We start from the raw sequence: 71,442 nt of genomic DNA, 5'->3' as shown, positions 1-71,442 counted from the left end.
TATCTCACGGCAGCTCCATTGTCGATCCCTTTTCTAAATGTCATTCTTTCTTTCAAAGTTAAGGTTGCACTTCTCCCATAACAAACCATCATCATTAAAGAATGTTGTTCTTCTGATTTGAATTGAATCATGGAGAAAATAAGCATGTTAGCTTCCTTTGGCAACTGTCACTAATGAAGTAAAAGATGCTGTTATCACAACTGTAGCGTAGTAGCAATGTTTCATAGAACTTAAAAGAAGTCAATGATAATAGAGTATAGGGGTGCTGCACTGCCTTTCTTCCGTTTATGGCAGAAGTCGTATCATACCTATAAAAATTTATTGTCCGAATCTTAGTTTATGGTCCCAATTTGTTCGAACTGTCAATATTTGTTTCAAGTGTATCATTGACCCTGTTGAATATCTTTTACGGTGTGCTTTTCTTAACTTTACAAATCGTGGTTTTTTTCATATGGATTGAGAATGAGATTGCCTTTGCTTTATGATTAGCTCATTTGTGGCTGCAGATATTTTGACTACCTTTTCTATATTGATTTTGAGGCTTCTATGGCAGAGCCCCGTGCACAACATGCTTTAGAACATATGCAGGTTTTTTCTTTATCACTCTCCACTATGCAAATTATGCCTTCTAATAGTACTTCTGTCTTCTCATTACATGAAATTCCACATAATGATTACTCAAAATTTTGGAATGGCTTAATTGAAATTTTTGAGAATTCTCCATTTTGATAATGAAATTTTGAAGCAAATGTTTCTCAAAACTGCAACTGTACATCTCTGTGTGTGTTTGTTTGTATTATGTTATATATACACATATACATGGCACCCCCCTGCCTTGAGCTCCTGCAGGGGGGTGCGATGAATGCACAACAATGTTGCATGAACATGCCCAATCCGTCCTCCTTTTGACTTAAGCTAGAAAAGAATGCTCATCCTTAGTTCTCTATCTTGTTGTTAGAGGTCAAGAGCACTGCAACAGAGGCTGCATTGCATAATTCAGGAAATGACGTCGTTGACTGTTCTTGGGAACTAAGAGAATGGACACGTGATTTTTGAGTAATGCTACACACACTCCCACTTCTCCACACTCATTTTCACTTCCTTAGGTGGCTTTTAAAACTACCATTGGATTAAAATCCAATAAAGATTCATTCCAAATCCAACGTTCGTTTTAAAAGCTACCTAAGGATGTGGGAGTGTATGTAGCATTACTCCATGATTTTTAGCCATGTCCAAAGAGTTTCTTCTTATCAATATCCAATTCATTATGTTTCTAACCCTCCATGAATATATTGCCCTTTTCAAACATTTGATTCAAAGACCCTTTCACTCCATTGTTAGTTGTTGGATGGCTTAAGTAGTTAAGTATCTCAAGGTCAATGCTAATTCTAGACTATGCATCCCTTATATTGCTGACCCGTACTGAAGCCCTATGCTGCTCTCTTGCCGGGGAGTTTTCAGAACATAAGATCATTCTTTTATGCTGTCAGTGATAATTATTTCATAATGATTTTTCACATTGATGATATACCATTATCACTCTATATGCTGCAAACATACTGCTGTTCTTGAACCAACTCTATTTCTTTTGCAGGAATTTGCAACATTCCTTCGCATACTTGGTTGCTATCCCATGGATACAACAATATAGTTTCTGGTTTCTTTGCAGTCTACTTATACCTGTTCAAGCCAGTGGCAAGGGGAGTTTGTCCAATTTATGAATGGTCTATGAGATCTGTGAGAGACAAGGTTGCATCACTACCACACCGTGGTTGAATGGTTGGTCTCAGATTCCACATCACACTTTATTTAAGCAATTTAGATTTGCATAGCAAAACATGAGCAATTTGAATACCATAGAGGTACTTCCTTGTTCTTTTTTTTTTCTTCTAGCTAGGTGCTTTTTCTTGTATACTTCCTGTGTATCTGAAGGCGCCTTACGCTTTTTATATACATCTTAATTACTTATATAGAAAAAAATAAAAAATACCATAGAGGTGGGACTGGAGAGGTTTTGTTTGGTTGTTTTCAGGATAATGTTGGATTCTACCAAGAATATAATTTCAGGTGCTTGCAAGCTATTCCATACGTCCTCGGGAGTTGTTGATTGTAATCAAGAGAGGACATTAAATTGTTGTATGTGTCATTTTCTCAAAGAAACTTGAAAAATTTCTGTTTAGAGCTTCTAGAAATAGGCTAACTGAAGACACTTTGAATCTTTCATACTGTTCATTTTGTCAAAATCATTATTCTGTGTATGGGGAAGCCTAGTCTATGGGCAAAGCTGAAGGATATGGCTATAGCTATAAAAAATATTCAGTGTTGGTGACCATGGAGGAAGACCAGAGACGAGCATAGAGGTGGTGGTTAGGATTGTAGTCGAGCCGAGTCGAGTATTGCATATTTGGACTTGCCTCGGCTGCATCATATATGTGTTCGAACTTTCTTCGAGTTCGATGAGTACACTGAAGTGAAACTCGCAAATTCCACCAGATCTGGCAACAAAACAAAAGTTTGACCAAAACTCACCAACACAAACGCAAAGAAACAAGCATAGAAGGACAAAGTTTACTGGGAAGGCTAAAATTGCGAGGATATTTGGGTCGAAGAAAAGTGGTTGAAAACTACTTATCCTTACCTTGAAGGCAAGTGTTTTTGTAGGGGAGGGGACTGTAACGGTTTCATGGTGGCTCTTTGGCCATAGACATCGTAGGGCAACAAGGAGACAAATAATTGTGAAAAATTGTAGCGGTTCTATGGTGGTCTTTGGCCATGGACAGCAAAAGAGATGGAAGAACTAAAGGCTCTGTAAGAAGGAAAGTTCAAGTGGGCGAGCATGAGACAAGATATGGAGAGAGGATCTTGGGTTTAGAGAATTAAGTTTCGGTGGAAGAAGAAGAAAGGGGAAGGAGATTGAGAAATGAGGGATTATGAAAAGGAATTGGGAAAATGGAATTTTTTGGAAGGTTGAAACGGGTTTGAGTGAGTTTGGATGATTTCGATTGATTTTAGAAATTCCAATCTTGATAGCAAGTGCGCGGGTAACCCAAGTGCGCCACACTAGCGCGTGGGGTAAATGCGCGGGTAACCCAAGTGCACCACACTAGCGCGTGGGGTAAATGCGTGAGGGAGGGGGCAAATGGATGGTTGAGCGGGGGTCGGCGATGGAGAAGGAGGCGTGCATGGGTGGAGGTTGTGGGTTTGCAGTAAATCTAATCTCTAATAACCTAAACAAAAGACTAGATAAACAAAAGAAGAAGAAAAAAAAGGAAGTAGCAAAGAGGAGATGACAAGGAGTACATCAGGCCGTGAGGGTTGCGATGAGGAGGAAGCTCTTCCCTCCTCCCTAATTGAGATCTGAGGGGGACAGTTTGGTTTCGCCGAGAGGATGCGTCTATTTTTGTTCGTAAGCGAATAATTAGCTAGTTAGTTAACTACAATTGGAGAATAACTTCTATAAGAATTTGACACAAACTAAATGCTTTGTGCCTTCAACTAAGAGATAGACACATCAGCGTAGAGCACAAAAAGGGCTTAAGATGAAAACACCAAATTTCACTCTATTCTCTCCATAAATCAACAGAATTTGTCTCCGACTCCTCCATCAACCAATTCTTTTCCAGTGGTTCCTCCTCCGGCTGCTTCTTTTCCAACCGCCTCAACAAATGCTTATGTCAATGACACACTGCTGTTAAAAAATGTTTGCTAAGGCCATTGTTGTGGCGTTTACACTAGCCAAATATCTTTTCTCCGTTGAAGCTTTCAGTAACGCCATTGTACTTTTGTTATGAAATATTGTACTTTTTTTCAATGAAGCTATAGCTGCTAGAGGAGGTCCAGCGAGAGAAACAGCCACACCCGGGGCATTCAGCAAAAGCCTAGGGGCAGTTGAAAAAAACTCAATTCTCTTAATTGACTAACATATTAACTAACTAGTTATGTTAGTATATGCTACTTAATTGTATATTAATTATTTGGTATACTAAGTACTACCTATGTTAATTTAATATGTTAGTATTAACAAGTGAAGTAGCACATAAGTTAGCAAAGACAGCTACTTCTCAATCATTAGACCAGGTTTGAATAGAAGATTTTCTTGCATTTATTTATGATGTTGTACTTGCTGAGCAAGAAGTTTATTCATAATTTATAAATGAAAACGTCCAAAATTCTTTCAAGAAAATAATATATATACATATCGAGCTTACGAATCAAGCCGATATTACATGAGTAAGTCTCGTTTAATAATGTAGAATATTTTTTGTGTTTACGGTCAGCACATTTATTAAACGAACTAAAACCTAATCGAGCCGAATCTATTTGCGAGGGGTTCTATTCATGTCACAATCCTAGTGGTGGTGATGATAGCCATGAGGGAAAAGGAGGTGATGATTGTGACAGTAGTAATGAAGACAGTTGTGCAAGTAGCCGAGTTGCTGGCTTCCAGTGTTGTATCTACTTTTTCCCCAAGCTGGATTGAATTACGTTGGGCCATATAAATTAAAGTTTCACACCATCCATGGCCACCGGAGAGCAACCTGAAAGCTTGTGGAATCTCAAAAACCAAGTGAATCATGTCATCAGCATATTGAAAGGAATCTCAGCAAATTACATAGAAACAAAAGAGAAGCTTGATTGAATTAGGTGTGACCACTTAACTATAAACATAAATTAAATTAAATTAAATTAAATTAATTGTCTAATTAGCTCTTATTCTTATTTTACATTTCACTGCTTTTAAAATGAATTTTATGTCACCGAAAGATATTGGTTGAAATCAGGTCACCAAAACCATCAACCACATTCATAACAATAACAATAGCATCATCACCGCATTGAGCAGGGTGGCTGAAAGGCTTGGCAATTAAGGCAGGGATTTGATCTCCTATAATTTTAAAGAAATTGTAAATTTTCAAATTACGAAATTTAAGTCATTTTTAGACATTAAAACGTTTGAAAAATGTCACTTGTTAAAAAGGTGGCATGTTATCGAGCAGCCATAACAAATTTCTCTGCCAAAATGCTTCATCTTTACCTTTGCAGAGATGTTTATTCTTCATAAAATCAAAAGGCAGTTTTTGGTTTGAAATTTTTTTCAACATGGAGAGCAAGAACCTGATGAAAATTACTCAATTCTCAACTATAAATGCCACATTTTTAATTGGTGGCATTTTTTAAGCATTTCGATGCCTTGAAAATGACAAAATTATGTAATTTGAGAATCTACAATTTCTTTGTAGAGGATCCTAACCCATTAAAAGGCCCCTTGAGAAATAAAAATCCCCCTAAAAATATCAATTTTTTAATGACATAAATTTCCTACAAAGTGGTTTGTAGAAAACTCATACAAACCAGCCTTTAAAAACGAGTCCTTTAAACTATTAAAAAGACATATGAGAAGCACATACAATTAAAAAAAAACTTGTGCTTCTCACATGCAACTCACATGCAAGGGATATATGACACTATTAGAAGTTAGTTTGTATCGAATTTCCTACAAATTAGTTTGTAAAAAATTTATGTCAATTTTTTAATTAATGATAAAAACAACACTAATTACCTCGTAAAGTCAAACTTTAATATAACTAAAATGTATTCTTTATTACTTAATTAATATTAAATATTAAAAAAATCTCACTTTAATTTTTCGTGCTTAAAATATATCAAGCCATCTCTGCCATTGAGCTAGGGGGACAGAGATCAGATAGCTCTAATTTGAGCCGTTCATTTAAAATAAATGATCTAGAGTCTATCACGTCATACTACAAGTTAAAAACTTAGAACTCTCTTTCTAGCAACTACCAATTTGCCAACTTAATCGCCACACTTACACTATCCAATCTTTCACCATCATTAGGGATGGCCAATCACTCATTTAGTTGCATTGGGACTGGTTGAACCTTTCCTACGGCCACAAAAATGATTTGGCCACCCACAACTGTTAGGGGGCAATTTAGCCACTCAACTGGCCAATTAGGGCAACTGAACCATTCCTATGGCTAAATAAGTGTGATTTGGCCACTTATAATTAGCCTTTGAGAGTAGTCAAACCATCATTTGCCGTTGTCGGTAGTTTGGTTCAACCGTACCAAAATGTGTTCGGTCACCTTCATTTATAATAATAATAGTAATAATGGTTTTAATTGAAGCTTATGATAGTTTTAAATTTTGAAAACCACGTAAGCAAAACCGTTTATTTTAATTAGACGTACGGCTGAGGGTATAACAATCCGGGTTAGGTTGTATTATATTGTCCACTTTACAGAGGTCACATCATGCATTCTCACCTTTAATTGAAAATTGATTAATTAAATAAGAAAATCAGTAAAAGAAATAAAATAAAATTTAAAAAAATCTTATATAATTAAAAAATGTATATAAAAATTGAATAAAAAAAGTTGTTTTAGTGTTGTAACTTTTGGTCCCGTCCCAATAAAGGTACCACGGCCTTTAAAAAAGGTTGGCCGTGGCCAGGTGAGGTGAGTAGGCTCTCCTCTCTCACATGGGACGTGGCACATTTGACAATGCATGTGATTCGAGTGTGATGAAGTTGGGTTGATTCCATTTGGGTCTTAGAGTGATTCCATTTTGTACCTTTTCATTTCTTTAATACTATGTTTCAAGTTGCTCTAATGACCATGAACTTGCCCATGATTTAGGTTGTGTTCCATCTATATTTTTTATTTTTTTATATTTTAAAAATAATTAAAAGCAGTTTTTGTCTTTTGACTCAAAGTGAATGTTTTGCAATAGACAAATTAATAGAGGCCATACACCCCGAACCACTTAGAGGTGGTCCGGCCAACACCGAATCTTTTTTTTTTTTGAATTTTTAAAAATTCTTTTTTTGTTTTTGAATCTTTCAATTCTAAAGGTATTTAAGTAAATTTATTTATTAAATAAGGTTATTTTTGTTATTTTAAATTAAAATGAGCATGTAAGTTTCATGTACATGTGCATTTTTCTGTTTGATTTAACGATTTTAAGGTTTTTCTGTCAATAATTAGTAGTTGAAGGAAGTTAAGTGTGAGAGGTAACTGTTTGTAGAGATGGTGTGTAAATGAGTGGAGGCTGAGGGACGTTAAAGGTAATCAGTCCTTAATTATATTTTTAAATTGTTATTTTCATTTTAACTATTATCAATTATAGTATCATACCATTATCATCACCAACGAACTAACCCACCACCACTGTTATTATCTTTATTTAAACCATCTCTAGAATCAATTACTAAACTCAACATCATTAATCTCTTATATTTCTGATTTCTTTAAATTCATATTGGAAAAAAAAAAATGAAAAAACTTCACTTACCCGCCTTGATGATCTATCACTTTTGCAATCGTACCATTAAACTTTAAAAAATTGTAATGTCGGGTCGTTATGTTTAAAAACTTTGCAATGTTATCCTTCTGTTTGGATTTTTTTGTTAAAAATCCTAATTACCATCAAGTTTTTTTTTTTTTTGGTTGCTTTTTAGGCAAGAGAAGTAGAGAAATTTTAGTAATACCACCAATATTGCATCACCAAATTAAAACCGCTGAAAGGGACATATTCTATTTTGAAAAGCAGCCCACAACCATTGAGGTTTTAGATCCAATAATCAAAGGTAGTAGCTAAATAGCCTTAATTATATATGTTATTCTATGTTCTAATGCATAATTATTGAGGGACCCCTCATTAATTTTCAAAAATATGAATATAATTGCATCCCCCTTGTTGTTACCCTGTAGCTTATGTCAATCATATATATGTTTCTTTCAAGTGCTATATATCAAACTCACTGAACTTTTCTTTGTCATTAATTGCCCCCCATTTTACAATTTTTCAACTTTGTGTTGATTTGTTCCACCCCTTTATAGATTTTCTTCCTTCATTTTGAGCAATAATATTCGAATCCCACATCTGTTTCGTGGTGTCGGTAATGGGCAAGAATATATAGAACATTAGGAAAGAATAACAGAACAATTAGAAAGAATACAACAAAGAAGGAATACGTAATATTTGGAAAGAATATTTGCCGTAATAGTAGTATGCTAGCTAGGCTGGACATGCAAAAATCTTCTAGAAATCTCTAGGTGTCTCTGCAAGTCGATCTTCAATCATCACGTCTTGTAGACTACGTTATGATAGGTCACTTCATCGATCGGTTGGAACCTATTCAAGCCAATCACAACCATGACAATTCAATTGCTATTCTCCAACATCAACACGAATTTTGTTTTGGGGTTACCTCACACTCAGAGGAGCATGGATTCTATCCTTGTGGTGGCCGGTGGATTGATTTTTGAAGATGGCCCATTTTGTAGCTTGTCGGAAGACGATAGATGCCACTCGAATTGCTTACCTATTTTTCAGGAGATTGTTCGCATACACAAGGTTTCAAGATCTATTACATCGGATCGAGATACAAAATTCATGAGCCATTTTTTGAAGAGTTTGTGAGAAAATATGGGACCAAGCTTAATTTTAATAGTGACTACCACCCCAAACGAATGGTTAAACTGAGTGGTGAATTGAAGCTTGAATTTTTTTTGAGAAGTTTAGTAGGAAATAAGTCGAAGTAATGAGATCTGGCTTTATCATAGGCAGAGTTTGCTTACAATTGGTCCAAGAACAGAACGACTCAGCCGAACCATTTTGAGATCATGTACGGACAAAATCCATCAAGAGTACTCGATTTGGCACCATTCCCCGTATTGATAGATTAAGTATTAAGGCTGATGAGATGACAGATTATATCCGAGTAGTTCATAACCAGGTCAAGAAAGCAATAGAAGATAGCAATACTACGTACAAAGTACACATGATCGCTTCTCCGTCAATGAGTATAACAAGCTACAAGACAGGAAGATTGGGCATTGTGAGATTCTGCAAAAGATAAATAATAATGCATACCAGCTACATCTTCCAAGTCATTTAAAGACTTCCGATGTGTTCAACATGAAGCACTTGACTCCATGTTTTGTTTATGCTGACAAAGACAATTTGGACTCGAGGGCGAGTTCTTTCCAATCAGGGGAGATTGATGCAGGAGAAGACCGACATTAGTGTGGATTTGTTTTATGCATGTGTCTTTTAGTTTTCATTTTCAATAAGAATTGGGTTTTTCCTTTTCTATTAGGATTATGTTTTTCTTTTCCTATTATGATTTGTTTAGTTTTTCATTTTCCTTGTTAAATTAGGGGCATGCGTTAGTCTATTTAAGTGATACGCACTCAATGGAACAATTCATTTTTTAACTATTCATTAAATTTCAAATCTTTCAGAATTATTTATCTATTTGCTTATTTGGGACAACTAGTTAGAGTATTTTTCTTCCCTATCTGTTAATTTTTTTCTTTCTGAATTTTCATTTCAATTTTCAATTCTTAATTTTTACTGCTGTCATATGCCGTCAGAACAATTTTTGTTCTGTCCAGCGTCAAGTTGGGGGCGGAGGAATCACTCTTATGGCCAAAAAGGTGATTTAAACCCATCAACAACTTTTATAACTTGCACGCGGTGTAAATTATGCTTTTTCTATTTTATGTAAGGCTATCTGTAGTCGCATTAAAGGGACTATTCAAATTAGAGTTATTGCATCCTTTTTGCAAGAGCTACCACGCACGAAGGTAACAAATAAAAATAAAAAAAGCGTATGCTCAAATATAATAGTCGCGTATGCATCCGGCTCACTACAAAATGGACTACTCCACTTTGTATTTGTTTACAATTTCTAACTTCTCATTTACTTTTGCCAAAAAGGAAAAGACAATACTGGTTGAGACGTTGAGTGATCTCGACCATCGAACATATACAATACTTTCTTTATTCTTTCTTTTTTTTTTAAAAAAAAAAAAAAAAAAAAACGTATTTTGGTCAGAGACAATGAAGACAGCCTACGAGGAAGAGTGCATGGTTGGCCACTTGGACTTATTAGCATGCGTGTCCACAGCCCACAGTACTGTTTTTGGGGCTCGTACGGACCTATCACAAGTGACCAGGTTCATTGAACCTTGGCTAACCACTCTCCCACCTGATTAACATATAATGCTTCTTCATAGGTCAGAGGCAGAAAAAAGATACTGAGAGTAAGCGTGCTTCCTCCATCTCCTTGTTTATGTCTTTGGCTGCTCCTGCGTCTCTCAGTCTTGGTTCCACTGCCTCTTCAAACTTTGTGCCAAATGGTATTTTTTTCTATTTTTTTTTTCCTTTGCTTAATTATTCATATTGATGCTCTTGTCTATTTTCTTGATGCATATATAAATCATCGTATAGCATTTTGTTGATTCAGTTCATCTATTGTTATGGAAAGCTCTTTATAGTGGAATTAAGCTTTATTTGCAGAAGGGGTTTTGGTTTCTAAGCAAACCCAACAAAGATGCATCGTATATATATGTACACTTTCCTTCAAACCCTACAATATATAACATTTGGTAGAAGAATTTTTGTTTCTTCTTATTGTTTTATTATATATGTTGATCTGTTATGTTCATGATTGGCTTATATATATTCCGATTTTCTGTTTTCTTGATGCATATATTGTTAACATTTTATTCACCCCACTAGCGTATATATATATATATATATATATATATATATATATATATATATATATATATATATATATATATATATATATATAGCTCAACAAAGCGGCTCTTTCTTACCATTAGATCCATAATTTTTTCGAGCAACTTGGGCAGGCACTATCTATAATATTGATGGATATTGGGTGAGACCCGCACATGTGGAGCCAAAGAGGAGCGAGCCACACGTTCCTCTAGCACCAACATTTTATGCTCCTGGTATGTTTAATTGCTTCTTCATGGAATTTAAGGTTAAACATTAATATGTCGGATCGATGTGATGAAATTGCACTATGGTTTTTCGTATATGTCATATTTGCAGTGGTGGTTGAGAAGGTTGATGAAAGTGCTGAAGATGATTATGAAAAGCTAACCAAGGATCTCGGAAAATTAACTTCTCCGCTGGAGATTATAACAAAAGCCCACGAAAAGCTCGGTGACAATATTGCTCTAGCTTTCAGGTATTTTTTGTCCCTTTCTTTGTGGATATTCTTATTGATATGCCAATCCCAAGTAGTAGATTAAGTCTTTTGTTTAGTTTATCTCGCAGAACTTTTTCCTTTTTTGTATATTATCCTTAACTAGTACTTGATCAAGATAAAAGAGATACATTAGATCTGAACGTAGATCAGTTTACACAAACTCATAGATCTCCCCTCCATCCGCTCGGTCCTCAATTTCTTCAATAAACTTGCATTCCTATCTAGATGATTTGCAGGGTTACTTAATTCCCACTTTGCCTAGCTTCAGCTAGTGCGTGACATGGCCAAGGTTCCCATAACATGACAAGGTTGGATAGCTCAGGTGTGCCTCTTGCAGTTATTCAGCCCAATTTCAAAACATTATGATGCAGCCATATCCATGGCTAGTCTCACAACTTGCAATACCCCCACCAAAACACCTTTCTTGAGTCTCCATATAAAAAATCCTCTCTTTTTTCTTGTTTAGTTGATATCAGATCGAGCCCCATTTAGGTCTCAAAAATTTATCCGAATTGAGATCACGTGCAATACTTAAAGTACGCTTTACAATAGCTTTATCTAAGTAGATAATTTAAAATGAATTGCCCAGATTTTGTTACTTTATATAATAATATTATTATTATTTTTTGGAGCTATCTCACTGCTACCTTTATTGTCACACCACGACTATCAGTCTCCCACCATCACCACTATTGGGGGTGGCCAATCGAACCACCCCAGTAGCCACAAGGGTGGTTTGGCCATCCCTAAGTAGTCTTTGGGGTAGACGAACCACCCTTTTACCCACAGTGGTGGTTCGACTACCCCTAACTGGCTTTTGGAAGTAGTCGATCAACCACTTTCAGTTGTAGTGGTGGAAGATTGGTAATAGCGGTGCGACGTTGAGATCGATTGCTGAAAAGAAAGAAAACAGGGTGCAATACCCTAGATCTCAATCTAAATTATCCTACTGTCACGACTTTTTCTCACCTTATATATATATAAAAGCTTGTTCCAAATTACTCGCGGTCAAGATTAGACTTTTCCAAGAATAATTATTTTTTCTAAGCCTTTTTGAAGATTAATTACTCCTTGTTAATAGTGACTATGTCGGCTTCTCACCCAAATCTTAGCTTGTCAATTCCAAATTTAATCAATAAAATATGATGAATCATGATCAGCAAGCAAGTATAGTCAATAATTAAACATTGTGACTGAGCAAGAATTTGGAAACAAGTGTACGGCGCATATAAACAAAAAATAGATAAAAGAAAAAGATCGAGCATGAAGAGGAGCCTGGATTTGCTAGAAACGAAATGTCATTAATTTCGATCATTATTAGATGATAAGCTAATATAAGCTATACATGTTACGTACTGAGAGCTGACTAGCTTGCGTCACTCTACTTCTGCTATCATTGTCCATATGTCTTTGTCTGTTCTTCAGTACTTCCAGAATAATTGTGGGAAGTTTGTTTCAGTGTCTTTGTAACTAAATTAACGTGGAATTGAAGATACATGATCTGGTTTGTGCTGTAGTGGACCCGAGGATGTCACTTCGATGGAGTCATGGTTAACTGGCTGCCTTGTTTCGGTGTTCATTGATGCTGTTGAGGTGGCGCTTCTTTGGAATGCTCTTAAGGGCGTGAGGCCTATGGACGGATCATCAGATGGCTTTTTTGGATGCCGTCCATTGATTATGAATTATGATGATCATGAGAAAAGCCAAATTATACCCATCTTCTTCTACGGAACTGGGATTACTGAGCAGCAGCAATATGCTTTTGCTGCCGCAATCATGTGCTTGGTAGAGATCCTATGATCTTCTCGTACTTACAAGAGAAGAGTTCCCCTCTGCAACAACTTCAAGTTTGTAAGCTTTTGTGATCATGAATTGCTGCTGTAAACATGGTCCAAAAGTCTCAGATTCCACATTACACTTTATTTAAGCAATTTAGATATGCGTAGCAAAACATGAGCAATTTGAATACCATAGAGGTACTTCTTTGATCTTTTTTCTCCTTCTAGCTAGGTGCTTTCTCTTGCATACTTCCTGTATATCTGAAGGGACCATACGCTTTTTATATACATCTTAATTACATATATAAATAAATAAATACCATAGAGGTGGACTGGAGAGGATTTGTTTGGTTGTTTTCAGGAAAATGTTGGATTCTACCAAGAATATAATTTGAGGTGCTTGCAAGCTATTCCATACTTCTTCGGGAGTTGTTGATTGTAATCAAGACAGGACATTAAATTGTTGTATGTGTCATTTTCTCAAAGAAACTTGAAAAATTTCTGTTTAGAGCTTCTAGAAATTGGCTAGCTGAAGACACTTAGAATCTTTCATACTGTTCATTTTGACGAAATCATTTTTCTGTGTATGAAGAAGCCTAGTCTACGGGCAAAGCTGAAGGATATGGCTATACCTATAAAAATATTCAGTGTTGGTGACCATGGAGGAAGACAATAGGCGAGATAGCATAGAGGTACGTGGTGGTTAGGATTGTAGTCGAGTATTGCATATTCGGACTTGCCTCGGCTAGCTGCATCATATATGTGTTCGAACTTGGCTCGATCGAGTTCGAGCTGAGTACACTGAAGTGAAACTCGCAGATTCCACCAGATCTATCAATAAAACAAAAGTTTGACCAAAATTCACCAACACAAACGCAAAGAAACAAGCATTGAAGGACAAAGCTTACTGGGAAGGCTAAAATTGCGAGGATATTTGGGTAGAAGAAAAGTGGTTGAAAACCACTTATCCTTACCTTGAAGGCAAGTGCTTTTGTAGGGGAGGGGACTGTAACGGTTTTATGGTGGCTCTTTGGCCATAGACATCGTAGGGCAACGAGGAGACAAATAATTGTGAAAAATTGTAGCGGTTCTATGGTGGTCTTTGGCCATGGATAGCGAAAGAGATGGAGCTCTGTAAGAAGGAAAGTTCAAGTGGGTGAGCATGAGACAAGATATGGAGAGAGGATCTTGGGTTTAAGTGAGTTTGGATGATTTGGATTGATTTTTTAGAAAAAATCTAATCTTGACAGCAATTCAGCCACATCTCAGATCCTTGAAGATGGAGAAGGCAATCAAGAAAGCTATCAGTGAAGCACGTTGTACTGGCCCATGGTAGACAGTATGCGTATCAACGAAGGAAACCATTTTTAATTTAGCTCTTGTCCAACTTATGAGGGAGTTGGGGAGACTAAAAGATAGTTGTACATAAGCAAAGGAGACATCATCTGAGGCAGTGAAGCATAAAATCACTAAGATCGAATATTTTTGAGGTCCAGATCTGAATTTGAAATTTCTTATGAACAAAAAAGGCTCTATAAATGTGAGTCGTATAAGTTGTGACGGAGGAGATCTAATGTAGGAAATCAAAAGGAGCGGCTGTGTGGGTAACCCAACACTACAAAAATACTGACAATTGGACGCGTGTCTACAGTACCGGTTACTGTAGACACGCGTCCAATTTGACACGTGTCTTATGAGACACGTGTCTAATTGTACAGCCGCCACAATTGGACGCTTGTATTTAATACACGTGTCCAATTGGACACGTGTATTAAATACACGCGTCCAATTTGACATGTGTATTTAATACGCGTGTCTAATTGGACACGTGTATTAAATACACGTGTCCAATTTGACATGTGTATTTAATACGCGTGTCTAATTGGACACGTGTATTAAATACACGTGTCCAATTTGACACGTGTATTTAATACGCGTGTCCAATTGGACACGTGTATTAAATACACGTGTTAAACTGTTTTTTTTTCAAATATATATTTTTTTTATTAAATAGAATTTTAACAATTGGACACGTGTATTAAATACACGTGTCAAACTGTTATTTTTTTCAAATATAATTTTTTTTTATTAAATAGAATTTCAACAATTGGACACGTGTATTACATACACGTGTCAAACTGTTATTTTTTTCCAAATATAATTTTTTTTTTAATTAAATAGAATTTCAACAATTGGATGTCCAATTGGACACATGTATTAAATACACGTGTCAAAATGTTATTTTTTTCTAAATATAATTTTTTTTAACTAAATAGATTTTTAACAATTGGGGACGTGTATTTAAATACACGTCCCGGATTGGTGTAGGTAGGCGCGTGGGAATTATCCCGCGCCCACCTGATGAGCATTGTTGATTTAAGTTTCAAAACGGAAAATTTTTTTTTTTTTATACACTCTCGTTCGCTCTCTCTCTCTCTCTGCGCGCTCTCACTATTCTTTCTCTCTCTCTCACTGTATCGCTCTCTCTCACTCTCTGCTGTATCGCTCTCTCTCACTCTCTCTGTACCACCGGCCAACTTCTGTCTCTTGCTCTCTCTCGCTCTCTCTCACTCTCTCGCTCTCTGTCTCTCGATCTCCGTCAACATTGGACCACCGGCCTTCCCTCCGGCCAGCTTCCCGACCATCGCTCTCTCGCCTCTCTGTCTCTGTCTCTCGACTCTCTGTCTCTGTCTCTCGCTCTCTCTCGCTCTCTCTCACTCTCTCGCTCTCTGTCTCTCGATCTCCGTCAACACTGGACCACCGGCCAGCTTCCCGACCACCGCGTGGTCGGCCTTCCCTCCGGCCAGCTTCCCGACCATCGCTCTCTCTGTCTCTGTCTCTCGCTCTATCTCTCTCTCTCTCGCTCTCTCTGTCTCTCGCTCTCTCTCTCTCTCGTCAACACCGGACCACCGGCCAGTTCTAAGTGGACGACGAGTCATCAGTGCATGTGTTTCGTATAGCAACTCATAATATTTTTGATTTTGACAATATTTTAAATAACAGACATGTTCTTTTCTTCTTCTTTTTAAAGCAATATTTTTGGCAACGTGTATTCTTAACACGTATCAAGAAAAATCTATAATTTATATATATATATATATATACACACACATTTAGCCACGTGTATGCATACACGTGGCTAACAATTTGGAATTTTTTTTTAAAAAAATCGGTTTGACACGTGTATGAAAATACACGTGTCAAAACGTAAATTGTGCAGTTCGTGACATGCACATTTGACACGCGTATCAAGCGTGTCAAAATGCACGTGTCTAACTGTTTAACACGTGTACGACATTGTACACGTGTCAAACTGCACGTGTCAAAATGCATGCATTTTTGTAGTGCAAGTTTGTCACGCCGATGGATAGTTTAGCAGAGGCCGGTGATAGAGGAGGAGACGTGCGTGGGTGGAGGCTATGGGTTTGTTGTCGATATAGCCTCTAATAACCCAAACAAAAGACTAGAAAAACAAAAGAAGAAGAAGAGAAAAAGGATGTAGCAAAGAGGAGATGACAAGGACTACATGAGGCCGCAGTGGGGAGGAAGCTCTTCCCTCCTCCCTGACTGAGATCTGAGGGGGGAGTTGGGCATCGCCGAGAGGGTGCGTCTATTTTTGTTTGTAAGGGAATAATTAACTAGTTAGTTAACGACAGTTAGATAATAACTTCAGTAAGGATTTGACACAAAATAAATGCTTTGTGCCTTCCGCTCAGAGATAGACACATCAGCGTAGAGCACCAAAAGGGCTTAAGATGAAAACGCCGAATTTCACCCTATTCTCTTCATAAATCAACAAAAAATTTCACCGACTCCTCCATCAACCTATTCTTTTCCATTGGTTCCTCCTCTAACTGCTTTGTTTTTGGCGGCTCCTCATCCGTCGTCTGCTTTTTCAACCGCACCTCTACCAGCGAATTTGGATCCTCTCCATTTAGTTATAAAGTAGGGACATAGTTGTCTTTTTACCTTCCATAAAAATGTGAAAAGACAACTATACCCTTCCTTTATAAGTAAATGGAGAGAATCATCTCTATTTGAAATGGAGAGGATCATGTTCCTCCACCAGCAACTTCTCTCACCTTAATTTGTTCAGTCTCCGACTTTCATTACCACACAAAAGGTCACCTCAACAAATGTTTATGTCAATGACACTGCTGTTAAAAAATGTTGGCTATGGCCACTGTTGTGGCGTTTACGCCAGCCAAAAATCTTTTTTCCTTCAAAGCTTTCTGTAACGCCATTGTACTTTTGTTATGAAATTTTGTACTTTTTTTTTTTTTTTGAAGCTAGAGATGCTAGAGGACATCCAGCGAGAGAAGCGGCCACACCCAGGGTATTCAACAAAAGCCTAGGGGCAATCGGCGAAAACTCAATTCTCTTAACTGACTAACATATTAACTAACTAGTTATGTTAGTATATGCTACTTAATTGTATATTAACTATTTAGTATACTAACTCTACCTATGTTAATTTAATATGTTAGTATTAGCAAATGAAGCACCACATAAGTTAGCAAAGGCAACTACTTCTCAGTCATTAGACCAGGTTTGAGCAGAGGATTTTCTTGCATTTATTTGTGATGTTGTACTTGCTGAACAAGAAGTTAATCTATTCATAATTTATAAATGAAAAGCTTCAAAATTCTTTCAAGAAAATAATAATATACATAATTATATCTATATAACCTATTTTTATTGATATACATACATATATATTAATATATTCAACTAGCTTACAAATTGAGCCGAATTTATATGAGTCTGTCTCGTTTGATAATATAGCATATTTTTGTGTTTACGGTCGATTCATTTTATTAAACGACTTGATCAAACTAAGACCTAATCAAGCCCGAATCTATTTGCGAGAGGTTCTATTCATGTCACAACCCTAGTGGTGGTGATGATAGCCATGAAGGAAAATGAGGCGATGATGGTGACAGCAGTAATGAAGACAGTTGTGCAAGTAGCCGAGTTGCTGGCTTTTAGTGTTGTATCTATTTTTTCCCCAAGCTGGATTGAATTACGTTGGGCCATATAAATTAAAGTTTCACACCATCCATGGCCACCGGAGAGCAACCTGAAAGCTTGTGGAATCTCAAAAACCAAGTGAATCATGTCATCAGCGTATTGAAAGGAATCTCAGCAAATTACATAGAAACAAAAGAGAAGCTTGATTGAATTAGGTGTAACCACTTAACTATAAACATAAATTAAATTAAATTAAATTAAATATATGTCTAATTAGCTCTTATTCTTATTTTACATTTCACTGCTTTTAATGCTCCGTTTGTTTCAGTGTAAAATGATTTCGGCATTTTACGGTGTTTGGTAGGGGCAAAAATAATGGTCAACGAAAATTATTTTCAGTTTGACCGTAAAACCTTATTTAATTTTTGGAAAACGATTTAAGGTTTTAAAAACCGTAAATCATTTTTCGAAATTAAACTCTTCGGCCAAACATGCTCGCCGGAATCCGTAACGGCGACAGGACGTTGCCGGATTCCGGCAACAGTTGCATTTTCACATTTCATAATTTTTTCGTACAAACCAAACGCTGGAAAATATTTTCGAGAAAATTATTTTTTTAAAAAAATGATTTCGTCGAATATATTTTACAATGAAAACCATTTTACGTCGAAACAAACGGAGCATAGAATGAATTTTTTGTCACCGAAAGATATTGGTTGAAATTAGGCCACCAAAACCATCAACCACATTCATAACAATAACAACAGCATCATCACAACATTGAGCGGGGGGGCTGAAAGGCTTGGCAATTAAGGTAGGGATCGAATCTCCTATAATTTTAAAGAATTTGTCAATTTTCAAATTACGAAATTCAAGTCATTTTTAAACATCAAAACGTTTGAAAAATGTCACATTTTAAAAAGATGGCATGTTATCGAGGCAGCCATAACAAATTTCTCTCCCAAAAGCTTTATCTTTACTTTTGCAAAGACTTTTATTCTTCATAAAATCAAAAGACTGTTTTTAGTTTTGGAATTTTTTTACAACATAGAGAACGAGAACTTGATAAAAATAAACTTAATTCTCAAGTATAACTTGCCACATTTTTAATAGGTGGCATTTTCTAAGCATTTCGATGCCTTAAAAATGACAAAATTACGTAATTTGAGAATTTACAATTTCTTTGGAGAGGATCCTAATCCATTAAAAGGCCATTTGAGAAAAAAAAATCCCCCTAAAAATAGTAATTTTTAAGGACACAATTTCCTACAAAGTAGTTTGTAGGAAACACATACGTACAAACCAGCTTCTAAAAGCGCGTCCTTTAAACTATTAAAAAAGCATGTGAAAAACACGAGCACTTAAAAAAAACACATGCTTCTCACATGCAATTGACACATGTCACTATTAGAAGTTGGTTTGTATCAAATTTATATAGGAAATTTATGTCCATTTTTTAATTAATGATAAAAAATAAAAATAAAAAACCAAAAAAAAAACATTATTAATTGCCTCATAAAGTCAAACTTTAATATAACTTAAATGTCTTTTTCTACTATTCGTTTCAAGACATACAAATAAAGAGAAATGAACAGCAATTCATAATGTAATTTAAATAAAAAAAATATTATAAAATTAAAATAAAGATTACTTAATTAATATTATATATATATAAAACTTACTTAAATTTTTTGTGCTAAAAATACATCAGGTTAACCCTGCCATTGAGTTAGGAGGACTGAGATTGGATAGCTTTAATTTGAGCTGTTCACTTAAAATAAATGGCCTAGAGTCTATCACGTTATACTACAAGTTAAAAGCTTAAAACTCACTTTCTAGCAACTACCAATTTGCCAACTTAATCGTCACACATGCATTATCTAATCTTTCACCACCGGTACTAGGGGTGGTGGATTACTCCTTTAATTGTGTTGGAACTGGTTGAACATTTCCTATGGCCACAAAGATGGTTTGGCTACCCTCAATTGTTAAGAGGGCAGTTCGGTTACCCAACTAACCAATTAGGGTAATTGAGCCATCCTTATGGCCAAATAGGTGTGGTTTGACCACTTCCAATTAGCCTTTGAAAGTAGTCAAACCATCATTTACGGTTGTTGGCCAGTGGTTTGGTTCAACCATCCCAAAATGTGCTTGGTTATCAATAATAATAATAATAATAATAAAAGGTGGGAGAGTAATAGTGGTTTTAATCGAAGCTTATGATAGTTATAAATGTTGATCACCACATACGCAGACCGTCTATTTTAATTAGACGTACGGCTGAGGGTATAACAATCAGGGTTAGGTTGTAAATTTATGCCTTGTATTGTCCATTTTACGGAGCTCACATCATGCATTCTCACCTTTAAATGAAAATTGATTAATTAATTAAGGAAATCAGTAAAAGAAATAAAATAAAATTTAAAAAGATCTTATATAATTAAAAAATGTATATAAAAATTGAATAAAGAAAAGTTGTTTATTGTTTTAACTTTTGGTCCCGTCCCAATAAAGGTACAACAGGAACAAAAGTTAACACAGTGTCGGTGGCTTCTCGAGGAGAGAGAAGCTCCCGATTTTTTTCCAGTTTAGAGAGGGGCTTTCTTTGAGGTTGTTTTTGCTGGGAGAGGGAGGCTTCACGTCTCCCTCTCCAGGCGGTGGTGGCTCTTAGCTTAGGGCTTTGGAGCGTTTTTGTTTCCCCCCGATTTTTTCGTTTTGGTGGGGGTTGATGTTTCACCTAGCTTTGTGGGCTATGGTGGGTTGTTGTTTCATCTAGCTTTGTGGGCTATGGTGAGTTTCTTTTTCTTTGGCTCAGGCAGAAGGTTCTACTCTCATCTGGTCAGGTTGGGGGAGTGGCTGGTTTTTGTGTCGTCGGAGGAGTGTTGTTTGGCCGATTTTTTATTGTTTTTTTTCAGATGTTTGAAGCTAGATCTATACTCGTTCGCTGATTTCTGCTAGACACGCGCCCTTTGGCCGAGTTCTCTGTCGCCGTCCGCTCCTGCTGTCGGTCGCACAGGTCACGCCGGTCGCCGGAGTTCGGAGCGTGGCCTGCACGGGCCAGAGGGGTTTTTGCTCTTTGGCGCGCGTGACGGTCACGCCCTGCCATTTTCTGGTCTTGCACGGTGGGGAGGGGGCTTACGGAGGTTGTTCTTCGGCTAGGTGGTACTGGGGTCGGCGCGTGTTTCCCACGCGCCGCCGGTATTGGCGAAATCCACCTGTCTCTTCTGCCGACTCTGGGTTGTAGTCTCTGTTTGTGTCTTCTGTTTTCAATCTACCTTTGTAATTTTTGGACATTTTGGGATTGTTTGATGGCTTTCATGCTAAATCTGTCTCTCTTTTATGTGCTAAGTTGTGCTTTATTGTTCAGAGGGGCTTAAAGTCTGTTATTTGTAATGTTTATTTATTATTTGGGTAGCTGTTGTTTTTGTATATTCTGGATCTTTTCACAGTCTACCTTTGGTAGCTGCTTTAAGTCGAGTTTTTCCTGACTTAGTGAGTGGAGTTTCTTTATCTCTAGTCACAAATGGCCTACGAGCAATGGTGTTTGCCTTTGGGCATGTATGAATTTCTCTTGTATTTGTATTGGCCTTTTGGTCAAGTGTAATCCTCTCTGGGGCTTATATTCAGTAATGAGTAGGCTCTCCTCTATCACGTGTGACGTGGCATAACTCTTCTTTTCTGCATGATTGATATTTTTCTCTTTAATAATTAATAATGGGGGCTTCCACATTTGACAATGCATGTGGTCGAGTGTGATGAATTTGGGTTTTGATTCCATTTGGGTCTTAGAGTGATTCCATTTTGTACCTTTTCATTTCTTTAATACTATGTTTCACATTGCTCACATGACCATGAACTTGTCCATGATTTAGGTTGTGTTCCATCTCTATTTTTTTTATTTTTTTATGTTTTTTTTAAAAAATTAAATAGGATGAGTTTATATGTCTAATTAGCTCTTATTCTTATTTTGCATTTCACTGCTTTTAAAATGAATGTTATGTCACCGAAAGATATTGGTTGAAATCAGGTCACCAAAACCATCAACCATATTCATAACAATAACAATAACAATAGCATCATCACAACATTGAGTAGGGTGGCGGAAAGGCTTGACAATTAAGACAGGGATCAGATGTCCTATAATTTTAAAGAAATTATCCATTTTTAAATTACTAAATTTAAGTCGTTTGTAGACAACGAAACGTTTGAAAATTTTCACATTTTAAAAATGTGACATGTTATTAAGATAGCCACAACAAATTTTTCTCCCAAAAGACTTTATCCTTACTTTTGCAGAGATGTTTATTCTTCATAGAATTAAAAGACAGTTTTTGGCTCGAAATTCTTTTGCAACATAGAGAGTAAGAACCTGATGAAAATATACTCAATTCTCAACCGTAATATGCCACATTTTTAATAGGTGACATTTTCTAAGTGTTTCGATGCTTTGAAAATGACAAAATTACGTAATTTGAGAATCTACAATTTCTTTGTAGAGGATCCTAATCCATTAAAAGGCCCCTTGAGAAATAAAAATCCCTCTAAAAATAGCAATTTTTTAAGGACACAAATTTCTTACAAAGTGGTTTGTAGAAAACTTATACAAACCAACCTTTAAAAGCAAGTCCTTTAAATTATTAAAAAAATATGTAAGAAGCATAGATAATTAAAAAAATCTGTGCTTCCCATATGCAAGTGACATATGTCACTATTATAAGTTGATTTACATTGAGTTTCCTACAAACCAGTTTGTAGAAAATTTATGTCAATTTTTTAATTAATGATAAAAACAACACTAATTGCCTCGTAAAGTCAAACTTTAATATAACTTAAAATTATTCTTTATTACTTAATTAATATTAAATATTAAAAAAAAAAAATCTCCTTTAAATTTTTCGTGCTTAAAATATATCAAGCCAGCTCTGCCATTGAGGTAGGGGGACTAAGATCAGATAGCTCTAATTTGAGCCGTTCATTTCAAATAAATGATTTAAAAACGTATAACTCTCTTTCTAGCAACTACCAATTTGCCAACTTAATCGCCATACTTACATTATCCAATCTTTCACCACCATTAGGGATGGCCGATCACTCATTTAGCTGCGTTGGGACTGGTTGAACCTTTCCTACGGCCACAAAGATGGTTTGGCCACCCTCAACTGTTAGGAGGGCAGTTCGGCCACCCAACGGGCCAATTGGGGTAATTGAACCATCCCTATGGCCAAATAAGTGTGGTTTGACCACTTACAATTAGCCTTTCAGAGTAGCCAAACCATCGTTTGCAGTTGTCGGTAGTTTGGTTCGCCATACCAAAATGTGTTTGGTCACCTTCAATTATAATAATAGTGATAATGGTGGGAGATTAATAGTAGTTTTAATTGAAGCTTATGATAGTTTTAAATTTTGAACACCCAATAAGCAAAACCATTTATTTTAAGAGTTAAATATGCTTCTGGTCCTTGAGTTTTGGAAACTTTATTTTTTAGTTCCTGAGTTTCAATTCGCATCACAGATGATACTTCAGTTTTGAGAAATGACCGAATTAGTACCTCAGTCAAGTTTTTTGTTCAAAAACTAATGGCTCACAAGAGTTTAAAATTTAAAATTAAAAATTTTTTTAAAAAAATTAACCACCCCTTTGGCCACCATGGGGGTGGCCCTTTTTAATTTGATTATTTTTTAATTAATTTTTAAATATTTTTAATTTTTAACTTTTTTTATAACGTGCCAATCTTAGATGTTGACACGTGGCGGACCGTTAGTTTTTGGATGAAAAATTTAACTAATATACTAATTTAGTCTTTTTTCAAAATTGAAGTATCATCTATGATGTGAATTGAAACTTAAGAACTAAAAAATAAAATTGTCAGACAAAAAAATGTTTGACCTTTATTTTAATTAGACGTACGGCTGAGGGTATGACAATCGGGGTTAGGTTGTAAATGTATGCCTTGGCCCTGTTTAGTAACCCATTTCCCCTCCCCTCCCCTCTCCTTCAATCATTTTTTTTTTTTTTGGTGTATTGTCCACTTTACAGAGGTCACATCATGCATTCTCACCTTTAATTGAAAATTGATTAATTAATTAAGAAAATTAGTAAAAGAAATAAAATAAAATTTAAAAAGATCTTATATAATTAAAAAATGCATATAAAAATTAAATAAAGAAAAGTTGTTTTAACTTTTGGTCCCGTCCCAATAAAGGTGCTACGGCCTTTTAAAAAAGTTTGGCCGTGGCCAAGTGAGGTGAGTAGGCTCTCTCTCTCTCACATGTGACGTGGCATAACTCTTTCTCATCTGCATGAATGGTATTTTTCTCTTTAATAATTAATAATGGGGGCTTTCACATTTGACAATGCATGTGGTTCGAGTGTGATGAATTTGGGTTGATTCCATTTGGGTCTTAGAGTGATTCCATTTTGTACCTTTTCATTTCTTTAATACTATGTTTCACATTGCTCTAATGACCATGAACTTGCCCATGATTTAGGTTGTGTTCCATCTCTATTTTTTTTTTTTTGACTCAAAATGAACGTTTTGCCATTGACAAATTAATAGAGGCCACACCAAATCACTTGGAAGGTGGTCCGGCCAAAACCGGATTTATTTTTTTTTTTTTTTTTAAAAAAAAAATTAAAATTTAAAATTTTTTATTTTTTAATTCTAAAGGTGTTTAAGTAAATTTTTTTTTTGAAATAAGGTTATTTTTATTATTTTACATTAAAATGAGCATGTAAGTTTCACATGTATTTGATTTAACGATTTCAATGTTTTTCTATCATTGATTAGAGCACTACCAGCAGATTTCAAACCATTTTCCCTATATTTAAGGAACAAAACTATTTTTTGCTTCCCTATAAAAAAATACGTCACAATAGATTCCCTTACTTTTCCTTATATCAATTAAATATTATTTTTTTACTTTTATTTTATTCTTTTTCTCTCTTTCCTACTTTTTCTCTTTTCACTATATCAATTAATTATTCTTCTTTTATATTAAAATAATACATAGGGAATGAATAGTAGACATGTATACATTGGGAATCACTATTCATTCCCAACCCCCTCATCTAAATATAGGGCATCTGCTGTGGGAGGTTTTTTGATGTTTTTCATGAAATTTTCCCTAAATATAAGAAATGGAACCAATATATGGTAACTGCTACTAGTGCTTTTAGTAGTTGAATCAAAATTGGGTTTTGATTCCATTTGGGTCTTAGAGTGATTTCATTTTGTACCTTTTCATTTCTTTAATACTATATATGTTTCACATTGCTCACATGACCATGAACTTGTCCATGATTTAGGTTGTGTTCCATCACTATTTTTTTTTCTCTTTTTTTTTTAATGTTTTTTAAAAAATAAAAAACAGTTTTTTGTCTTTTGACTCAAAATGAACGTTTTGCCATAGACAAATTAATAGAGGCCACACCAAATCACTTGGAAAGTGGTCCAGCCAACGCCGGATTTATTTAAAAAAAAAAAAAATTGAATTCATAAAAATTAATTTTTATTTTTTAATTTTTTAATTCTAAAGGTATTTAAGTAAATTTTTTTTTTTGGAAATAAGGTTATTTTTGTTATCTTCGTTAAAATGCGCATGTAAGTTTCACATGTGCATTTTTCTATTTGATTTAACGATTTCAAGGTTTTTCTGTCAATGATTAGTAGTTGAAGGAGGTTTTAAAATGAGCACGTAAGTTTCACATGTGCATTTTTCGCTTGAACGATTTTAAGATTTTTCTGTCAATGATTAGTAGTTGAAGGAGGTTAAGTGTGACAGATAGCCATTTGTTTTGTGGAAACAATGTGTAAATGAGTGGCGGTTAAGGGGCGTTAAAAGTAATTAATCTTTATTTTAAAATTGTTATTTTGGTTTTAACTATTATCAATTATAGTATTATACAATTATCATCATCAACGAACTAACCCACCACAACTGTTATTATCTTTATTTAAACCATCACTAGTATCAATTAATCATGTTTTTTTTGTTTTTCCTCTTTTATAACTAACTCAACATCATTGATCTCTTATACCTCTGATTTCTTTAAATTCATATTGGAAAAAAAATTGAGAAAACTTAACTTACTCCCCTTGAAGTTCTATAATTTTTGCAATCGTATCTTTAAACTTTAAAAAATTGTAATGTCAGGTCGTCATGTTTGAAAACTTTGCAATGTTACCCTTCGGTTACGATTTAGATCCAATAAAACCGCTAAAAGGGACATATTCTATTTTGAAAAGTGGTCGACAGCCACTGAGGTTTTAGATCCAATAATCAAAGGTAGTAGCTAAATAGCCTTAATATATGTTTTTCTATGTTCTAATGCATAATTATTGAGGGACCCGTCATTAATTTTCCAAAATATGAATATAATTGCATCCCCCTTGTCGTTGTTACCCTGTAGCTTATGTCAATCATATATATGTTTCTTTCAAGTGCTATAATATCAAACTCATAGAAATTTTCCTTGTCATTCATTGCCCCGGCCAGTTCACAATTTTTCAACTTTGTGCTGATTTGTTCCATCCCTTTATAGATTTTCTTCCTTCATTTTGAACAATAGTATTCGAATCCCACATCTGTTTCGTGGTCTCGGTAATTCTTATATGTGGCCTGCCTCTATTGAGGAGAGAGAAAAAAAAAAAGAAAAAAAAAAAGCTTATAATTCCTGTTTTTTTTTTTTTTTTTTTTTTATCACTTTTGTAAAAAAGTATCAAAGCCTTAAAAAGTATAACTGCAATTAACAACAAAAATTCACCTTAAATAGGAATCCTGAGTAATTTGTAACTAATAAAAGTTGTGACAATTTGGGTGAAAAGGTTGATTCTCATTGATCATTAGCTATATATATATACACAAAGATGTTGACAGAATAATAGGGAAGAATATATAGAACATTAGGAAAGAATATAGAACAATTAGAAAGAATACAACAAAGAAGGAATACATAATATTTGGAAATAATATTTGCCATAAGAGTATAACTTCTATCAGGTATTGGCATAAAAGAGCTATTTTATGCCTTCCAATAATAACATGCCACCTCAGTTTAGCATACCAAAACACTATAGGCTGAAAATACCCTATCACACCAAATCCTGTCATTTCATTGAACCATCCACCCCCAACCAATCCAACCCAAAAAGCCCTAGAACATTCGACCTACCCCTAGATCTCTTTCCTCCACTGTAACTCCATTTCTAAACTGAGTAGACAATACAAGAAAGAAGAAGACAGTGATTTCCTCAAAAGAGTAGGGGCAAAATGGTACAAAAAGTACAATGGAGCTAGGCCCCGCTCTGATCGGAGCAGCTTCGATTGTGGTAGCGATGGCTCTGATCTCGGCCAAGCCCAATGACACAACCTGCCATTTGATATCAATTAATTAACCTCACATCCTTCAAGCTCAACATCACAGCCCTCTGACGCCGAGCTGATCCTCACCATCCACGTCTCCAACCCCAACATTGTGCCCATCCACTACTCCTCCACCATCATGTCCATCTTCTACGAGGACTCCTTGCTTGGCTCCGCCCAGGTGGAAGCCGGCTCACAGCTAGAGCCTCGCCAGAAGACGGATCAGCTGGCAAGAGCGGGGCAAATGAAAGTGCTCCTTCGCGTCTAGGCCCACGTCGGAGGAGCAGCGTTCAGTGGCATTGGAGTTGGCCTGGCTGTGGCAGCGTGTTCCCAGGCGGTGGCGGTAGCATTCAGCCTCGCTGTGGTCGTGCGTCTGGAACTCTTTTTTCTCAACTTGTCTCAAAGGGAAATGGGGGCAAAATAATTTGGTGTTTTAGTAACACTTAAGTTTTTTTGTTTTAAGATGATGTGTCAATTTGTTATTGGTAGGTAGAAAAACCTTGTTTTATGCCATGACTTGACAAAAGTTGCTCTCTTGCCATAATAGTAGTATGCTAGCTAGGCTGGACATAAATCTTCTAGAACTCTCTAGGTGCCTCTGCAAGTCAATCTTCAATCATCACATCTTGTAGACTGTGTTATGATAGGTTACTTCATCAATCATTTGGAACCTTTTCACGCCAATCACAACTATGACCACCAATCACGAAAATTGATGAAAAAAAATCACTCCAAGAAGACGCTTAAGCTTTGATACCATCTGATGCCGGGAATAACTAAGTTTGTTCTAACAACGTATGATAGCAGCATAAAATAAGAATTGAAGATTGAAAAGGAAAGGGAATTCAGAAATATAGGTAATAACAAATAGGGAAGAGAAATGCCCTAGTTTCCACAAATAAGCAAACAGATAAATAACTCTGAAAGACTTGAAATTTAATTGGTACTTCAAAATAATACAGACATGTCTTTATATAGGTTAAATTTGAGTATTTTACAAGCAAAATACTTAGAGAAAAATAAATAAAAAAAATATAAAACTAACCCTAAACTTGGAGACAAAGTAAAATATTATTTAGATAAAGAAATCTCTTCAAATATTTTGCTTGATTCTTTCAATTCTTGTGATGATCTTCTCCTCAAAATATTCTTCAAATATTATGTCTAATTCGTGCCCCTTTTGTTCTGATATTTTCTATAAAGATATTTCAGTGCCATTAATTTAATATCTGACAATTCAATTGTTATTCTCCTACATCAGCATGGATTTTGTTTTGGGGTTACGCCGCACTCAGACGAGCATCGATTCTATCATCGTGGTGGTGGATTGATTTTTCAAGATAACCAATTTTGTAACTTGGCAGAAGACGATGGATGCCACTTGAATTGCTTACCTATTTTTTTGGGAAATTGTTCGCATGTACAGGGTTTCAAGATGTATTACATCAGATTGAGATACAAAACTCATGAGCCATTTTTTGAAGAGTTTGTGAGAAAATATGGAGACCAAACTTGATAAGTCAAAGTAATGAGACCTGGCTTTATCACAGGCAAAGTTTGCTTACAATTGGTCCAAGAATAGAACGACTCAGCCGAGCCATTTTGAGATCGTGTATGGGCAGAATCCGTAAGGAGTACTCGATTTGGTACTCATTCCCCGTATTGGTAGATTGAGTATTAAGGCTGATGAGATGACAGATTATATCCGAGTAGTTCATGACCAGGCCAAGAAGGCAATAAAAGATAGCAATACTACATACAAAGCACACTATGACAGCCATAGACGCAAGATAACTTTTGGGGTTGGTGATTTTGTTTGGGTTTTATTCACACGTGATTGCTTCCCCATCGATGAGTATAACAAGCTACAAGAGAGGAAAATTGAGCATTGTGAGATTCTGCAGAAGATAAATAATAATGCATACCGGCTACATCTTCCAAGTCATTTAAGGACTCACAATGTGTTCAACGTGAAGTACTGGATTCCATGTTTTGTTTATGCTAACAAAGACGACTTAAATTCGAGGGCAAGTTCTTTCCAATTAGGGGAGATTGATGCAGGAGAAGACCGACATTAGTGTTGATTTATTTTATGCATGCTCTTTTAGTTTTCATTTTCAATAAGAATTGGGTTTTTCCTTTCCCATTAGGATTATGTTTTTCAATTCTTTTCCTATTATGATTTGTTTAGTTTTTCATTTCCCTTGTTAAATTAGGAGCCTGTGTTAGTCTATTTAAGGGATACGTACTCAATAGAACAATTCATTTTTGAAATATCAATTAATTAAATTTTAAATTTTTTAGAATTATTTATATGTTTGCTTATTTAGGGGCAATTATAGTATTTCTTTTCCCTATTTGTTAAATTCTCTCTTCCTGAATTTTCATTTCAATTTTCAATTCTTAGTTCTTACTGTTGTCATACGCCGTTAGAACAATCTTTGTTTTGTCCAGTGCCAAGTTGGGGTGGAGGAATCACCCTTATAGCTAAAAAAAAAAAAGTGATTTAAACCCATTAACAACAACTTTTATGACTTGCACCTGGTGTAAACTACCCCTTTTCTCTGTTATGTAAGTCTATCTGTAGTCGCATTAAAGGAGCTATTTAAATTAGAGTTTTTGCATCCTTTTTGCAGGAGCTACCACGAAGGTAAAAAATAAAAATAAAAAAGCCTATGCTCAAATAGTCGTGTATGCATCCGGCTCCCTACAAAATGAACTACTCCACTTTATATTTGTTTACAATTTCTAACTTCTTATTTACTTTTGCCAAAAAGGAAAAGACAGTACCGGTTGAGACGTTGAGTGATCTCGACCATTGAACATATACAATACTTTCTTTATTCTTTCTTTTTTTAAAAAAAAAAAGATATTTTGCTCAGAGACAATGAAGACAGCCTACGAGGAAGAGTGCATGGTTGGACACTTGGCCTTATCAGCATGCGTGTCCACAGCCCACAGTACTGTTTTTGGGGCTCGTACGGACCCTATCACAAGTGACCAGGTTCATTGAACCTTGGCTAACCACTCTCCCACCTGATTAACATATAATGCTTCTTCATAGGTCAGAGACAGAAAAAAGATACTGAGAGAAAGCGTGCTCCCTCCATCTCCTTGTTTATGTCTTTGGCTGTTCCTGCGTCTCTCAGTCTTGGTTCCACTGCCTCTTCAAACTTTGTGCCAAATGGTATTTTTTTCTATTTTTTTTCCTTTGCTTAATTATTCATATTGATGCTCTTGTCTATTTTCTTGATGCATATATAGATCATCGTATAGCATTTTGTTGATTCAGTTCATCTTTTGTTATGGAAAGCTCTTTATAGTGGAATTAAGCTTTATTTGCAGAAGGGGTTTTGGTTTCCAAGCAAACCCAACAAAGATGCATCGTATATATATGTACACTTTCCCTCAAACCCTACAATATATAATATTAAATTGGTAGAAGAATTTTTCTTTCTTCTTATTGTTTTATTATATATATATATGTTGATCTGTTATGTTCATGATTGGCTTATATATATTCCGATTTTCTGTTTTCTTGATGCATATATTGTTAACATTTTATTCACCCCACAAGCATATATATATATATATAGCTCAACAAAGCGGCTCTTTCCTACCATTAGATCCATAATTTTTTCGAGCAACTTGGGCAGGCGCTATCTATAATATTGGAGGATATTGGGTGAGACCCGCACATATGGAGCCAAAGAGTAGCGAGCCACACGTTCCTCTAGCACCAACATTTTATGCTCCTGGTATGTTTAATTGCTTCTTCATGGAATTTAAGGTTAAACATTAATATGTCCGATCGATGTGATGAAATTGCACTATGGTTTTTCGTAAACGTCATATTTGCAGTGGTGGTTGAGAAGGTTGATGAATGTGATGAAGATGATTATGGAAAGCTAACTAAGGATCTTGGAAAATTAAGTCCTCCGCTGGAGATTATAACAAAAGCCCACGAAAAGCTCGGTGACAATATTGCTCTAGCTTTCAGGTATTTTTTGTCCCTTTCTTTGTGGATATTCTTATTGATATGCCAATCCCAAGTAGTAGATTAAGTCTTTTGTTTAGTTTATCTCGCAGAACTTTTTCCTTTTTTATTGTATATTATCCTTAACTAGTACTTGATCAAGATAAAAGAGTTACATTAGATCTGAACGTAGATCAGTTTACACAAACTCATAGATCTCCCCTCCATCCACACGGTCCTCAATTTCTTCAATAAACTTGCATTCCTATCTAGATGATTTGCAGGGTTACTTAATTCCCACTTTGCCTAGCTTCAGCTAGTGCGTGACATGGCTAAGGTTTCCATAACATGACAAAGTTGGATAGCTCAGCCGCTCAGGTATGCCTCTTGCAGTTATTCAGTCCATTTTCAAAACATTATGATGTCGCCATATCCATGGCTAGTCTCACTACTTGCAATACCCCCACCAAAACACCTTTCTTGAGTCTCCATCAAAATCCTCTTTTTTCTAGTTTAGTCTATATAAGAACAAGCGCCATTATGGTCTAAAAAAAATTATCCGGATTGAGATTACGTGCAATACTTATCGTGCGCCATTAAGGTCTCAAAAATTTATCCAAATTAAGATCACGTGCAATACTTAAAAGTACGCTTTACAATAGCTTTAATTTAAGCAAATAATTTAAAATGAATTGTCCAGATTTTATTACTTTATATAATATTAAAAACTCAGAACTTTTTTTTTTTTTCTTCGAGCTATCTCACTGCTACCTTCGTTGTCACACCACAACTATCAGTCTCCCACCACCACCACTATTGGGGGTGGCCGATCGAACCGGCCACCCCAGTAACCACAAGGATGATTTGGCCGTCCCTAACTAATCCTTGGGGTAGATGAACCACCCTTTTACTCACAGGGGTTGTTTGGCCACCTCTTAAGGAGTGGTTCGACTACCCCTCACTGGCTTCTTGAAATAGTCGATCAACCACTTTCAGTTGTGGTGGTGGAAGACTGGTAACAGCGGTGCAACGTTGAGATCGATTGCTGAAAAGAAAGAAAACAGGGTGCAATACCCTAGATCTCAATCCAAATTATCCTACCGTCTTGACTTTTTCTCACCTTTTATATATATATATATAACTTGTGGTCAAGATTAGACTTTTCCAAGAATAATTTTTTTTTTAAGCCTTTTTGAAGATTAATTACTCCTTGTTAATAGTGACTATGTCGGCGTCTCACCCAAATCTTAGCTTGTCAATTCCAAATTTAATCAATAAAATATGATGGATCATGATCAGCAAGCAAGTATAGTCAATAATTAAACATTGTGAGTGAGCAAGAATTTGGAAACAAGTGTACGGCGCATATAAACAAAAAATAGATAAAAGAAAAAGATCGAGCATGAAGAGGAGCCTGGATTTGCTAGAAACAAAATGTCATTAATTTCGATCATTAATTATTAGATTGATGATAAGCTAATATAACTTATATAAGCTATAAATGTTGCTGAGTGCTGACTAGCTTGCGTCACTCTACTTCTGCTATCATTGTCCATATGTCTTTGTCTGTTCTTCAGTACTTCCAGAATACTTGTGGGAAGTTTGTTTCAGTGTCTTTGTCACTAAATTAACGCGGAATTGAAGATACATCTGGTTTGTGCTGTAGTGGACCCGAAGATGTTACTTCGATGGAGTCATGGTTAACTGGCTGCCTTGTTTCGGTGTTCATTGATGCTGTTGAGGTGGCGCTTCTTCGGAATGCTCTTAAGGGCGTGAGGCCTATGGAAGGATCATCAGATGGCTTTTTTGGATGCCCTCCATTGATTATGATGATCATGAGAAAAGCCAAATTATACCCATCTTCTTGTACGGAACTGGGATTACTGAGCAGCAGCAATATGCTTTTGCTGCCGCAATCATGTGCTTGGTAGAGATCCTATGATCTTCTCGTACTTACAAGAGAAGAGTTCCCCTCTGCAACAACTTCAAGTTTGTAAGCTTTTGTGATCATGAATTGCTGCTGTAAACATGGTCCAAAAGTCTATCTCTCCCTTAATTTGTTCGTGTTTTCACAAAAATAAACTAAGTAGTGGAAGGCGAACACAGGGAGCTAGCATGAACTATGGTGGTAGTGATGTGCTTATATACACATTCTATCGCTTCTTGCACTAGAATCTGCTTCTTAATTGGAAGTTTCATGTACTAGCATATATATATTGTGTGTTTTCTTTCTTTCTTTCTTTTGCGTGGTGAGAAAGACTTTAAGTCCCAGTTGAATTTTAAAGTACGTAGTTTATGATGTATGTTCTACCATATTGTGTTTTTAATTTCCGAGTCAAATAAAGTTTTTCTCTTTCTCTTTCCGATTGTCTACTGGATTCTAGGATTAGTTTTATCAATCTTTTGTGAGAGTATAGTACGTAGTGACATGAGAAGCCAAAAATATATTGAAATGTTTCTTTGCAAAATTCATCCTAGCTACAGCGCTGAACCTTATGCATTAGTCGATTGTGAAGCTCAAACAATGATGAGCCTGGATTAATTTCAAGACACTTCGAAGATCGATCTGAGTTTGCAGTAGAAGACGGTTTATATATAATATAGTCTTTTAGAGTTGAACCTCGGATCAGTGGTTCCTGATCCGTAGCCTTAGCTAATTATTCTTCCATGATATTTTTTGAGCCATAAAATGTAAAATATTTAAAGTCAGTACGTATTAGGAACCTTCCTGTTAGGTTAAGATCGCCAAAATATTTTTGGTCGACTTTTTCTCTCACCTCTCTCTCTCACTCCCTCCCTCCACTAGCAGTGGCGCCTGTAGGCGTGTCCCATTGGTGGTTGCAGAGGGTTCTTCGGAGGGGGAGGAGTTGCAAATTTCTTCTGGTGGGCATTCTTTTGGGGCTAGCCCCAAGAAGGGTGAGGTGTTTTCGTCTTATGCGGAGGTGTGTTAAGATCTCGGCTACTCCGGTGTTGATGGTGAAGATGCGCGAGTTGGGTCTGCTGCCTATGTCGCTATTTAGAGACAAAGAGGATATGAGAGTGGAAGTGAACTACTTTGATTTAGAGGAGAAGTCACTAGGGTTACTGGAGAAGAAACTGAAGATCCGGAGTCATGGAGGCGGCAAGGTTAGGAAGATGATGTTGGTATTCTAGATTTTGGAAGAAGCATTTCAGGCTTCTTAGGTCAGACTTGGACCGGGTTTCAACGATTGTGACCCAGTTCTTTGGGCTGGGTTTAAAGTCCAAACTCTCTCTAGGTGTCAAGAGTGCTCTGGTTGGGTTTAAGCCCATCCTAAAGAAGGCTAGAGGGTTCCTAACTGCGGTTTTGTACTCGGTTTCGGCTTCAGATCCGGGTACGGTTTCGAATTCGAATAAAGGTTCAGATGCGGTTTTGGACCCGGTTTTGATCCGGGCACCGTTTCTCTTCATTTTCATTTTCCGGTTACTTCTGTGGCTTCCTCGGCAGCTATTCAGGAGAAGATTTTTGACGGTCTTTGTGGATTTGGGGCGTGGTCCAGTGATGTCTAAGCCTCTAAACTTTTACTTCTGCAAGTCCAAGGCTAAAAGAGGTCCGAAGGTCAATGCCGCCAATGAAGAGTGGATATCAGATACTATTGGCCTTACGGGTATGCCCCCTCTCATAGCTCAGGTGACTATGGCGTTGGAAATCATTGATGCTGGGTGATTGAAGAGGAAGGAAGCAGGGCTGGTTCTCAGTGCTGGTTCTGCTTTGGGTTCTGCTTGTTCAGGGTTTTCTCTGGAAGGTAGGGTTCCTCCAAAATTTTCCTTGGAAGTCTCCATGCCTAAGACTTTGATTCAGTATAAGCGCAAATGCAAGGACATGAGGAAGCTGAAGTTGGTTGTGGGTCAAGGAGAGCACGAAGATGTGGGCTTTCGCAGGTGGGGGTTTCTCAAGTCGAGTTCATCCTCTACTTTCCTGGCAGATCCCAGTGATTCTTCGTCGTCCCACTCCTCTAACACGTTGCTTGATGCTCCTTTGGTGGTTTAGGTTGCGGGCGGTGTCCAATCTTTCTCTCTATTGGGGGGGGTCTCTGTTTTGTTCCGGTGGGGTTCGGGTCCAAGGGGCAAGAGGATAAGACTGTGGCTTTCCTCTTTGCCCTTGATGAGGAGCATATTCGGGAGGATAAGCTTGTGGGTTGAGAGCTTAAGGGGCTACTGCTATCTTGACTTGGCTGAAATGAGCTATTCTCTTTGCAATCAGTTATTGTGTTGATAGGTCCCCTCAATCTAAGTGTCCATAATGCTGAGATTGAACTGAAGTAGAGCAAGCTGGCTTTGTGAAAATGTCAGCCTTTTGATATTTTGTGTAGATGAAACAAACCAACATATTTTTGGAAGCTACCTTGTTACATACAAAATGAAAGTCAATTTCAATATGCTTCACGCGTGCATAAAACATTGGAATTGATGTGAAATATGTTACACTGCGGTTAAAACCTCACAATGTAGGTGGGGTTGGCACAAAAACACATATATAGTTCTTTAAGTAGGTGATTGAAGCCATTGAAGTTCTGCAGTGGTGTTTGCTAACGCTTGATATTCAACCTTGATACTAGATTGAGACATGGAAGCTTACTTCTCGAAACTCTAAGAGACAAGATTTGAATCAATATAAATACAATAGCCCTCGGTTAATCGTCTATTATCAGGGCACCCAATTAACCAAATCGTCATCGAAATAGGCATGAAGTAAACAATATGATTTTATGTTAAGAAATAAGCCATGAAACAAAGTTTGTTTTAAGTAATCAATTGCAGATATGAATTTGGACCTAAAATATATATGATCTTGTGGTTCTCTACCCCACCGCCTCAGATGGTGTCTCTTCGTTACTGTACAACTACCTCTTAGTCTCCCCAACTCCCTTATAAACTAGTCAAGAGCTAAGTTAAGTTGATAACCACACCGTCCGACCACCATAGGCCGTTATAACTAGCTTCATTGGTAGTATTCTTGATTATCTTCTCCGCCTTCAAGGATCCCCTTTTGAGCTGTGGCTTGATTGCTGTCAATATTGAATTTTCTTTTTGATCTTTGTATTTTAGATTGTGTTTTTGTAACTGTTTTGTTTGTTTGTACAAGTACTGCTTACATAACTTGGACGATTTACTTTTAGTTCCCTAAGAGTCTGGATGAACTATGAGCTAATCCTAGATTTGCAAACAGTAGTTAAACCAAGTTATGCACTAGCCTTGTGAACCAAGGGAAGCTCAAGCCAGCTCGAGCTTTAATCGTAGTTAAAATTCTCCCTTTTTCTATGGCGGTACGGTTAGGGTCTTTTTTTTTCCAACTTTAATCGTTGTTTTATCTCTTCTTGATCGAATCACCTCCTGAATTTAATTATTTAAATATTATAACATTTCCCTTTCATACGTGAGTGACACCCTCCTCCTCAATTAAACCTAACACGTGATATTCGAGGTAAAGTAGGGCAGGGTTCGAATTCAACATTAATATATATATATATATATATATATATATATATGCTTTGATGCGACTAATTAATGAGAATGAGAAATAGCAAATTTATTCACTTTATTATTGTTTTAACATTGTGAATAAAAAATAAGAAGAAAAAGAAAAAGAAAGAAAAACATTTGGCCATAGCTTCTTCAGGCTTTCTTCTGCTTGATTGGTAGAATGAAGAGAAACCGGTAGATCCAACCGGCCAAAGTTGCTCCGGTGAAGGAACCAACCCAGTAAACATAAAAATGTTCCCAAGTATTATGCTGATTATTCGCAAATGCCCACCCAAACGCGTTTGCTGGGTTCATCGAAGGCCCTGTGTAACCCGACCCGGCAACAACCAATCCCACAGTCGCCACAGCAATCAACCACACCTTTAACAGCGGGTTTCTAGGCCCCCGGAGGACGATAAAGAGGATGGCAAAGCTAAGCCCGAGAGTCAACGCCGCCTCGGCGATGACTCCGGTAAGCAAGTCCACTTTCAGGGAAGGTCCCTTAAGCTTCTGTTTGTATTGGCTTGGCAGAACTTGCAGTATAGCTTTGGCACCAACCAGCCCGCCGGCCGCCTGAGCAGGAAACTGCACGGCCATGGAGATTAGAGACGAGTCGGGTTTAAGGCCGGCGGCGTAGAACGAGACGGTGGTGGAGGGATTGAAGCTGGCGCCGCCCAAGACCTTGTGATCAATCAACCTGAACGTCAGTACAAGACCGGAGGCGAGAATGGTGGTGATGAAGAGGCCGGCCAGTGACTTGGCTTGAACGCCGACGTATGTAGCTATGATGGGTGTAAGGATTCCCATCATCGGCGTGCTGAACACCCACAAGGATGTCAATATTGCATCTCCGATCGCCGCCCTCATCGCACCCATCCCCACTTCTCTTTGCTCTCAATCTGTTCTCCTTCTTCTACTTCTATAATGAGTTGCAACGAAGTAACCCACGTGGCATTTTAGCATCCCTCCAAAGAAACAAAAATGGAGAAGCCGGCCACCAAGACTGTAAATAATCTACTAATATTTGTGGGTTTTGTAGTGTACTATACACTAAAAATTCACGCCATTTTTGTGTGCTCGAGAACGACCGCTTTATCTATTCTTTTTCACGTGCTACCTAATGCTCACCAAAAAAGCAAAAAGCAAAACACGTGAGAGGTGCGTGTAGATATTTTTAGAACTAATGGTAAAGCTAAAGTGACGGTCACTGTCTTGGATACTCAGAGCCGGCATCTTGTATAAAGCCAATCTAAAGTTGTCATTTGAATAGACGGCTGAAACTTATCTGTCACATGGTCTACCAAAGGTTGAAAAAAAAAAAACAAATTCACTTACGTCACGTATTTTCTTTATTTTTAAAATCATACATACAAATTTAAAAAATGTGTTAATTTAAAGTATTAATCTTTTTAATTTTTTTTTAATTTCATTCATACATTAAGAATTTTTTGTTAAATTCTATTAAAAATTTTAAAATACTCAAATTCTTTTTAATAAAAAATTTCAAAGATTCAGACTTGACTGCTTGAGTATTTTTTACAAATTCTATTAAATCCTGATCAACATCAAAATCATAACAATTTTTTTTTTCCTAAAAAATGAGAAGTATTTTAGGAATTTTGGCACCCCTCCGTTAGTATTTTTACAAAAAAAATTAACGGAGTGATGAAAAAATAAAATAAATGATGAATAGCCTAAATTCACATTTTTTTAAGTTTATAAGTATGACTGTAAAAATGATGAAAGATCAATGATGGTAAGTGAATTTTTTCTCTAAAAAAAAAAAAAAAAGATTAAAAAGGTTGGAAAATAGCCATTTTTATGATTGGTATTTAATGTTGTTAGGAATGTGTTTGGGATTGCAATTTCGTAAACAAAAAATGATTTTAAACTAATTCTCAGAAAATGAATCATTTGAGAATTGTATTTTTTTAAAATTGCGATTTGAAACGCAATTTTTTTTCTTTATTTTCAAATCGCAAGTAATATGGTGCTTTTTTAAAAAACACATAATTTTAAATGATAACCTGCGATTTTAAAGGCTAAACTGTGATTTTGCCAAACACTTAACTGTATTTTTAAAAATCACTTTTTTAAATCGCACATTTTAAAATCACTATTTTTAAATTACTTCTTCAAATCGCAAACCCAAACCTTTACATTATATAAATTTTTTTAATGGTATGCTAATATATTAATATTTGGCATTGTCTATACCGTTAAATACAATAATATTAAAACCGGATTTTATACTTACATCAATATTAATTAATTTGCTTGCCTCAAGCCCATGCCATTCGTGGTCCTATAGAAGTAGATCGTTCATGCCTAGAGACTGACTTTGTCCAGACTTGGAAAATATATCGTTCATCTAATTAGAGCAACTCGTGTTTCTTTTTCTCTAAATTAGAATCAATTATATAATTTGAGGGTACAATTTTTCTTTAAATTCGGTTTGAATTTCTTTCGACCCAATCTACTAAATTGACATATATCTTTAGAGCATATAATTTTCACATATATTTTTAATACACATAAAAATAAAACTCCGAATTAACATATATTCTTAAAGCATGTACATATAATAAAATTGTATGTGAAAATTGCATAATCTAATAACATATGTTAATTCAATAAAATGAGACGAAGAAATTTCTTCCAACCGAGAAAAAAAAAAAAAAAAAAAAAAGAAAGGCCATTTATAAAGGGACCAGCCCACACCTTCAGACTAGGCTTGGATTCCCAAGCTACAACTTTATCCAGTTTGGGCTTTTGATGTAGGACATTAAGCACTAAAAAGTCTAAGTGGACTTTGACCCAATCTAAGTGGACTTGGGCCGTGGGATTCAATCAATGGATTACTGATCAAATTACAGGGTCGATTGAAAAAGATAAAAATTAATTTCAAAGGTACAAAAATATGTAAACGTGAAATAAGAAAATTTATAAGTTTGAATGCTTTAAATTAAGAAGTTAACTAATATTGAAACTTAAAAAAAAAAAAAAAAAAAAAAAAAAAAAAAAAAAAAAACGAAATATCCTCAACTAAATTTTTAAATCACAATAAAAAAAAAAAAAAAACTAGAAATTATATGAAGTATTTGTCAAAACAAAAGATAATGAAGGAATGCTTGTTAAATTATAATTATTCTAAAAGTTTAAGTAGATAGAAAATGATAAATTTAATCATTTAATTAATACATTTTTTACATGTTGATACAATATGCTATTTAACTTGTTCATTATGTTAGATTTAATGGTTATAGTTTATGATTATTGGATAAGATGATTTTGGACAGTTAGATGTGTCAAAAATCAGTATGGCCCTTTGGTCATATGCATAGTAACACAAGCATATAGCTTTTCTATTTCTCTTAAACTCTCTTTTGTGCAATTTTCATCATTTCTTTCGTAATTTTTCCTATATTTTTCATAATTTTTTCAATATATTTTGCATTTATCTCTAATTGTAGTATGAATTTTTGTGTGGTTTCCCACGTCTTCTTTAGTTAATGAAATCTAATCTTGCTCTAAAAAAAAGAAAAAAAAGGAAAAAAAAAAAAGGTCGGGGGGTTGCCCTACAAAAGTTGGCCCAATTAATGCTATAGCAATGGTCCGTATATGGCAGTTGTAACGCAATTAAGGACGTGTTGGCATTTTCATTCAAATTAATTTCAAACAAAAATTCTAATAGTTAACCATCGATTGTTTGCGTTGCGTTTGCATATAAATGCATTATTAATTGTAGTGCGAGAGAAATAACGCACTTTAATTTATTTATTTTTTATTTATTTATTTGAATGAAGGAAAGGGATTAAGGGGATTTTTCCCCTAGCTTAATAGCCTTATTTATTTCTTACACTGAAAAGCCTTCCCAAATTACTATTGACCCCAAATGCCATAGCATTATTTTATGCAGTTAATTAAGAATATCATTAATTGTTGGCTAATATTAAGGGGCAGAGTTAGCCTTTAGGATTTGAATAGGTAAAGTAGAAAAATAAAAAAATAAAATAAAATTAGAGAGTAAAATTTTAATTTTTAAAAAATTATAATAATATTTTTAAATTTTTTTTTAGGAAAAAACATGGTGGGCCCCAAGCAACCATGTTGCTCTGCCATTGCCAATATTGTTAGTTCCTAAACTACGCATCATATATTTGGCGATTGTTAAAGTTATGGCATCTCTGAAGACTTTTTTTTACTAAATAATTGGGTCTGCAAAAGGTAAAAGCTTATCCGGTTGTGCAGGCATTGAAAAAGGACAACACTAATTAGAGTAGATATGGCCAATTGATTGACTATGTTAGAGTTGTATTGAACAGCTTGCAGAATTGAAATGCATCTCATGTCAGAATGAAGATATTAGAGTAGTCCATATGCAAGAAGCCCCGATCGAGGTTGTATTTGCTGAACCCAGTATTAAAGTCCTTTTTTTATTAAAAAAAGATTGATAGATTGAATTAAAAATAAAAAAGAGGGCTTCTATGTCAATCTAAAGAAGAGTTTTGTTTGATTATTGTAAGAAAAAAATCTATCAATTTGCCTCGAATAGCATTGTTTTGATGCCTCCGGTCGTTAATTAATCTAAAGACTAAGCATATATTATACCGAAACATGTTTCTTTAATAATTAGAGTTAAAGATTATTCGTGTCGGTGGTGTACTATATTTAATCCTTAAAAAAGCTAAAATAAAATAGAAAAAAGAAATGGTACATGTTGGGTCCAACTTGCTTTATAATAATATATAATAAGGTTTGGAACTTAAGTCTTTCCTAATGCAGTAAGACTTGTAGCTAATTATTAATGCACAAGGTCCCCTAGTTTCTTTTTCCTGCACCGACTTCTATATTTATTTAAATCTGAAAACTGCAGAGTAATAAATTGTCCGCCGATCTCGGACACGGTTCATGGTGGAATACGATTCTCGAGTATGGAAAATGAAATTAATTATTTTATAATTAAATTTATTATTATTATATTTCATAAGTTGACATCATTTAAATTTTTTAAATGATATTATATCATTAGAAATTTAGAAGGACTCTTTTTCATGGACAGGATCCTATTCCTTTTAGTTGAGAGTACGTTTAGTAATTTTGACACGATCTGTGAATTTGACACGAACACGACATGAATATAGATTGTTTGGGTTTAGACTATAACCCGTTTATGACCCATCAATCCATTTTATGACACGTTTATGACCCATCAACTTGTTTATGACACGTTTATGACCCATCAACTCGTTTATAATATATTTATGACACGATAATTATATATTTTTTACCAAATTAGTTAAATGGGTTGACACGCCAACCGAATTGGTTAACACGACAACCCGAATTGCCAAGCCTAATTGAGGTAACCTTGCTTTGACTTGATTTCCACTTCAAATCTATTAAAAAAAAAAAAAGAAATTCCACTTCAAATATTGTATTTTTTTTTTTTGGTACAATCAATGTGTTAAATAAATAAATCGTCAGAATAGATTAATATTTTGGAAAAAAAAAATCAAATTTAATCTTTAACCTTTCATGTGGTTTTATTTAGTCTATAAATTTTTAATTTCAATAATTAGAACCTTAAATTTTCTTTTGGTTTTAGTTAATGCAATGTGACCTTCATTTGACATATTACGTACCAATTTTGCATGCCACATGACGAAGTTATTTTAAATTACAAATATGTTCTAAATAAAAAATAATTTATTTTTAAAACCAAAGACCTGGCTGGCCCTCCGATGAGTCGATGACCATTAACTGATGAGGGGGACTGCCCCTCTTTTGTGAGGGACAATGTTGCCTTGGAGTACTGGGGTAGCTACACCTCTAAATACCTGCTAGCCAATTAAATGTGGTCGGCCACCTGTCACTATTTTTTTTTTCTTAAGATTTATTTATGATATATTTATAATTTTAAAAAAACATGTCAAACAAATTAGAGTTATATGATATTAATTGATTAACCCGATATGATATAACTTTTTTAAAATAAACAGTAAATTAATGAAAAAACCTATTTAAAACAAGAGGAAAATCTAAAAATATAATTGTTGAAATTAAAAATTTAGAGTCAAAATTGAAATAGAATAAAAACCTAAAAATATTGTAAGAACCTCACCCTCAAAATATAAGTCAAATCGACATTTTTGACCTTTTGTAAAACGAGTATCAATGACCAACTACGTTGGATTAGGAGTACCACACCATGCATATTAATTGTTTATCCAGTGATGTCACCCTCTCTTCACAGAATCCGAGGGACGCGGTGTGGTCTGAGGAAGAACGCGGATTTTTTAACATGGATGCTGCAAGTACAGCTCATACGAATCTGACAATTGGCTGCACTGCTTGGAATCCTCTGGTAGACAGCGATCCTTTCACAACACCGACATTGTAATTATTGTCCCGCCGAAGAAAGAGACTACTCTCAGAGTCTCAAAAGCGTAAAAGGCAAAAGGAAATAAAGAAGAAGAGATAAGAGAGTGTTTTGAAGCTTTACAGAAAGAAGAGAGATTTACTTCTCTGTTTCAAGCTTTCTCTTTCTACATCAATCCCACTTCTCCATTCCACTGAAGAAACACCACCCATTTGGTTTAGAGAGAGAGAGAGAGAGAGATGGGGGAGAATAGGAGTTTTTGCTCAGTCATTTTGGTGGTCTTGCTGGTGGCCTGCGCAAGTGGAGAGGACCCTTACAGGTTCTATAACTGGAATGTCACCTATGGTGACATCTACCCTCTTGGAGTAAAACAACAGGTTGCTTCCTTAATTTCCTTATTATTTTTACTTTTACTACCCCATTTTTTTTTTCTTTTTTTGTATGTTCTTATTAATATTTACTTTGTCTAATCAAAATGGCAGGGTATATTGATCAACGGGCAATTTCCAGGGCCACAAATCGATTCTGTCACCAATGATAACTTGATTATCAGTGTTTTCAATAGCTTGGACGAGCCTTTCCTCCTCTCTTGGTTAGTGCTTTTCCTTTTCTTTCTTTCTTTCTTATATATTTATATGCCTGTGTGTTTGTATATGCATTTTCTCATTGTTAACTGTTCTTTCTGCTACATTTAGACTTTGGGAACCCATTTGTTGGATGTATTGCAGCAATGAACCAATTTCATTTGGCCATGGTGTGAAAAACATGAAAAATTTCAAGGCAAATTCTTTCTTTAGACCCCCATTGGTTTTGCGTGGTCATGTTGAATGGGTGGAACCGGCCAGTTGGCCGAATGGGAGGATTGGATATGCCTGTAAATGGGGGACCAAATTTTTGTTTTGTTTCCATCCATACTTTCTGAATATGCAAATTTTTGAACCGCACATTGTATATTGCCCCAATTCTTGCTGATATCCATCAGATTCTGCCTTTGTTCCCTAGTTGGTCAGCTACTAAATTGTCGAGATGTGCTTATTCCAGAGCACACCTTTTTGACAAATGGGTCACTTCCCATCAAGTTTTTGGAATCATTCTCATCTCCCTCCCCATTTTCCATTCCATTCCGTTTAAGAGTGGAAAACAGTCAAACACCCCCTGTAATCCCGTTTCCCCTGTATTTTTCAGAAAAAAAAAAAAAAGAGACCCATTTCAATTCAGTGTGGGATTCACGTGTATTTATGCAATTTTAAGTTCTTAGTAAGGGAAACTTCGTTTACATCCCTCGAAGTATTAGTGGTTTTGCAATCGTAACCTTGAAGTTTAAAAATTTACAATGTCAGTATCTCATGTTCAACCCTTTTAATTTCACTCTTCTTTTTTTTTTTTTAAATGCCCCTGTTTTGTTTTTGTTTTTTTTTTTTAAAAGTGAAATTAAAAAAATAAATTCAAATTTCTAGTGACCCACAGCCAAGCCGTGGGCGAGTCCAAGGCATTTTTGTTTTTCTGAATTTTCACATTTTCTTTTTCTAAAAAAAGGGGGCATTTTGGACATTTTAACAAAAAAAATGGTGAAATTAAATAGGGTTAAAACATGAGATACCGACATTGCAAATGTTTAGATTTCAAGATTATGATTGCGAAACCGCTTATACTTCGGGAGTGCATGTTAAGTTTCCCTTTCTTAATAATATATTATAGACCATATGGTCGTATTGTAATGGAATCAATTTCTAGAGCATGTTGATTATTTATGGCATACTGTGGACTAGGCAAATGATGGTTCTAATCCTTAGCTGTTTGGGTTAGCTTGATTTCTTTGTTGTAAAGTTGCTGAGCAACTTGATGTCCAGTGGAGTGTAATTCTTTGTGCGCTAAGAAAAATGTTATTCATAAAAAAAATACAAATAAATAAATTCTCCCCCCCCCCCCCCCCCCCCCCCCTTTTCCTTTTTTTTTTTTTTTCTTTTTTTTTTTTTAAATTTTGGGCATGAAACAAGCCTAAAGTGTAAGGTAGTGTGGTTCATTTTTAGGAATGGTGTACAGCAGAGACGGAACTCATGGCAGGATGGAGTGTATGGCACAAACTGCCCCATCCCACCAGGGCAGAACTTCACTTATGTTCTCCAAGTCAAGGATCAGATTGGTAGCTACTTCTACTACCCTTCCCTTGCCTTACACAAAGCTGCCGGAGGGTATGGTGGATTCAAAATCGCTAGCCGCTCAGTCATTCCGGTACCTTTCCCGCCTCCTTCCGGAGATTTCACCATATTGGCTGGTGATTGGTACAAGAAAAATCACACTGTAAGTGCTTGCTTAGAACAAATCTTAACTACCCCATTGTGCATTGTGTATTGATTTTGCAAGAACTTTGAAGATATAATGGTTTATGATGTTAGATAAATGCTTAGGTGTATATAAGCATGTTATATTATGCTTATTTATAGTCTTGTATTGAATGTTGCAGGATTTGAGAGCAATTTTAGACGGTGGGAGTGATCTTCCCTTCCCTGATGGACTTCTTATCAATGGTCGCAGTTCAAATGGGTACACATTCACAGTTGATCAAGGTAACTAATTTTGATTTAGCAGGAATGCAAGAAGTTAGCTTAGTTCCTTTTTATGCATATAACTTTGGTATTTATCTAACTTTTATCCAACTTGTTGGGCAGGCAAGACTTACAGGTTTCGGATATCAAATGTGGGGCTTACAACCTCTATCAATTTCAGAATCCAGGGCCATAAGATGTTGCTGGTAGAGGTGGAAGGAACTCACACACTCCAGAACACTTATAATTCCCTTGACATCCATTTGGGGCAATCCTACTCTGTATTGGTCACAGCTGATCAGCCAGGACAAGATTACTACATTGTTGTCTCAACTCGTTTTACCTCCCAAGTGCTCACAGCAACCTCCATTCTTCATTATAGTAACTCGGCAGGAAGTGTTTCTGGCCCTCCACCTGGTGGCCCAACTACACAGATTGATTGGTCTCTAGAACAAGCTCGATCTATCAGGTACATGTTAAATCACTACTTATCCTAAAAGCGAAGGGGAACCCGTGGAATATTTAATTGAAATTGAATGTAAATGACGGAGACAAAGTTTGAACTCATGACTCTTGGCTTTAATACCATGTTAAATCATCACTTGTCCCAAAAGCTTAAGCGAATAGAAAATGATTGATTTAATTATTTAATTGATATTCTTAACAGTACCAAATTCTATTTAATATCTTCTTTGGGGGAGCTGATTGTAAATGTTTCATTTTTATAGGAAGAAAAACTCACTCTACATGTTCTGTGATTTCTTGAACCTTTTCAATAATAGCTAGATTGTAGCTTACTTATTTTGTGTCATGCATCAAACCAGACGGAATCTCACAGCAAGTGGGCCTAGACCAAATCCCCAAGGCTCTTACCATTATGGAATGATCAACACCACTCGCACAATCAGACTTGCAAATTCTGCTCAAGCTATCAATGGCAAGCAGAGATATGCTGTCAATAGTGTGTCCTTCATCCCACCTGATACGCCACTTAAGCTTGCTGACTTCTTCAAGATCTCAGGGGTATTTTCCCTTGGAAGCATCTCAGACAGTCCCACTGGTGGTGGTGCTTACCTCCAGACTTCAGTCATGGCTGCCGACTTCAGAGGCTATGTTGAGATTGTGTTTGAGAATTCCGAAGACACTGTGCAGTCGTGGCACATAAATGGCCACAGCTTCTTTGCCGTCGGGTAGGTTTACAATATAGGATATAAATTTCTTACAAACTGAGTTGTATATGAGATGTTAAAAAGTTTTATTACAAGTTGCAAAACAGATGTGGATAGTAACATTTCCTACTATTTTTGCAAGTACAGCACTTATCTTTTCTACTTTTCTGAAGATATGATCATTTTGAGATTTGCAGGATGGATGGAGGGCAGTGGACACCTGCAAGCAGATTACGTTACGATTTAAGAGACACAATTTCTCGTTACACTGTTCAGGTATATGAAGAAATCTGTTGTGGGCATCCATGAGTTTGTGAATTTTACCTGATATTAGACTCTCTCTGGTGTTTGGAAAAAATTAATTCTAAGAATGGTCTAGGGATACATGCACTATTTTTTTCTTCTCTCTCTCCTGGAAAATAATATAGATGCTTATGTCATGCAAAACTCTTGTTTGTTAATGCTTTCTAGAGGGTTTTTTTGTTTGAAAAAAGTATTTTGATGTGATTTAAACGTGAAAGTAGTTTTGAGCGTTTTGTGTTTTGGTTTGTTTGTTAATGTTTTTGTTTTGAAAAGAGAAAACAAAACGGAAAAGAAAAAATTTTATCAAACAAAGCCAGTTTTTATTTTCCTCTCAACAGGACCATTAATTTCTTCTTCTGTTCCAATATGCCCATTTGAAGTCTGTACACAACCTGAGTGAAGTACCTGCATTCTAATAGGCCATTAGTTGTTCTTGAATCACCCTATGAGACTCAATTTTAAAGTTGCAAGACATGCTTCTTTCTTCCAAATTAGTCTTTCTAAATATAGTCTAACTCAGACAGAAAATTTAGCTTGTTTGATAAAACTTTTTAGAGGATGCTTTTTGCTTTTTGGTTTAACAAGTGTTCGGACGTCAGATAAAGATAAAAGTAGTTTTAAGTATTTTATGTTGAAGTTGTTTGTTAAAAAATCAAAAAATCTTCCCTAAAAAGCGTTATCAAAACTCGGGGAATTTTTTATTTTTTTTATTTGTTCTGATATATTGTTCTTATCACAGGTGTATCCAAAGTCATGGACTGCAGTTTACATGCCATTGGACAATGTGGGTATGTGGAATGTAAGGTCTGAGAACTGGGCTCGCCAATATTTAGGCCAACAGTTCTATCTCCGTGTCTACTCCCCTGCAAATTCATGGAGAGATGAAAATCCAATCCCAAAGAATGCTCTTCTCTGCGGACGGGCATTAGGCCACAGTACACGCCCTCGGAAGTAGAAGGATAATTGTAGACGATCTTGATCCGATATCGAATTGGGCTTTTTTGAAACTGTCACGAGTGGGTGCCAGGATCATGGACGTGAACTAGGAGAAGGCTAGGAGAAGTTGGGGCTTGACTCGAGCCAGCAGTTTTTCTCCCTTGTTTTTCTTTTGAATGAGTTTTATGTTAAACCATTATTAGATCACTCTCATTGCAGGATATGTTTCTTTATTGAATTGTGCAAATTAAAGTCATTACAGCTGATGAATTTGTAATAGAACTTGGTATTCTTTTTTTCCCTCCTTTCTATTAGAATTTTTTAACCCAACTTTTTGTTTTTTTTTTGGCTTTCCATTTTCTCTGTTGAATATTTTTGTATGATTCCAGATAATATCTTATAGGGACAAAGTTTCCCTTTATATTGGGTCGGAAGAAATTCTTCCAATTCAGTTTGTTAAGACAATTTTTGGTACAGTAGCACAAACTTCTAGAAAGTCATTCCTTATTCCTTGTAAAACAATGAATATTAGCAAAGAAGCTTGTTGAGGGTGTTAGCTAGTTCCACTCTGATGCTTAATTCAGTCTTTGAAAGAATTTGTATCAACTCTCAATAATCAATAATATCAACTGAAAAATATACCTGATGCATGGCTTGTGCATATTTATAGTGGGGACTTCAACCGTTCACTTTAGATATGGAGGGAACCGATTCTCTGATTTTGAGGGGTGATTCCGAGCTATCCGTGATCGGGTATCTCAGGCTTTGATATCTCTAAGATACTCTCGGGTATCTTGGGATTTGATATCTCCAAGATACTCAATACTGACTTCTCGCAAGTTGTTCGTGAATGGGCTTAAGCTTTGACTTATCCAATAGGCCGTATAGCTGGCCTTTTTTAGGATTAACATCTGTATATGGGCTTGCAAGAATTAAATAAGCCAATCTACTAACTATGAGGAATATTTCTTAATACAGTTTCTTATATTGATATTCGCCCTTAGAATATGTATTTTAAAAATACTTTTGAGAATCACACGCTTGAAGCATAAAGTTAGTAGGGATAGAGCCAGACATTTTAATGGGAGGAGACCAATTATATATATAAAGCCAAATTTTAAGTAAATTAAACATAACCCAATTTTTATATTTTTATTATTCTCTTCAAATTAAAAATAAATAAGCAAAATAAAGTCAAATTTTAAGAAAATTAAATATAACCCAATTTTAATATTTTTATTATTCCCTTCAAATTAAAAATCAAAAAGCAAAATTGAAAAGAAAGTTTTTTGAAAAAAAAAGGGGTAAAGAAAACCGCTGTCCAAAGATTCAGAAAATGAAAAAAAAAAAAAAAAAAAAAAAATTTCTCAATTTCTGTACTAAAATTGAGAAACTTTAGTTTGATGAATTGTGTACTTCCCGGCGTTCTCACAAAGCTTTACACCTGGATGACATTGCTCTTGAAGCTAATATTCTCTTGCTCATTTTGTTAGAACAGCCCACTAACTGTTATACAAAACACATTACATTCTACAAAAAACACATTATGCTAAACTCAACATAAAACAAATAAAACATATATCTTCTATATTTTTCTAAACCCCATTTTACATTATCTTTACTACACATCTTTAGGAAATCAAGCTTTGTCAGGAGTGTAACTCATCTAGTCCACACTTGTCTTCTTCCAATACATTGATTTACTAAATCCATTCCATTTAGTACTTAACAAAACATATATAACCCGTAAAATATTAAAGGAAAAAGTTTTGACAATAAAGATATCGTTCCAAATGAGATTAAACCAATTGAAGAGTTGATAAAACGGAAAGGGGCCAAAAAAATTTCTTGTTAGGAGTTAATAGACAAAAAAAACCTTATATATATGAGTTGGGGGTTTAAATAGATCGATTTCAGCGTGGTTTTAGTTGAAGATTATAGAGGGAAGTTTTACAGAAATGTTCAATTATGAATCCTAAAAATAGAATGGGAAGAAGTTATTGAAGCTTAAAGGAAAAAGTTTGAAGGTCATATTGTGTAAACTAGTATTGGGAGCGGTAGTGTATCATATCTGAAGACAACGAAATGATATAAAGCATGCTAATTTGGTGAAGACAGAGGAGCAAATCATTAAGAAGATTGATTGGGAAATTAGGATTCGTGTGATGGGGTGTAGGAAGGTTTAAGAAGTCAGAAGAAAACAGATCATATATGTGTGTGTGCGCGCGCGCGCGCTCTGTAAATGGGGGATATATCCCATACAAGATTCTTTGTAAATAGAATTTGGAGAGTTTGGTTGTATATCGAATTTGTAAATGTCTCTGTAAGTTTGATTGTATTGCAGTAGCTTGATAGTAGGTTGTAATTTTAGTAAAAGGTGCTTATTCATAAAATTAGGAAAAAAAAAGGAAGGGGGAGGGGGGTGGAAGGGGGAAGTTGATTTTATCATAATTTTCTTACATATGAGACTTCTCTAAGCAAATGGTGAGACTCCATTGCAATGTGAATGTGAGTGACTTTCCACTCATAGTCGTGTGTAAATATATATAATCACATGCAGACCAATAATACATAGTATGTAAATGACTCGACAATCTCATCCAGTTTTCATCGTGGATACTTTTAGAAAAAAAAAAATACGACTCTTCACATGTCACACTTATTTTACATTGATTGTTGTAACATGTTTTAAGTTTTTTTTTTTTTTTTTTATGGCTGATATAAAAAGCCACTAAACATGCTACGCCAGCCGATGTAAAAAAGAGTAATGCTACTCTTTACATTGAGCTATTTCAGTTGGTGTAAAATAAGTATAAAGAGTAGCATTATTCTTTCTAAAAAAACAAAAAAGAGACTTCTCTAAGCAAATGGTGAGACTCCATTGCAATATGGTGAACGTGAGAGAGTTTCTACTCGTACGTAGTCGTGCATGTGTGTATATATATAATCACATGTATGCATACCAATAATACACAGTATGTAAATGAATTGACAATTTCATCCAATTTACACCGCGAATACTTTTAGAAAGAATAATATTATTCTTCACACTTATTTATTATTCTTATTTTAAATTGGTTGTCATGACGTGTTTTAAGTAGTTTTTTTTTTTTTTTTTTTTTTTAAGTGACTGACATGAAAAGTCACTTAAAACACCTATATATATCAGCCAGTGTAAAAAAGAGTAATGCTACTTTTTACATTAAGCTACTTCAATTGGTATAAAATGAGTATAAATTAAAGCGTAGCATTATATATTCTTTATAAATTGGATGAGATTTTTTATTTGGATGAGTGTCGGTAGAGTTGACCGACTCTGTATACATGTAGGCATGGAATACGTAGACATACTGGACAATACTTATTGCACATGGTCCCAGACCCGAAGTAATTAATACGTACAGTTGGTTAAACTTTTTGAAAGCATGTTTCCTCATTGTCAAAGAAAACACCAGCTAGAGTCCAACGTCGTGATCATTGATCAATGAATCAAAATTCACATTGATGCAATGGGCTCAGCATTTATTTGAAGAAACAAAATATTATCTTGATTCCTAAGCTACATCTCATAGTTTAATCTCTTATTTTTAAATACACAATCATATTTGTTGTGAAAAACTTTGACAAGATGTTTCTTAATAAGGCAATATATATATATTCAACTCAACCAACCTTATTCTAACTAATTGAGATCCATTTTGTAATTCTTTCCCCAACTAATCAAGGTCAACTACTCTCTCTCTCTCTCTCTCTCTCTCTCTCTCTATATATATATATATATATATGATTCATTTGGAAAATGCAGGGTATTACAACTTTTACTATAATTATTTTATAAATTGATGTGATAGTCTAAAATTAATGAAATGATTAAGAATATATAATTAACAAGTTTGTCACTAACTAATTAAATTAGTAAATCAAATTTTTTTCTTATTCATTTAATCAATTATAAATCAATTTATAAAAGTCTAATTATAAAAGTTATAGTATCCCTATCCACACTATTTTTTTTTTTTTTTTTAAACAGCTACACGTACTCTTGCTAAAACCAAACTCTCAGTCACTAGTTTTACAGACTGTATTTTAGTCCTCTCTCTCTCTAATCCTTTTCCTTCACTTCACTTATAACCTTTCTGGTTTTTTTTTTTTTTTTTTTTTAAAAATTATTATTATTATTATTTTAATGCAAAAGTAAGATCGAAGTGTTCTTTAATTTTTTAAACAAGTCCTACGTGCAACTAATTGAGTCTTCTCTGACTTCCATTTTCTCAATTAATGTTCCCGCCAAACCCCCCAACTGTCCCAACGCGCCACAAGACCATATTGCACCCATTACTGAATTTAGTTGAGATGCATCGATTTGGCAAGTGGGTGAAGCCTATATAAAGAGAGCTTTCATGCAAACGGATAGCAAATTAAGCTGTAATATCAAGGAGCTAGCAAGCCATGGGTGTCTCTTCGAAATGGCTCTCTTTGAGTGTTCTTGTTCTATGCATTGTCCTCCATTTGAGCGCAATCAGTTCACTTGGAGATGACAAGCTTGACAAAACTAGATTTGGTGATGACGATTGTGGATATGGGGGCCGACGGGGATGTGGTGGTAGGTGGGGTGGTCGTCGACCTTATGGTCATGGTCCTCGAGGAGGTGGCGGCGGTTTGGGTGGTGGAAGAGGTGGTGGCATTGGAGGAGGTGCTGGAGGAGGAGGAGGTTTTGGTGGTGGTGGAGGTGCAGGTGCTGGAGGTGGTGTTGGTGGTGGAGCTGGAGGCGGTGTTGGTGGTGGTGGCGGCTTTGGTGGTGGTGGAGGAGGAGGTGTTGGAGGTGGGTCAGGTCATGGAGGTGGTTTTGGAGCTGGGGGAGGTGTAGGTGGTGGAGCAGGAGGAGGCATTGGTGCTGGTGGTGGCGGCGGCGGCGGTGGAGGTGCAGGACATGGTGGAGGCTTTGGAGCTGGAGGTGGTGTAGGAGGTGGCATTGGTGGAGGTGCAGGAGGGGGAGGTGGTGGAGGAGGAGGTGGTGGTGGTGGTTTGGGCGGAGGATCCGGCCATGGGGGTGGGTTTGGTGCAGGTGGTGGAGTAGGAAGTGGAGCTGGTGGCGGTGTTGGAGGTGGAGGAGGAGCTGGAGGTGGTGGCGGTGGTGGCATAGGTGGAGGATCAGGTCATGGTGGTGGGTTTGGTGCAGGTGGTGGTGTAGGAGGTGGAGCTGGTGGCGGTGTTGGAGGTGGAGGAGGAGCTGGAGGTGGTGGTGGTGGTGGCATAGGTGGAGGGTCGGGTCATGGTGGTGGGTTTGGTGCAGGTGGTGGAGTAGGAGGTGGAGCTGGTGGCGGCGTTGGAGGTGGAGGAGGAACTGGAGGTGGTGGCGGTGGTGGTGTAGGTGGAGGGTTAGGCCATGGTGGTGGGTTTGGTGCAGGCGGGGGCGTTGGAGGTGGAGGTGGTGCTGGTGGAGGCATTGGTGGTGGCGCAGGAGGTGGTGGCGGTGCTGGTGGCGGCCATGGCGGAGGATTTGGGATTGGAATTGGCATCGGAGTTGGAGTTGGAGGTGGTGCTGGTGCAGGCCATGGATCTGGAGTTGGATCTGGCAGCGGCGGTGGTGGACATTAGAACATTTTGTCCCTCAAAACCAGTACTCTTTGAGTCGAGTCGTCTTGTTATCAGTTAACCCAAACTACGTGTTACCGCTAGCTTTGTATGGGAAAAAAGCTTGTGCCTTGTGGTCTTCACAGCACTGCACGATGCATATTGTAATTTCCTAATCAAAAGAGAAATGTCATAATATTATAAATTCCCTCTTTTCAATTGAAAATACTACTATTACTCAGTTTTCATTTCATTATTACAAGCCTTAAAATGCAGTATTTCCATTTCATTGAAATTTGAAAGAATAAAAAATACCATTAAACACCGAGTAGTTACTATATATATACATATATATTGAACATTTTTAGAAAAGTATTTTGGTCGTCACAACAAAGGCAACCTAGCTAGCTAGGTACGTACGTATAGCAGTATCCTAATTATGAGTAAGGATGTATACGATGTCAATAGATGGACAATTAATTACCACCTCCTCATACTTAAACCTCGAAAAGTTAGATGAAATAAAAAACAAAGATTTTAAATTGATAACTTATTAAATAAAAAACTATTTCATAAAAGTACTTTTGATGTATGAGCTTAATTATTTTCTATTTTTAATTCTTGAAATGTTATATGAAATTAAATAAAAAAGCATTAAAAGAAAACCGAGTAGTATAAAGTTATAACAATTTAAAATCATTGGTTTTACTATATATATATATATAGTAGTTCTAGTTCTTAAAGCTAATATATTCGTTTTTACCTTTACAAAAAAATGCTACATGTACCAATATTTTCTTAAGTTTCACACCATCTTAGTATTTATCTTTTAATAACAAATTTAGTACCTCTAATATTTTTTAAAAATAATATATATGCAACTCTTTTACAATTTGTTGACACATCAAAATAGAGTAATACTTAACGTTCGTAACATTTATGTCCCTAACTCTAAAATTGATGTGATTTTTAAAACAATAATTAATTAATGATTTATCACAAATTCAATTATAATTTTAAAAGCCATATGAAAGGACATAACTCCAAGCATATTCTAACCCATGCCAATAAATTGTAAAAAAATTGTGAGTTTAACGTTACTACTTACACCATTTGCCTCAAAGTTTTATTTTTATTTTTATTTTATTTTTGGATAAGGGAGCGGTTCACCTCCAGTTCAGTTGAAAACATGTCTTATCTTTGTCAAGGAAAGCAAAAATGGGACGCTCTCTACAAGTTTTCTAGAGGCATTCCATGCACTTTTGTTTTTATCTTTGTTGGATCTTCCATTTGATAGTGGAAGGGACCAAGTCTTGTAAAAATAGTCTTTCCTTCTTCTCATCTATTTAAAAAAGAAAAAAGAAAAAAGAAAAAGTAATACTATTTAACAGATTATTATACGTACGACTGTCGTACAACTTGATGATTGCATTCGTATAATAAGCTACTAAATAACATTTCTTAAAAAGTAAGCACGGGAATCCAACAACTTAAAAGAACAAATTTGTATTAAATTAGCAATATATATAAATCTAGCTAATCTAACGCCTGAACACCCTTTTTTAAGTAAGTAAACTAGGTATATTCACTAGGTTGATTCATTCATATTTCTTTTAAACTTTATGGTCTATAGCCTATAATTTTCACTAATTAGGTTACAACTGAAATGCTTAAAAGAGCATATTTGTTATTAGGATATGTATTAAATTAGCATATATATGTAAATCTATTCATTCATTTTTTTTGTTTTTTTTTTTAATCGGGGTATCTGAAGCTTCATCTTAACTAGATTCTCGGAACACCATGCAAAACTCTCCCTCCACACAAGTCGATTCGTTCATATTTTCTTCAAATAGTATACATTCACGTCTTCAATTTCTTCTTCTTCTTCTTATTATTATTAACTTTATTGCCTTTTCACCACTGTATATACACTGCGAGGAGATGGACCATTTGAAAGTCATTCAGATTTGTCATATAGAAAGCATATAGCTAGAAAGCCACCCATATAGCATAGACAACAAAAAAGCAACAAGGTCTCGTCAAGATCAAGAAATGTAATGTTGTTGCTAGTAACGTGGCTTATGTCGTTGTCTATGACGGGGTTTAACATTGTTGCGGGTGGGTTTGTCGGGTGCCCAAACGCTCAAACCACGTGGCACCTTCGTGTTCAGCTTTAAACCAAATAGTTGAGGGACTACAAAATTAATTCTTCTGTAATTTCCGGTGGAAGAATATCAAGAAAAGCCGCTGGGTTGTCATCTACAGCTACGAAAGAGACGTAAATACGTGCAGTATATGCTTTTGGAAGATCAGAGATGATCGTCCATGTCAATTGAACCACGACAACAACAAGTATGATAAATGCGAGAAGTGGCCGGAAGTATTCGTAGATGATCTTCCATGTCATCCATCTTGAGCTATTAATTACTTTAAAAATAATAATAAAAAAAATAAAAATAAAGAGTTCTTATATACCTTATTATGTGAATTGTGTCCTTAAAAAAGAACAAAAAAAAAAAAATTTATGTGAATTGTGAAATAAAGCGCAAACTAGCGTATGTTTGCCTATTATTAATAGGGTTAAATACGTTTTTTTTTTTATATTTGAGTCTTGAAAACTTTATTTTTTGGTAATTGAGTTTCAATTCGCATAATAGATGATACATCCGTTTTGGAAAAAGACCAAATTAGTACCACAATCAAATTTTTTGTTCAAAAACTAACGGCTCGCTAGGTATCAACCCTTGAAGGTTGACACGTGTTTTAATATAAAAAAAATAAAAAATAAAGAATCTTTAAAAATTAATTAAAAACTTAAAAAAAAAAAAATTGAAAAAAAGAAAAGAAAAAGAAGAGTGGTGGCCATGGGGTGGTTCGGCCAACCCAGACCAATTAAGAGGATGACTCCCCTTGGCTAAAATGTGGAGTGCGCCACCCCTCTTCTTATTCTTTTTCTTTTTCAATTTTTTTTTTTTTTTTGAATGTATCCTGCTGCCTTCAAGGAAACATCAATTGAAGCACGTCTATTCTCTGCCACAAAAGAACCATACTGAGACTTCTATATACAGTAGGATCAGCAGCAACAAGTAGCAATGTAAAAACAAGGTAAAATTGCATAGGGAAGCATGAAAGCAGCCTCGATCTAAGCTCAAAAGACCAACCACCAGATCTTACAAGTAATTCAACTAGCCGTTTTCCTGAGGAAAAAATGAAGACTTGATCAAGAGGAAGCTTTCTTCCTGAGGAAAAAAAAACTTTTCCAGAAAATAGTTTCCCTAGAAACTAGCACAGTCGGAGGACAAAAAAACCACACAATCAAAGCCAGTTCAAACCACCATTACAGATCAAACATATGACATATCCAACACGTACAAGTACTACACAACCACCAAAATTTCACACACATACACATTATCATAACCAATCAAAAGCAGAAACAAACAAAACGCACCGTTTAAGAAGTTGTACACCTCCATATCAAGTTGGAGACAGCTCTTCGACCACCATGACCTGACCTGACACTCCACCACCACCACCTCCAGCTCCTCCTCTGCCTCGAAAACCCAGTGGCTTGTGTTAAAGGATAGAAATCCTTTGTCATAAATATTGATTTGTATTTTCTAAATCAAAGAATTTAGATAATTTAATTAAAGTAGATTAAGAGATATGTTTGTATTTTAAATTATTAAAATCACATGTAAAGCTTTATATATTGAACATTATACTCAAATCAAATATGAAGGAAATATGTAATCTATAAGACTTTAACATATAAATGTAGGTCATAGGCTGAACTACCTTAATCTCTACATCTTTCTCTCTTTCCTTTTCTCTTTGATTGTCATTAGTTTCTATAGTCTGATGTGGCTGCTATGGGATTGGTACCGTTAACAGAAAACATGTTCCATCATTGTCAAGGATATATAGCAAAATGGGCTGCCTCGATCACCTCACTACGTAGCATTTCTGCATTATCTCCATGCATGCATCATCCACTGTTCTTCAAGTCTCTTCTTGGTCTACCACTACAAAAAACAGTGTAAATCGCCGCGTGTCTACAGTAACCGTTACTGTAGACACGCGGCCATTTGGCAGCGTGTGTGTAAGGCCACGTGGCAAGATGGGGCGTAGAAACAATTGGCCGCGTGTATAAATTACACGTGTCAAACAGAATGCCACGTGTATAAAAATACACGTGGCTAACTGGTGTATTCCAGAAAATTATTTTTAGAATTCCTTTTTTTTAAAAAAAAAAAAAAAAAAAAACAATCAAATAGTATGTACATGATAATATTACTATGTACCCTATACCAAATTAGAGTTTATAAACTAATTAGTTTTGTACAGTACTTGTAGTTAAATATTTTTGAATTTATTTATATAAAAAATTCTTATATAAATAAATTTGTGCTATATTTAGTATGTATTGTACTTATAGTTATGTTTTAGGGTTTACATGCAGGTTGAGTTTCTTGAATATGGTTTATGCGTTAGGACTTAATTTATTGTATGTGTAGTACATACTCTCAGGGTTAGGGTTCGTAGAACATCCATTTGAATGTGTTCGCCTTGTGGTCCCGATCATTATAGCATACGCACAAGTATAAAATTGCATGCCTCTATCATTTGATCTAGTTCAATGTTCAAAACTTGGTCGAACTATCATTTGATCCTAGAGTTAGGGTTTATCACTATATATATAGTATATATATTTAGGGTTAGGGTTAGGGTTAGGGTTAGGGTTAGGGTTTATGGCTTATACATATAGTACATACACTTAATATTAGGGTTAAGGTTAGGGTTTATGGCTTACATATAGTACATACACTTAATATTAGGGTTAAGGTTAGGGTTTATGGCTTACATATATATATGGTACATACACTTAAGATTAGGGTTAAGATTATGGGTTTTAGGGTTCAATTTTATGGTCAGGGTTTAGTATAGTATATATATATATATATACTTAGGGTTAGGATTTAGTTTTAATTTATAGTTTACGGTTTAGTTTTATGGCTTAGGGTTTAGCAATTTCTACAGTTCATACACTTAGGGTTTAACAATTTGTACAGTACATACACTTAGGGTTGCATGTGTTTGTGTTTGTATTTGTATTTGTATTTGTATTTCAAATCTATCTTGTCATATTATGTATATACATATATATAATATATGCATGCATGCATGTAAACGGCGTGTCGAAACTATATACCTTTATAGTTACTTGTATATACCATAACATTGGTGTTTATGGCTATATATATATATATATATAGTATACTTATATAGCTATATACAGTATAGCTATATATAGTGTATATATATACACTTAGGGTTTGGGTTTATAGATATATATAATAACGTTGTATATACACTCAGTGTTAAGGTTTATGTTTATATAGAGTACTAAATGCATAAATAACCCAAATTTGTGCTATATATATATGCATAATTATACGGCGAGGAACAAAAAAATAATATGCAACATAACAAAGTACATACACTTAGGGTTAGGGTTTATGACTATATATAGTATATAAACATAGGGTTAGGGGTTATGGGCTACGTGCAATATGTTTATAGTATATTTACGTTTTACGTGTTGAGTACTTTACATATATATGGTATACTTATAAGTAAACCCTAACTCTAATTAGGATTTACGTTAATGGACTACTAATCTAATAAAACCCTAACACTATATATATATAGGACCTATATATATATATGAAACTTAACAGAGACTTAGGGTTTAAGAATTAGTTTTAGGGTTATCGTTTAGGGTTTAGTTTTATGGGTTAGAGTCTACGTAAACGTTAACACTATATATATTACATACACTTAGGGTCGGATTAGGGTTTGTGTTTACAAATACAAATATATATTTATATATATATATATATATAATTTTCATTTTTTTTTTTAAAAAAAAAATTAAAAATTAAAAATTAAAAAACCGATAGAGACGTGTATTATTATACACGTCTCTAATTGGCCGCGTGGCATTAAGCCACGCGGCCAATTTTTGGCCAGGTGACCTGCGCGGGACAATTCCCGCGCGCCACCTGGCCTCGTTTTCAATTAATTAAAAAAAAAAAAAAAAAAAAAACAAGGTAGCTTCCAGAGGAAGCTACCCCATGCGATCCACAAATTACTTTCTCTCCCTCACCTCTCTCTCTCTCACTCGGCTCTCTCTCTCTCTCTCTCTCTCTCCTTCTCCGTCCACCAACCACCGACCACCGCCCTCCGGTGTCTTCTCCGGCCAGCTCCCTCTCCGGTGCATGCTCTCTCTCTCTCTCTCTCTCTCTCTCTCTCTCTCTCTCTATCTCTCTCTCTCTCTCTAACCGAACCAGGTCCTATCTCTCTCTACATCTCCCTCTCTCTCTCTGTCTCTCTCTATCTCTCTGTCTCTCTCTAGCTCTCTCTCTCTCTAGCTCTCTCTCTCTCTCTGTCTCTCTCTAGGTCTCTCTCTCTCTAGGTCTCTCTCTCTCTCTCTAACCGAACCAGGTCCTATCTCTCTCTACATCTCCCTCTCTCTCTCTCTGTCTCTCTCTCTATCTCTCTGTCTTTCTCTTGCTCTCTCTCTCTCTAGCTCTCTCTCTCTCTAACCGAACCACAGTAGGTCCGGACCTCTCTCTCTCTACACCCATCTCACTGACTCTCTCTCTCTCTCTGAAACCTCTCTCTCTCTCTCTCTCTCTCTCTCTCTCTCTCTGCCTTGTACGTGAATATTATTTTGGGACTAATATGTTTTAATGCAGGTACATTTTGGCTAAGGAGCATACAAATCACTCAAAAAAAAAAATTTGTGAGTAATTTTACCATTAATTTTTTTTCTTTAATTTTGGCTATAATAAACTTAGTGCATTTAAATTAATTTGTTTCAAATCTGTTTCTAATTTTTTTAATAGTTTCATATAATAATTTTGGATTTAGCAATTAATAATGGTCTATGCAATGCTGTTAATTTTGTTGGGTTTGAATATCTATTGTTGTGTAATTTTATGTATTTTGATGTGGTTGGTCGTTATGCATGAAAAATATTCGTACAGTTGTGGTATTTTTTTTTTTTTTTTTTGTAATATGTTTTACTGTACTACGAATTGGTGTGTGGATTTCCATTTGTGGTAATTATTTTATTAACTTCATCATAAAATCAATGATCCAAACCAATAAAATATAAATAACTATGCGGTACTATTTCAACAATTTTTGGGTTTTGTAAGAACAAAGAAAAAAAGTTGGACGGAGTTCATTCTCAGGTAATTTTTTTACAAAAAAAAAAAAATTACATTTCAAAGTAAACTCGCTATCATTTTATAAGAAAATGATCGTATCCAACGATTATTGGATAGATACAGAAAATTAAATTTGGCCACCATCTACCATTTATAATAATTCTTTTTATTATTCAATTTATAACAAACGTGTAAACAATAAACCCTAAACCCTAAATCAAAACCAATATAAAAATCCCTATGATCAAATCTCAAAACCAAACCCCTAAGCTTTATACTCTAAAAAACAAGCAAAAACCATAAACCCTAAACCCTAGCCCAAAATACCGTTCACCCTAAAAACCCTAAACCCTACAAAAGAGTGAAATTTTTTTGTTACTTTTTTATTTTAGTTAAACCCTAAACCCTAACCTTAAAACCCTAACCCTAAAAACTAAACCCTAAAAACCTAAATCCTAACCTTAAAACCCTAAAACCTAAACCCTAAACCCTAAACTCTAACCTTAAAACCCTAACCCTAAAAACTAAACCGTAAAAACGTAAACCCTAAAAACCTAAACCCTAACCTTAAAACCCTAAAACCTAAACCCTAAACCCTAACCTTAAAACCCTAACCCTAAAAACCTAAACCCTAACCTTTTTAACCCTAACCCTAAAAACTAAACCTTCAAAACCTAAACCCTAATCCTAAAAACTAAACCCTAACAACCTAAACCCTAAACCCTAAACCCTAAACCCTAAAACCTAAACCCTAACCTTAAAACCCTAACCCTAAAAACTAAACCTTCAAAACCTAAACCCTAACTTTTTAAACCCTAACCCTAAAAACTAAACCCTAACCTTTTTAACCCTAACCCTAAAAAAAGAAATCTTAAAACTCTAAACCATAAATAAAGAAAGACGAATATTAAAAAAGAAAAAATTAATAAAGGGAGAGATCTCTTTTTTTTAATTACTTTTTATGGTGAGGTAAACCCAAACCCTAACCCTACAAACTAAACCCTAAACACCTAAAACCCTAAACCCTACAAATATATTTACCTAAACCCTAAACCCTAACCCTAAAAACTAAACCCTAAAAACCTAAACCCTAACCTTAAAAACTAAACCCTAAACCCTAAACCCTAAACCTAAACCCTAACCTTAAAAACTAAACCCTTAAAACCGAAACCCTAAAAACTAAACCCTTAAAACCTAAACCCTAACCTTTTTAACCCTAACCCTAAAAACTAAACCCTAACAACCTAAGCCCTAACCTTTAAACTCATACCCTAAAAACTAGAACCCTAAAAACCTAAACCCTAACCTTAAAAATTAAACCCTAAACCCTAAACCCTAAACCTAAACCCTAACCTTAAAAACTAAACCCTTAAAACCGAAACCCTAAAAACTAAACCCTAAACACCTAAACCCTAACCTTAAAAACTAATCCCTTAAAACCCTAACCCTAAAAACTAAACCCTTAAAACCTAAACTCTAACCTTTTTAACCCTAACCCTAAAAACTAAACCCTAACAACCTAAGCCCTAAACCTAAACCCAAACCCTAAAAACTAAACCCTAAAAACCTAAAACCATAAACCCTAAAAATAAAAATAACAAAACCCTAAACCCTAAAAAAAGAAAGAAGAATATTAAAAAATATAAAAGAAAAAGGTTCGAGATCTCTCTATTTTTTTTTATTTTTTTTTACTATTTTATTTTAGTTAAACCCTAAACCCTAAAACCCTACACCCTAAAAAACCCTAAACCCTACAAATATATTTACCTAAACCCTAAACCCTAACCCTAAAAACTAAACCCTTAAAAACCTAAACCCTAACCTTAAAAACTAAACCCTAAACCCTAAACCCTAAACCCTAAACCTAAACCCTAACCTTAAAAACTAAACCCTAAACCCTAAACCTAAACCCTAACCTTAAAAACTAAACCCTTAAAACCGAAACCCTAAAAACTAAACCCTAAAAACTAAACCCTAAAAACCTAAACCCTAACCTTAAAAACTAAACCCTTAAAACCCTAACCCTAAAAACTAAACCCTTAAAACCTAAACTCTAACCTTTTTAACCCTAACCCTAAAAACTAAACCCTAACAACCTAAGCCCTAACCTTTAAACCCAAACCCTAAAAACTAAACCCTAAAAACCTAAAACCATAAACCCTAAAAATAAAAATAACAAAACCCTAAACCCTAAAAAAAGAAAGAAGAATATTAAAAAATATAAAAGAAAAAGGTTCGAGATCTCTCTATTTTTTTTTTTTTTTACTATTTTATTTTAGTTAAACCCTAAACCCTAAAACCCTACACCCTAAAAAACCCTAAACCCTACAAATATTTTTACCTAAACCCTAAACCCTAATCCTAAAAACTAAACCCTTAAAAACCTAAACCCTAACCTTAAAACCTAAAAAGAAAAAACCCTAACCCCTAAAAAAAGTATGAAAAAATGATACTTTGAGTTAACTGTTTAAAACAAACATTAAACAAACAAGCACTTTATTTGCTGTAATCAAATAACATATTTCGTTTCAGACTGTTAACTCTCGTACAGAGGAATATGGACAAGTCGTGGATGTCAGCACCTAGAGGTACGACACAGTATAACGACGGGTGTAGAGCGTTCGTGGCATTCGCCGTTCGTAACTGTAGGTCTGTTGATGGCAAAATTTACTGCCCATGTAAGTACTGTCGGAATAACCAGCGGCACCCCCCAGATTACGTTCTTGCCCACCTGACAGGGGGGAAGGGAATGTGCACGGGATACGATTTCTGGTATATGCACGGTGAGACAACCCTAAACCCTGCTGTTCCTGTTCGGGGTCACGACCATCCCAGTGTCACAGATATGGCTGCATGTGGCATTGAACATGTAGAAGTCACAGAACAAGGCGGAGACCTGGAACAAGGTGGTGACATGCACGCCATGTTGCATGACGCCTTCGGCGTGCACGATGCATCAGATACCGATCATGTTGGCCAGCCTGGAGAAGTAAATGAAGGAACCTCTGCAAGGGACACATTGAAGTACCTTGAGTTGTTGAAGACTGCCGACAAGCCACTTCACCCCGGGACAAAGCACAGTAAATTGAGTGCTACTGTACATTTCTACAACTTGAAGTGCATTGGAGGTATTAGTAACAAGATTTTTTCTGATATTCTTGAGCTTGTCAGTCAGTTATTGCCTCCTTGCGATGAGGCATTGCCGGTGAATACGTACGAGGCGAAGAAATTCCTCAGTTCCATGGGTCTCGGGTATGAGAAGATTCCGGCGTGCCGTAATGACTGTATGCTATTCTGGAAAGACAATAAAGATCTAGATACCTGCACAGTATGTGGAGAATCTAAGTGGATGGCTGATATACATTTCGATCAGGATGGTGAGGTAATATCGTCGAGGAAAAAACGTCCAGTGAAGGTGTTGAGATGGTTTCCACTCATCCCACGGTTACAGAGGTTATTCATGTCGGAGCACACGGCGCACAATATGAGATGGCATGCAGATGGCCGCACTAGGAACGGCGTATTGAGGCACCCCACGGACGGTGAGGCATGGAGATCGTTCGACTCTCTACATCCGGATTTTATGGCTGACAGTAGGAACGTGCGGCTTGGACTGACAGCAGATGGATTCAATCCATTTGGGAACATGAGTACATCCCACAGCACATGGCCCGTATTGCTTGTACCGTACAATTTGCCTCCTTGGATGTGCATGAAACAGACGTCGTTCATCCTGTCACTGGTTATCCCCGGACCGAGCTCACCTGGTATGGATATCGACGTCTACCTTCAGCCACTGATTGATGAGCTGTTGGAGCTGTGGGATGTAGGGGTACGAACACTAGATGCTGCGAAGATGGAGAATTTCAATATGCGTGCTCAGTTGATGTGGACAATAAACGACTTCCCGGCGTATGTAGATTTATCCGGTTGGCCTAACAAAGGTGTGAAGGCATGTCCTTGTTGCATGCATTCGACACGTTCTAAACATCTGAAGAACGGTTGTAAATTTTGTTACATGGGACACAGGAGGTACTTGCCAACCGAACATCTGTGGCGGCTGAACAGAAGAACGTTTGATGGGACTGAGGAGTTAGAATGTGCTCCTGATGTGCCTTGCGGGGTCGAGATCCTCCAACAGTTGGACGGAGTTGCGTTTGGGGATGAGACCGCGGGTAAGACGAGACGGAAGAAGCGGAAGACGGGTGCACGGGGTGCTGATGATGTTGTGTGGAAGAAGAAAAGTATTTTCTTCAGATTGCCGTACTGGAAGGACAATTTACTTAGACACAATCTTGATGTCATGCACATAGAGAAAAATGTCATGGACAATATACTTGGCACTATTTTGGACATCAAAGGGAAAACGAAGGACAACTTGGCAGCTCGGTTGGATTTGCAGGAGATGGGGTTGAGACCTAAATTGCATCCGTTCACCGCCGCAAATGGTAAAACATTTATACCCGCGGCTTGTCACACGATGTCCAGGGAGGATAAAGAAAGCTTTTTAAAGGTGCTTCGAAATGTGAGAGTTCCAGACGGATATGCGTCTAACATTTCACGGTGTGTTCGGATGAAGGACCGTACAATTTCAGGGTTAAAAAGTCATGACAGCCACATACTGATGCAGCAGCTTCTACCAATTGTATTGCGTCAGTCATTGCCAGACAAAGTGGTCAGACCTATAGTTGAGATGTCAGCATTTTTCAGAGGCATATGCTCAACCAAGCTAACCCAAGCTGAGATGGACCGACTACAGGGTGACGTCTGTATCACACTGTGCAAGCTGGAACAGGTATTTCCTCCTGGGTTTTTTACTAGCATGGTCCACTTGGTCGTGCATCTTGTGCGCGAGTGTAGACTCGGCGGACCCGTGCAATATAGGTGAATGTACCCGGCAAAGAGGTAAAATACAGCAGAATATATATATATATATATATATATATATATATATTTTATTTTATTTTTTATTTTTCATGTCACTCGTGGCATTAAACGGGGACAAGCCATTAATGTTTGTGTGTGCACCAGGAGTCTTGGAGGTTTCAAGTCGAATGTGCGCAACAAAGCGGCTCCTGAGGGGTGCATTGCGGAAGGTTACATAGCGACCGAACTAGTAACGTTCTGTTCGAGATATCTAGAAAATGCACCAACCTTCCACAACAGACCTTTGAGAAACCCTGATGGTTCCAAGGGGGCGGGAACGCGAGTTAGTTTGAACCGGTTGACGATGCATCAGATTCATCGTTATATTGTGTTCAACTCTGAAGAGTTTCTCAATTTGCGGATGTAAGTAGTGTTTACATATTGAACCGAATTCAAATGATATAATTGATAATAACTAGTTTTTTAATTATATCCGCTAAATGTAGGATGCACAAAGACGCTATTAGGCGATCATGCGTTAGGGGTCGCATCACAGACGCTCTGATTGAAGCCCAACATCACGAGCAGTTCTGCGAGTGGTACCGCTCATATGTAAGGAAATAGTGGTATTTTCGTATATAGTATTTACCTATTTTCAGTGTCAATTTAAGATAGGGTTCGACAATATGCCGGTATTAACCGATGTATTCTTTTAATATATGAAATGATAACATAGGTTGATGGCCTTGACGATCAAGGTAGGGAGGAATTGGGGCTGCAATTGGTTATGCGCAGTAGAGGGTTGAAGGAGACAGCAGTGAAGTATAACAGGTACGTGGTAAACGGGAAACTGTTCCGCACGCTAGCCCATGATGTGGGAAGGAGGACTCAGAACAGCGGCGTATGTGTGCCAACCGTTGAAGGCAAAACCTACTACGGGCAGTTAACCGATGTGGTTGAAGTCGAGTACTACGATAGGACTACGTACGTCCTATTTAAGTGCAATTGGGCGGACCCCACGATGGACAGAGGATTTAGAGTCGACCATTATGGTCTAGCGTTTGTCAACTTCACTCACCTCGTCCACAGGGGAGAACTGCTTACTGACGAGCCTTACGCGCTTACATCTCAGGTAGACCAAGTGTTTTATGTCGAGGATGAAAGGAACCCAAACTGGGTTTGTGCCGTGAGGACTAAACCGCGCAACGTGTACGATGTTGGTCAGGGGGAAGGGAGTAGTGATGCAGATAATGCATATCACGAGTGTGTACCGATCATATTACCCACGGATGACCTGCATGATATGAATGATGAATTCGATCACGACAGGCCCGACATTGATCCGATTGAAGCTCCTGTTATACAATGATTGCTATATTTATTATTGGTACAATTTCTTTAAACTCGAAGTACTTTCTTAGTTTGCATAGAGCTCATTGTATATTATGCATATTCTTTTGTAATATTAAAATTAAAACGAATTTCAAATATTTTGTCTCACATTTGTTCGCAGGTTTTGATGGACCAGAGACCCCCTACTTGCGCACATCGTGCACCACGCCTACCCGCGCCTTGCACGACTACATCCACACCGGCGATGTCAGCGGCACTACATACCACACCATGGCCACACGGCCCTGATGCCTTTTACAGACCATTGCCCCCGGGTACGGCGGGGATGAGCAGGTCAGATCCCGGGCAGACGAGCATAGCTGAATATTCTCCTTCTCTATACCCACCTACGTCCACACCGGCGATGTCAGCGGCACTACATACCACACCGTGGCCACACGGCCCGGATGCCTTTTACAGACCATTGCCCCCGGGTACGGCGGGGATGAGCAGGTCAGATCCCGGCCAGACGAGCTCAGCTGGATATTCTCCTTCTCCATACACGACGTTCTCGCAGTTGGGGCTGACCTCACCGGGTCATATTGATCGATGGTGGGCGCCAGAGTTTCATGATCTGAGCAGATTTCCATTGTACTATCCACACCCCCTTACACCACCTATGCCAATCAACCCTGATAGTGAGAATCAGGATAACAGATTTCCGTTGCCACAGCGGGGGGGGATGCCTATGCCGGGTATGCAGTCGGGACAGCTGTCGGCACCGGCGGGGGGCCAGGGCCCGGCACCTGGGGAGAGCCAGATGCCTGTTTATGGACAGAGCCAGTTGCCGCTTCCTGGGGAGAGTCAGGACCCAGATGTGGGGGAGAGCCAGCTGCCCCGCGAGGGGGACGATGTGATGTTGGGTCTTGATCAGTTAGCCCATGATGTCCCCCAGGATATGCCTTCGGATGACGATCATGATGATGAGCATCACCCAGAGGATGAGTTAGGCGAGGAGCATGCTGGTGACCCAGCGACCGAGCACATAGCATTCGACCATATTCGGCTGATGGGTAAGTACATTTTTATACATCATTATATCTTAATTTAGTAAGTTCGTATAATATTTAAATTGAATTCTTAATTTATTAATATAATTAAGTTATTTAGTGTTACTATATTAACGTTTTATATTTATTGACTAGGGTATAACCCAGACGGGAGCATCTATTTTGAGGTAATTAAGGACCCGGAGAGAAATTGGGTGCTCCCGAGGGGTAGAAAGTTGTGTTGCAGTACAATGCTGCAACACAACCCGTGGGACGAGCATGCAATCGTTATAGACGGGCTGCGGGCAAGATGTTACGGAGCGGGTCCCACATTCACTTGCGGGACAAATGGGCGAAGGTAGATAAACAGATTAAGCAGGCGATGTGGGATGCCATAATGGTATGTGTATGAAACTAATATATGTATTTTGTGAAATTAAAGTTAAGATGATTTTTTTATTGAACTGCTAAAATTAATTATTAGATTGAATGTGCAGCAAGAATTTTATGTACCCGTATCCGTCGACCAGCGCCTGGCACAGAATGAATTCTGGGGTGATATGGGCCGTAAGCACCGTTCGTGAAAGTCGAAGTTGAGGACCCAGCTAAATATTCGAGACGGTGACACGCCATTGACAATACGTGCGAGAATGCCAGATACGTTTTTTGATAAGTATGACCGAACGGATGTGGAGGACGTACTGCACGAGTGGTGTACAAAAATAAATGTGGTATGTAGGTCTTTCAATGTATTACTAAAATGTTGTGTTTTTTTAATAAACAGTTCATTCAATCATAGCACATAAGTAATTAAGTGTATCAATTCTTAAATTTTTTTGCAAATGTTCAATGTAAAGGAGAGGTCTGAACGAATGAAGCGGCTGCGGGAGCAGAATGACATCCCCCATAGTCTGGGGTCCAAAAGTTATGCCAGATTTAATCACGATGAGGTATGGAACAATATGTAAAAACCCTAATTCTTATTTGGACATAATTGTTATTTCTTAACATTAAATGAATATCCAATGTTTGTTATATATTTATACTATATGGCGACAGGCATCTATATCTGGCACGCCCCCCACTCGCGCCGAGTCGTTTGTGAAGACGCACACAAGGAAAGACGGCACTTACCTGAACGAGCGGACACGGGACCTATGTGTATGCTACTGTTAAATGTTATCGATTATTATTAGTTATGCGTGTGATAAAGTATTTATTAATTACCAGTGTTTTGCATGTTGACGACGTACATGAGCGGATGACACAGAGTTTGTCCACTGATCCTGCTGCCTCGGACCCCGTCTCATCAGATACGGTGCGTTGGGCACCTGGCGACGCGTACGAGCAAGCGGTTGGGCGACCCGAGTATGCGGGTAGGGTTCGGCAGGTTGGGCCGAACGTTACTCCTGTTCGCAGGACTTGTTTCTCGTATAGGGACCGCACACGGGGGGGACCGGCCGAGGGCACGTCTCAGGATTGGGCTGCTCATAAAATTGCGGAGTTGGAGGGCATAGTGCAGGCCGAGAGAGAGCGGGCTGACAGCATGGAGCAGCGCATACGACAGTTTGATGCTATGGAGCAGCGCATGCGACATTTTGATGCTATGGAGCAGCGCATTCGACATTTTGAGGCCTTCATGTCTTCTACAGGATTATCGTTCGTATGCCCTGGTGCTCAGCAGTCTTCACCCGCACACGTAGGTAGTACGTCATCTGTTAGTAGTGCGCCTGCAGGTATGGTTCATATTAAGTATACATTTAGGTTTATTTTTAATTTGTTCTCATTATTTGTTTAAATTTGCATATAATATTATGTAGGTTAATTATTTTTATTACTTGCAGGTAATGCGACAACGGTTGGTTCGTTGTCGCCTTCTGGACAATTGCTGAGCCAACAATCCCCTTTCGGGACTCCATCGCCCGTTACACCATCTCTTGCGGGACAATCGACAGTTGGCGAGGTCACGCCCGGGACTGCACCTCGTGATCCGCAGCGACGTCCTCCAGATTTGTAGATATTTTGTATATATATTTTTTTTGTTAGTCACGAATAACTTTATTAAATCAAGATTTAAAAATTTGTTGATATTGTTGTGTAAGTAGTTATTGTTAGTAATGAATATGTTTATTAGTACATGGTATTCGAATTTTTAAATATTGTTGTTTTGATTAATTAGTACAATTTGATTTTGTGATATTTTTGGATGAAATAAATTTGGAGAATTTTAGTAAAAAATATATATATATAAAATAATATATAAAAAGAATATATAATATATATATATATATATATATATTTTATACTGCGGACAGTTGGCCGCGTGTATTAATGTACACGCGGCCAACAGATGGTCGCGTGTATTAATGTACACGCGGCCAACAGATGGCCGCGTGTACAATATTACACGCGGCCAACTACAATAATACACGCGGCCAACTGTTGGCCGCGTGTACATTAATACGCGCGGCCAACTGTGCAGTTAGTGCCACATTGATCCGCCACGTATATTTACGTTGCCACTTGCACACGTGGCGAACTGCAAGTGGCAAAAAACCATGTTTTTTGTAGTGTACAACATCTAAAATCAATCGGTACTCGAAGCCCAAGTTTTTGTTTACATTTCTCATTTGACGAAACTTGTTGTTTAGACACAGAGAGATTTCTTAGGCCTTGTATATGGGAAAATGATTCTCTCTATATCAAATGAAATGAAAAAGAGTCGGTTTGTACGTGTTAAAAGCTGGATAAAATTGTCTCAATGGCACTCAGTTTTGGACTGTGCAGTTTTATGTAAGATATAAAATAGAGGGTTAATAGTAGTGGATTTATTCGGGTGTTATGACCGAAATATGTAAATAAAAATAACAATTTGGCATTTCAAGAGCCAATCCCTCCTGATTTAGAGGGCGGGGTGTGGTTTGGCGCGCCGAAAGGAACGGCGTTTGAGTTTTGGCTTAAAGCCAAAATGGGCGTGCTAATTTTTGAAAACGGAAAATATTTTGGACTATTAAATGCAAAGGACGGCTAAGATTTTATAATTTGAGAAATAATTTGAGAGGATACAAACTATTAACCCACTACTGCAATTAACAGTGCAACTCGAGTAATACTACATATCACTTTTATGTTATTTCAAAATTAATGTGACTCTTAAAATCACAACTAAATCAAAATTTAATAGTGGTCTATTATAAATTCAATAATAAATTTTAGAGTTACATCAATTTTAAAGAACACAAGAATGAAATGTAGCATTGCTCGTGCAACCCATGATTCAATCTAATGAGTAGTTTTATACAGATCACTTTCTTCTCACTATATAGTCCGACTCTCCCACCCACGTGGCACTCTTTATATATATAACCGCCATGGAGGGCGGATAACCGCCATGGCTGTCCACAAGATCAAGCTCATTACCC

General features: G+C 36.5%; 6 protein-coding genes and 1 long non-coding RNA gene across 7 annotated transcripts in view; 6 read left to right on the top strand and 1 right to left on the bottom strand.

The window, feature by feature from the left end:
• LOC133861609 (arogenate dehydratase/prephenate dehydratase 1, chloroplastic-like) overlaps positions 1–2,015 on the top strand; it is a 12,202-nt gene extending 10,187 nt beyond the window's left edge. The window contains exons 10-11 of the mRNA XM_062297397.1: positions 507–588; positions 1,595–2,015. Coding sequence (XP_062153381.1) covers positions 507–588; positions 1,595–1,651 — 139 coding nt within the window. The 3' untranslated portion in view covers positions 1,652–2,015. The remainder of the gene's footprint in view (positions 1–506; positions 589–1,594) is intronic.
• Positions 2,016–10,016: 8,001 nt separating this feature from the next.
• Positions 10,017–13,157, top strand: LOC133861354 (5'-adenylylsulfate reductase 1, chloroplastic-like). The gene is made up of 4 exons (XM_062297121.1): positions 10,017–10,169; positions 10,689–10,790; positions 10,894–11,032; positions 12,571–13,157. Exons 1-4 carry the CDS (start codon positions 10,103–10,105, stop codon positions 12,851–12,853), a joined length of 591 nt encoding a protein of 196 aa, XP_062153105.1. The 5' UTR covers positions 10,017–10,102; the 3' UTR covers positions 12,854–13,157.
• A 17,036-nt stretch (positions 13,158–30,193) lies between these two features.
• On the top strand, positions 30,194–33,378 carry LOC133861226 (5'-adenylylsulfate reductase 1, chloroplastic-like). The gene is made up of 4 exons (XM_062296961.1): positions 30,194–30,352; positions 30,822–30,923; positions 31,027–31,165; positions 32,808–33,378. The coding sequence occupies exons 1-4, from the start codon at positions 30,286–30,288 to the stop codon at positions 33,070–33,072; spliced, it is 573 nt and encodes a 190-aa protein (XP_062152945.1). The 5' UTR covers positions 30,194–30,285; the 3' UTR covers positions 33,073–33,378.
• A 3,290-nt stretch (positions 33,379–36,668) lies between these two features.
• On the bottom strand, positions 36,669–37,685 carry LOC133861097 (aquaporin SIP1-1-like). The gene has a single exon (XM_062296804.1). It carries the CDS (start codon positions 37,496–37,498, stop codon positions 36,776–36,778), a length of 723 nt encoding a protein of 240 aa, XP_062152788.1. The 5' UTR covers positions 37,499–37,685; the 3' UTR covers positions 36,669–36,775.
• A 5,299-nt stretch (positions 37,686–42,984) lies between these two features.
• On the top strand, positions 42,985–48,262 carry LOC133861140 (L-ascorbate oxidase homolog). Its single transcript, XM_062296856.1, has 8 exons — positions 42,985–43,381; positions 43,487–43,596; positions 45,035–45,305; positions 45,469–45,571; positions 45,674–46,019; positions 46,375–46,740; positions 46,917–46,995; positions 47,762–48,262. The coding sequence occupies exons 1-8, from the start codon at positions 43,244–43,246 to the stop codon at positions 47,975–47,977; spliced, it is 1,629 nt and encodes a 542-aa protein (XP_062152840.1). The 5' UTR covers positions 42,985–43,243; the 3' UTR covers positions 47,978–48,262.
• A 4,128-nt stretch (positions 48,263–52,390) lies between these two features.
• On the top strand, positions 52,391–53,709 carry LOC133860180 (glycine-rich cell wall structural protein 1-like). Its single transcript, XM_062295834.1, has 3 exons — positions 52,391–52,849; positions 52,955–53,197; positions 53,309–53,709. Exons 1-3 carry the CDS (start codon positions 52,408–52,410, stop codon positions 53,554–53,556), a joined length of 933 nt encoding a protein of 310 aa, XP_062151818.1. The 5' UTR covers positions 52,391–52,407; the 3' UTR covers positions 53,557–53,709.
• A 15,028-nt stretch (positions 53,710–68,737) lies between these two features.
• On the top strand, positions 68,738–69,175 carry LOC133860185 (uncharacterized). The gene is made up of 3 exons (XR_009898891.1): positions 68,738–68,751; positions 68,878–68,970; positions 69,080–69,175. It is a non-coding gene; the product is annotated as an uncharacterized LOC133860185 (long non-coding RNA).
• Positions 69,176–71,442: the final 2,267 nt, after the last annotated feature.

The sequence above is a fragment of the Alnus glutinosa genome, chromosome 2 (assembly GCF_958979055.1).
Source record: "Alnus glutinosa chromosome 2, dhAlnGlut1.1, whole genome shotgun sequence".
Lineage (NCBI taxonomy): Eukaryota > Viridiplantae > Streptophyta > Magnoliopsida > Fagales > Betulaceae > Alnus > Alnus glutinosa.
The sequence above is the reverse complement of the archived record's forward strand: the minus strand, read 5'-3'. Positions and strand labels throughout refer to the sequence as shown.

Bases quoted from the DNA above. Each gene is read 5' to 3' on its own strand.
- LOC133861354 (XM_062297121.1), top strand. From the start codon at position 10,103: ATGTCTTTGGCTGCTCCTGCGTCTCTCAGTCTTGGTTCCACTGCCTCT. The intron at 10,170-10,688 runs GTATTTTTTTCT...CAACTTGGGCAG, and splicing joins TTCAAACTTTGTGCCAAATG to GCACTATCTATAATATTGAT. The intron at 11,033-12,570 runs GTATTTTTTGTC...TTTGTGCTGTAG, and splicing joins AATATTGCTCTAGCTTTCAG to TGGACCCGAGGATGTCACTT.
- LOC133861140 (XM_062296856.1), top strand. From the start codon at position 43,244: ATGGGGGAGAATAGGAGTTTTTGCTCAGTCATTTTGGTGGTCTTGCTG. The intron at 43,597-45,034 runs GTTAGTGCTTTT...GTTCATTTTTAG, and splicing joins GAGCCTTTCCTCCTCTCTTG to GAATGGTGTACAGCAGAGAC. The intron at 46,020-46,374 runs GTACATGTTAAA...GCATCAAACCAG, and splicing joins GAACAAGCTCGATCTATCAG to ACGGAATCTCACAGCAAGTG.
- LOC133861097 (XM_062296804.1), bottom strand. From the start codon at position 37,498: ATGGGTGCGATGAGGGCGGCGATCGGAGATGCAATATTGACATCCTTG.
- LOC133861226 (XM_062296961.1), top strand. From the start codon at position 30,286: ATGTCTTTGGCTGTTCCTGCGTCTCTCAGTCTTGGTTCCACTGCCTCT. The intron at 30,353-30,821 runs GTATTTTTTTCT...CAACTTGGGCAG, and splicing joins TTCAAACTTTGTGCCAAATG to GCGCTATCTATAATATTGGA. The intron at 30,924-31,026 runs GTATGTTTAATT...TCATATTTGCAG, and splicing joins ACCAACATTTTATGCTCCTG to TGGTGGTTGAGAAGGTTGAT.
- LOC133860180 (XM_062295834.1), top strand. From the start codon at position 52,408: ATGGGTGTCTCTTCGAAATGGCTCTCTTTGAGTGTTCTTGTTCTATGC. The intron at 52,850-52,954 runs GTGCTGGTGGTG...CAGGAGGGGGAG, and splicing joins TGGAGCAGGAGGAGGCATTG to GTGGTGGAGGAGGAGGTGGT. The intron at 53,198-53,308 runs GTGGTGGTGGTG...GAGGAACTGGAG, and splicing joins TGGAGGAGGAGCTGGAGGTG to GTGGTGGCGGTGGTGGTGTA.